The 72,089-nt window shown below is 39.9% G+C and overlaps 2 protein-coding genes and 1 long non-coding RNA gene across 5 annotated transcripts in view; all 3 read left to right on the forward strand.

The window, feature by feature from the left end:
- Positions 1 to 20,905: 20,905 nt before the first annotated feature.
- KRT20 (keratin 20) lies at positions 20,906 to 31,180 on the forward strand. 2 transcript variants are annotated; one of them, XM_007531054.2, is made up of 8 exons: positions 20,906 to 21,670; positions 23,730 to 23,812; positions 25,459 to 25,615; positions 25,929 to 26,090; positions 26,202 to 26,327; positions 27,204 to 27,424; positions 29,143 to 29,180; positions 30,514 to 31,180. In XM_007531054.2, exons 1-8 carry the CDS (start codon positions 21,278 to 21,280, stop codon positions 30,609 to 30,611), a joined length of 1,278 nt encoding a protein of 425 aa, XP_007531116.1. In that variant the 5' UTR covers positions 20,906 to 21,277; the 3' UTR covers positions 30,612 to 31,180. The 2 variants fall into 2 exon arrangements, with proteins under 2 accessions (XP_007531116.1, XP_060059517.1); XM_060203534.1 differs by lacking the exon at positions 29,143 to 29,180.
- Positions 31,181 to 35,596: 4,416 nt separating this feature from the next.
- Positions 35,597 to 43,246, forward strand: KRT12 (keratin 12). The gene is made up of 8 exons (XM_007531053.3): positions 35,597 to 36,168; positions 36,950 to 37,032; positions 38,944 to 39,100; positions 40,557 to 40,718; positions 40,834 to 40,959; positions 41,092 to 41,312; positions 42,332 to 42,402; positions 42,877 to 43,246. Exons 1-8 carry the CDS (start codon positions 35,620 to 35,622, stop codon positions 42,972 to 42,974), a joined length of 1,467 nt encoding a protein of 488 aa, XP_007531115.1. The 5' UTR covers positions 35,597 to 35,619; the 3' UTR covers positions 42,975 to 43,246.
- Positions 43,247 to 54,489: 11,243 nt separating this feature from the next.
- Positions 54,490 to 72,089, forward strand: part of LOC132541719 (uncharacterized) — a 19,116-nt gene continuing 1,516 nt past the window's right edge. The window contains exons 1-2 of one of the 2 annotated variants that reach the window (XR_009552817.1): positions 54,490 to 54,618; positions 70,657 to 70,719. This is a non-coding gene — a long non-coding RNA (uncharacterized LOC132541719). Of the gene's footprint in view, positions 54,619 to 63,949; positions 64,264 to 70,656; positions 70,720 to 72,089 lie in introns of those variants that run through there. The other variant, XR_009552818.1, reaches the window with a different exon arrangement.

Genomic DNA, 72,089 nt, shown 5'->3' on the forward strand with positions numbered 1-72,089 from the left:
AATGATTTTTTTTTTTTAAATCAAAGCCCTGCTTAGCTCTGGCTTATGGTGGTATAGGAGATTGAACCTGGAACTTCAGAGCCTCAGGCTTGAACATCTCTTTGTATAGCCATTATGCTATCTACTCCCAATTTATAGTATATGAAAACACTCTGGCCAAATGCTAATTTCTACCAGTAAATATAATTTAAAAATCTGGATTGAATTCCTTGTGTATAACATCAAGACCCCAGCAGTTTCTACTGCATAACTTAAAATGAAAGCCACTGAGCGATGGAAGACTTTCTTTTGACTAAATAACAATTCAAGATAGGTTTGTTTATTGTTTGTTTGTTTTTAATTAGGGAAATAAGAGGAGGAAAATCTGCACGGATACTTCATAAGAGAAAATTACAAAACCAATCATCCAGCAGAGGGAGCAGGAAGTAAACAAATACTTTTTTAGAAGTCAGAGCATAGAATGCTAGGAATTTAGAGCCTAGGGTAGGCAAGATAACAAGGTAAGTGACCTGGATGTTGCACCAGCTTTGTTATACAGGTGACCCAAGGTGGAGCCTGGCCCCTCTGGCACTAGAGGAAGCTTTGGTGTTGTATTGTCTTTCTTTCTCTCTCTCTGTCTCTAGAAAAAGTAGGCCTGGAGTGGTGAAGCCCTAGTGAGGATGAAAAGTAAATAAACAAATAAACAGTTGAAAAAGTGATGTGTTGGGAGTCGGGCTGTAGCACAGCGGGTTTAAGCGCAGGTGGCACTAAGCTCAAGGACTGGCGTCAGGATCCAGGTTGGAGCCCCTGGCTCCCCACCTGCAGGCAGGTCCCTTCACAGGCGGTGAAGCAGGTCTGCAGGTGTCTGTCTTTTTCTCCCCCTCTCTGTCTTCCCCTCCTCTCTCCATTTCTCTCTGTCCTATCCAACAACAACGACATCAATAATAACTACAACAATAAAACAACAAGGGCAACAAAAGGGAATAAATAAATAAAATAAATTTTAAAAAACTGAAAAAAAAAGAATTCTTAAGCCTTTAAAAAAAAGAAAAATATAATTTAAAATAATTTTAAAATTTTATAATTTAAAATAAATATTTCTAAAGTGTGGCCTGAGGCCAGGGAGATAGCACCCAACTTCATGCCTGGGGCTCCAAAGATCCCGGATTCTTGGCATAACTAGGTACTAGAGCTGAGTACTGCTCTCTCTCTTTCTCTCTCTCTCTTCTCCCTCCCCTCTTTCTCCCTCATATAAAATCTTATAAAATGAATGAATAAAGTATGTATCTTTGTGTTTGATTCTTCAAATATAGGTGATTACTCCAGGGATGCAAATCAGTGGTCTCCATATTACACAGGTGCCAGAGTCCCAGCAAGACAGCACCATCTGCACACAATTGCCTTTTATCTCTGATGCCCTTTGCTATCACACTCCTTTCCAGCTCCCCACCCTTCCCTGCTGCCTCACCCAATTCAAACCTTTGGATCTTTGTACCCTGTCTCTTCCCCACAAATGCCTGTTTTCATTCAACTAGCACTCTCATTCTAAGGGAGCCCTAATCCTCTGCATCTAACTGCACCCTCTCTGGCCTCAATTACAACCCCAGGACCTCTCATTTCTCGCCACAGCTTGGATCATCCTCTGTTGTGTTTTCTTTACCTCTAGCTCCCTCCTGAATCTAAATTCCAGGAGGGTAGAACTGTGTGTGTGTGTGTGTGTGTGTGTGTGTGTGTGTGTGTGTGTGTGTGTGTGTGTGTGTGTGTACTGCATCCTCAGTGCATATGACAGTATCAGTCACACACTTAAAATATAGATAAATGGAATATCAAATAGTCTACAGGATTCACATCAAACAAGAATGGTCACGAGGGGGGGGGTTCTAGGAAGATAGCAAAATGGTTACACAAAAAAGGCATCTTTGCCTCAAATACCAAAGGTCACAGGTTTAGTTCCCAGCACCATCATAAGCAGGGCCTAAGCATTAGTCTGAAAAACAGACAAAACAAAACAAGAACTGTCTATGCACTCTCCACTCCTAACTCTTCCTCTCTAAAACGTCTTCTCAACTATTTCTTCTAAAATTGACATGCCTGTTTCTACAGCTTCTGCTTCAAAAATATTACTATTTCTGGATTATTCAACTTGAAACATTAAACTCTAAACTCCTACTATGGAACATGATGGTAAAGGATTATTATTTTTAATCAGTCATTTATCTTTCTTTTTTTTTTAAAGTTTTTGTTTTATTTATTTATTTATTTATTATTGGAAAAAGACAGAGAGAAATTGAGAGGGAAGCAGGAGACAGAGAGGAAAAGAGAAAGATAGTTACCTGCAGACCTGCTTCACCGCCTGTGAACTTTTCCCCCTCCAGGTGGGGACCAGGGGCTTGTAATCAGATCCTTGAACACTGTAATGTGTGTCTTTAACTGGTGTGCTACCACCTGGCCCCTTATCTTTCTCTTTTTTAATGTTTTGTTTATTTATTTACTTATTTTTGGATAGAGAGAAATTGAGAGGGAAGGAGGATATAGAGAGAAGAAAGAGACACCTGCAACACTGCTTCACCACTTGTGAAGCTTCCCCACACCAGGTGGAAACAGGGGCTTGAACTGGGGTCCTTGCACACTGCAATGTATATGTTCAACCAGGTGTTCCACAGCCCGGCCCCTAATAGAGGATTCTTATGCCACCCCACATCTCTGGGATCCATTTTCCTACCTTTCCAGTATAATCATATCACAATCATATATTATAATTTACCAAATGCCAGTTTTTGTCTGCATCCCTAGAGATACAATGGAATGAACCATACAATCGATTGAAATAATGTGATTCCTCAGTATACAATTCTGGGTAGAGTGAAGACCTATAAGGAGAAAATTTTGTCTGTTTTCTTCATCAAGATTTTTCTCTGAGCAATTACAGCAGCCAGACCGTCCACCTTTTGTACCCCATAATAATCCTGGGTCCATACTCCCAGAGGGATAAAGAATAGGAAAGATTTCAAGGGGAGATGAGATACGGAGTTCTGGTGGTGGGAATTGTGTGGAATTTTACCCCTCTTATCCTATGGTCTTGTCACTATTTCCATTTTATGAATAAAAAAAAAGATTGTTCTCTGGCCTAGAAGGATGCCGTGAATATAGTAGGCACTAAATAAATATCTATGGGATAAACAAGCTGATTCTGAGGTATATAGTATGTGACTTGCCACCAGTCCCTCATTTTGTTTGTTTGTTTTGTTTTGTTGTTGGTTTTTATTGTTGTTGTTGTTTTAACTCAGAACACCACTCAGCTCTAGCTTATGGTGATGCTGGAGATTGAAGCAGGCATTTTGGAGACTCAGGGCTGAAAGTCTCTGCATAACCATTATGCTGCTTCCCCAACCTTCGTCATTGCATGCTCACATGTAGGTCACTGTTCCCAGGTGTGTGGATGGTCTACTCTCCCTTGAACGCTGCTCTGATATATGACCACCTCTAGGTAGATTTCAATTACTCTCTATCTCCCAGTTGCCCTTGGAAAATTTCCATAACACCCCAACTATTTGTGCACATCTACACCCTGTTAGTGATTGATCAAAGAATCAGCTTCTCAACTAGACAGCAGCCTCCGTGGTATCATGGAGAGTGTGTGTGTGTGTGGGGGGTGGATCTCTGAACCCCATTGTTTATCACAGCATCGCAACTATTGTATTAGAGTCTCAAGAAGTTTTTTTTTTAATATTTATTTATTCCCTTTTGTTGCCCTTGTTGTTTTATTGTCTTATTTATTGATGTCATTGTTCTTGGATAGGACAGAGAGAAATGGAGAGAGGAGGGGAAGAACAGGGGAGAGAAAGACACCTGCAGACCTGCTTCATTGCCTGTGAAGCAACAGGCCTACAGGTGGGGAGCTGGGGGCTCAAACCAGGATCCTTACACCGGTCCTTGCGTTTTGCACCATGTGTGCTTAATCCGCTGCTCTATCACCCAACTCACAAGAATCTCAAGAAGTTTTGAATGAAGAATATAGGGTCCTGCTACCACTTGGAGATAAGAGAGCAACAACTGTTTCCTGGCCCTGTGAGCCCTATATCAGAACACTCCTCATTTACAGAAATAAAATAGGAGTCAGCTGCTTTTCTTTTCACTCTGCATCTTCCTAGATTGGTTAGCTACTAGTCATTTCATTTATTTAGTTTACTCTATTTTGTTGCTCTTAAGTTTCTTTCTCTCTACTTCCCTTGTCCTAATCTCCTTTTAAAAATTTAACTAGGGGGCTGGGTGGTAGCGCAGCAAGTTAAGCGGAAGTGGCCCAAAGCCCAAGGGCAGGCATAATGATCCCAGTTCGAACCTCCAGCTCCCCACCTGCTGGGGGTGGGGATTTGAAAGCTGTGAAGCATGTCTGCAGGTGTCTATCTTTCTCTCCCCCTCTCTGTCTTCCTCTCCTCTCTGAATTTCTTTCTGTCTTATCCAATAACAACAACAGCAATGACACCAATAACAATAACAACTATAACAAGGAAAACAAAATGGGAAAAATAGCCTTCAGGAGCAGTGGATTCGTAGTGCAGGCACGAGCCCCAGCAGTAACCCTGGAGGCAAAAAAAAAAAAAAAAAACTAACAGGGCCAGGTGGTGGTGCACCTGGCTGAGTGTACTCATTACAATGCAGAAGGACCCAGGTTCAAGCCCCCAGTCCCCACCTGCAGGGGGAAGCGTTGCAAGTGGTGAAGCAGTATTGTAGGTGTCTCTCTGTCTCTCTCCTCTATCCCCTCTCCCTTCTTGCTTTCTGGCTGTCTCTATCCAATAAATAAATAAAGATAACAAAAAATTAAAAAATTAAACTAACAAATTTCAGCTGAGTGAAATCTGTGAGAGCACTGCAACTTTATCTTTTTTTTTTAAATATTTGGAGTTTTTTTTAATTTTCACTTATTTATTAGATAGATACAGAGAGAAATTGAGAAAGGAGGGGGAGATAGAGAGGGAAGGAGACAGAGAGACATCTGCAGTCCTACTTCCCCACTCAGGACACTTTCCCACTGCTTGTGGTGACCAGGGACTTGAACCTGGGTCCTTTCTCACTGTAATGTGTGTACTTAACCAGTTGCACACCTCTTGGCCTTTCATTATGACTTCTTTCAGTGTAAGAATTGCTGCCTTAGGAAACATCAGGCTAAACACTGGTATCCACTTAACAGAATATTCAGAACAGGAATGTACAACCCACTGAGACCTTTACTTATATCATTACCTCTGGTGTTTGCTAGCAGTGAGTCTCAGACTCTGTCTTGCAGCAGAATCATTGAAAGGGTTTAAGACAAAGATTGCTGGGTTCTCATCTCCAGAGTCTCTGAATCAGGGGTTTCAAATGTGCATTTTTCCCAAGTTCCCAGAAGTTGCTACTGCTCACCTGGAGACCTCCACTACAGAGCTAGTGATGCGAAAGAGATGACCCAGGAACCGAGCTGGTGGTGGCGAGGCATTTCAAAACCTTTATTCATTCCTGGGCCCAAGCTCTGAAAGGCTAGGAAACGGAAGTGGCAAGTCAGAAACGGAAGTGGCTTGACAATACCATACATGGTAAGGAAAGGGGCAGAGAAAGGTAAAAGTGAACTGGGAAAGGTAGGAACTTCCTTAGCAACTGTTGCAAAGGGTTTAACTGGTAGGATTAATAATACCCTGTAGGCAGGGAGGGCCTTGAGGATAGAAAAAGAATATATCAAATGAGTAGAATGGGTGGGGAAATAGAGAGGAGACCTTAAGTCGTTCGTTAGACAAAGCAGAACATTGATATGTAGATAATAAGAGAGCGGGCCATTGTATCAAAGAATGCAGGGTGAAGCAGGGAAGCCGGCTTAATGTTTTAAGGGATGCCAAGCCCCTGGAGGCAGAAAAATGCAGGGTCTCTGGAGACAGGGAGTAAGCTGACAGGGAGGCAGAAAACTGAGGTCCATTCTCCCAAGCTCAACCTCAGAAAGAGAGAGTCTGACAAGGAGATTCATTTCCTCAGTTCCCCATTTTTCAATGGGAAAAACCTCACCATGCTCAACCTGATTCTCACAGTATTCCCAGCACCCCTCTAAGGGAAACTTGTTTCCTCTTTACTCCCTAGGAGATCTCAGGAAGCAAGTTGATGCACCTGGGAATGGACTAGGCCATCTATTAATAACACTAGCAGTCAAACTGACCAGCTGATTTCAGTACTTAGACCTTCACATGCACCCAGATCACCTAAGGCTATTTTGAGATTGCAGGTTCTTTCTTCCTTCCTTCCCTTCCTACCTTTCTTTCTTTCTCCCTTTCTTTCTTCCTTCCTTCTTTCCTTTCTTTTTACTAGAGAACTACTCAACTCTGGCTTATGGTGGTGCTGGGGGTTAAACCTGGGGCTTTGGAATCTCAGACTATTTTGTGTGTGTGTGATAATTATGCTATCTCCTCAGGCTCTGAATGCAGATTTTTTATCCAGCTAGTCTGAGATAGAGCCCAAAATCGGCATTTCTAACTAGCTGATGCTGATATTACTGGGCCATAGACTAGATATTTAGTATGAAGAGATACAAATTATACCAAGTATTATAGATTAGTCTTAAACCTACTTTGGGGGAGAGGGCTCATGATGTCTCACCTAGGAGAGTGCATGAGTACATTATCATGTGTGAGGCCTCTGCTCCCCACCCCTGGAAGGGAGCTTCATGAGTGGTAAAGTGCTGCAGGAGTCTCTCACTCTCTCTCTCTCTCTCTCCCTCTCATTCTCCCTATTTATCTGTTTCTCACCCCTATTAAAAAAATAGAGAGAGGAAAAAAATGACTTCCAAGAACAGTAGAATCATCACTAAGGCACCAAACCCCAGTAATAACAGCTGGTAGTGAAAAAAAAATTCTTTGATTTTTTTTTTAATTATTTGAACACAGTAAGTAAGTCAAATGTAACTAAATGATTCAGTCTTCTAAAGTATATGATTCCAGGTTGGAATACTAGAACTACTACCAACATAACTTGACATCTTATTAAAATTAACTTTAGGGAGTTGGGCTGTAGTGCAGCGGGCTAAGCGCAGGTGGTGCAAAGCACAAGGACCAGCATAAGGATTCCAGTTCGAACCCCGGCTCCCCACCTGCAGGGGAGTCACTTCACAGGCGGTGAAGCAGGTCTGCAGGTGTCTATCTTTCTCTCCTCCTCTCTGTCTTCCCCTCCCTCTCTCCATTTCTCTCTGTCCTATCCAACAACAACAACAACAATAATAACCACAACAATAAAACAACAAGGGCAACAAAAGGGAATAAATAAATAAAATAAATTTTTAAAAAATTTTTTAAAAAATTAACTTTTAAAAAAAGAAGCAATTTAACATTCTAACTCTCATCTACATAAAGTTTCCAACAAGAATGAACCCAGATGACTCACTGGCACTACCCCATGTTCCTGAGTTCAGTATTCATACATTGTAGATAACAATCAACCCAGTGGAGATGACTGAGAGGGTGGAGTTGTTTATACATGTTGATTTAGAAACACTCTTTGTCCCCTGGTGAATGGTGCTGTTACACAGTTATTGAATTCATTGACATCTGGCTTTAAAGCATCTTTATCTAATGCATTATTAAAACTAGTCCTCCTAAAGGCTTGGGTTATAGCTTTCTTTATTTCTTAAGCTATAAAGAAATCATGATGCTGGGAAATTGAAAAGAAGCTTTCGCTCCTCCCAAAATTTACATAATCTAATTTACTGCCTTATAGATACATGTGAATCTTAAGTATACCCTTGAGGTAGGCTAAAACCAGGACCAAGTGGAAAATGAAAACTTGGAGCCCTTTGTTCAAAAACTTTTTTTCAATTTTTTTAATATTCATTTATTTATTCAATTTTGTTGCCCTTGTTGTTTTATTGTTGTAGTTGTTACTATTGTTATTGATTTTGTTGTTGTTGGCTTCTTCTTCTAGCGTTTGCCCTTCTTCCGTAGCCAGTCAACAGCATCAGGTTGAGCCTGATGTAAAGTTTCGAGACCTCCTTTGAATCTGGAGAGGTGGCAGTCGTTGACTGTTGTTGGCTAGGACAGAGAGAAATGGAGAGAGGAGGGGAAGACAGAGAAGGGGAGAGAAAGATAGACACATATATATATATATCCTGATAAAGAAAAATATAGCTAGGTGCCCCTGACTCCAACAAACTCAACCTTTTGTCTCATTATAGCAAGGACTTTCGCCTAATGCATAATAAGGAAATGTGGAGTATACAAGTGAGTAGAACAAAGGAGGCATAATCTCAAATAATAAGCTCCCGCAGTCATCAGGCAGCACATCTCAGACTTCAGTGACTCACCGAGGGTCTGGTTAAGATGCAGTTCCTGTTTCAAAGTTGGATACACAGTCCAGGGGACACCTACATTGTGAGACTGAGAACCACACTTTGAGCAGCTGAGCTCTGAAATTACCCCGTCCATTTAGACAACCACTAGCCACTTGAACCCACTAAGCACTCCAAATATGACATGCCCAAAGACACATGTGTGTGAGTGTCAGATGTACCCTGCATTTCATAGACAGTACCCCAACAGTTTTTTATTTTATAAAAGGACTCATTTAATAGTTTTATATTGATCATATGTGTTGAGGATATGGTGGCTTCAATATGATATACCATTGCAATTCATTTAATCTATTTCTTTTTGCTTCTTTTAAATCTGAACCTAGAAAATTAAATTACATACTTGTACTGATGACTAATACTGCTATTCAAGAAGCTTAGTGGAAGCACTATTAACTTATTCTCTCCAGTTCTGTTATCAGCTCCTTGAAGTGAAAGCATAAGATTAGTCCTCGACATCACTCAAGAAGGAAATAGCTTGATACATAATTTCTTTTCTCAAGATATCACCACTCTAAGTTTACTTGTCTGACTCCCTCCACCCCAGCAAACACACACACCACCACCACCGTTTCCACCACCACCCAAGATTCAGACCACAGAAGCATACCATGCAAAGGGAAAGCTTCACAAGCAATGGAGCAGTTCTGTGGTGTCTCTCCTCTCTGTCTCTCACCCTCTAGCTTTAAAAAAAATCCTCTAGGAGCTGTGGAATTGTGAAGGTGCAAAGCTACCACAAAAAATTCTAGTGGGGATAGAAAAAAAAGACAGGGAGTCAGGCGGTATTGCAGCCAATTGAGTGCACGTGACACAAGGCGCAAGGACACAAGAACTGGCTTAAGGATCCCAGTTCGGAGTCATCGGCTCCCCACCTACAGGGGAGTCGCTTCACGGGGGTGAAGCAGGTCTGCAAGTGTCTGTCTTCCCCCCTCTCTGTTTTCCCCTCCTCTCTCCTTTTCTCTCTGTTCTGTCCAACAACAATGACATTAAAAACAACAACAATAATAACTACAACAATAAAAACAACAAGGGCAACAAAAGGGAAAAGAAATAAATATAAAAATATTAAAAGAAAAAAAAAGACAGAACCTTGCCTTGTGCAATTTTCTGTCCTCTGCTTAGCACAGAGTCTATTATTTAAATGTGCCATGAAAACCTGATACGTTGATCCTCTGTGGAAATCTTTCATAGTGCTTCCCCTTTAAAAATACTTCTGAAGGGGACTAGGGAGTAGCACAGCCCAGTTGAATGTACCCATTACCATGCACAAGAACCAGGGTTCAGCCCCCTATCCCCAGCTGCAGGGGGAATGCTTCATGAGTGGTGAAGCAGGTCTGTCTTCCACTCCCCCTCACTATGGCCTCCTCCTCCCCTCTCAATTTCTCTCTGTCCTATCAAATAAAATAGGAAGCAAAAATAATAAAGGAAAAACTGGCCAATGGAGGTTGTGGATTCATAGTGCTAGCACTGAGCCCCAGTGACAACCTTGGTTGCAAAATTAAATAAATAAATAAATAAACTAATAAGTACTTCTGGGCCATAATGTATATTTTAGACTTGACATATACTTTCTCAGTTTTATTTTTACCTAGAAATGTGGGTTTCAACTTGTCATTACTAGTTATATGGACTCAAGCAACATCAGTGACACAATACTCCAGGCTTAACGTATAATGAAAAGTAAATGTGAATATCACCATCACCAAGTTTTGGGGGTTTTTTTGTTTTTATTTATTTATTTATAAAAAGGAAACACTGACAAAACTATAGGATAAGAGGGGTACAACTCCACACATTTCCCACCACCAGAACACTGTATCCCACCCCCTACCCTGATAGCTTTCCTATTCTTTAACCCTCTTGGAGTATGGACCCAAGGTTATTATGGATGCAGAAGGTTGAAGGTCTGGATTCTGTAATTGCTTCCCTACTGAACATGGGCATTGACTGGTCAATCCATACTCCCAGCCTGCCTCTCTCTTTCCCTAATAGGGTGGGGCTCTGGGGAAGCAGAGCTCCATGACATATTGGTGAGGCTGTCTGTCCAGGGAAGTCTGGCTGGCATCCTGCTAGCATCTGGAACCTGGTGGCTAAAAAGAGAGTTATCTTACAAAGCCAAACTAATTGTGAACCTAAAGGCTGGAATAGTGCAGATGAAGAGTGGGGGGGGGGGGGGTGTCTCTGTTCTGTAGATAGCTAGTAGGTATATTTTACTTATATTCCAAAGGGCCTGTGACTATACTAGTTTTTTGGGTTTTTTTTCCCTGAGCCTGAAATCTGATATGCAGGTGGATCCAAGTTATTGTCTGGGGAGATGATGTCATGGCTGGAAAAAAGGACCAGAAAGCTGGATCAGGGAAGAGAGTAGCTCCCCAATATGGAAAAGGACCATCACCCAGTTTACAATGATTGAACTTCTAACAGGATTACTGTTGCTGCCACTGCTGCTGTCGCTAGTTGCTACAATTCACTGAGTGCTTCCTCCATGCCAGATACTGAGTTAAGCACTTGACTTACATCATTTCATTTACTACCACAACAATGCTATGCATTGTATCCTCCACTTTATATCTAAGGAAAGTAAAGCTTAGAGAGGTCAAGGCTCTTTCAAGACACAAAGCAAGCAAGCAGGTGGCAGAGATAGTATTTAAATCCAGATATCTAAAGTGTATGCCTTCAGCCCTTGGCATCTATAATGCTAGTAGAGTATTCAGTGTAACAGAGGCAAAAGTGACATTAAGTTATTTTTGAGCACTCCTTTTTAGTATGTACATAGGACAGTGATATTCTGTCTTTTCTCAAAGTACATATTCTCAATTTTAAAAATATTATCAACTTTTTTCCCTCCAAATCAAGGAACAGGTAAATCTAATATTTCCTTTTTTTACCAGAATTTGTGAACTCATGTGTATACACATTCACAGGAATAGTGCATGTATAGTATTGTGTGCATATGTGTGGATACTGATACTGTGTTTCCGTTACTATGAGATATGTCATAGCAATGCAGGGCAAATAAATTTTTATGGAGAAAAATGGGATAATAATGAAAAATCAATCAAGTCACAAGTTTTAGAATGATCCTTAAAAGATGGATCAAATTTTGTTAAGCAGGCTCATATGAAAAGTCATTTTTTTCAATGACTATTTTTTTCTTCATCAAAAAAGTTGGTTCACCCCTAAATGAAGATTTTACCTGTGTATATGAATATTTTAGTACAATTTTAAATAATATGCAAACTACTTGATGAATCCACTTGGATAGCATTGTATAAAGGACAGTCCCTAAAATAGTTTTTGTATCTCTACCAAAAAAAATATTTCGTTCAAGTTTCCACATTAAAAATGCTGGCTACAACACCTTGAATATTAAATGGCAAAATAATGTAGACAAAATGAGCATAATCATTATGATAAAGCATATTAAAGATCATGGTCTTAACATGAATGACAGATCCAAATATCTGATTTCTGTTTTTACTCTTGGACTGCTGCTTCTAGGGTCAGTTTCTCTGAATAGTTTTCCTGTCTTGACAATGACCAGGCATTCTGTTGATGTCATATAAAAATAGAACAGAATCTGAATTTGAGATGAAAAAGCCTGAATTCTGGCTGATTGGCACAATCATTATGTTCAGTAAACATCGCTGCTGACTGCACATAAACCAAAGTAAACACTGTGCTTTTAAAGGTCCACTAGATAAATATTTAATCAAGACTCAAATCACTTGGAAACTAAATGAGCCCTGCCATAGGAAGAAAAATAAATTATCAGTACACATCAAATCACCCAGAAACACCATGTGTCAACATGAATGTCAGTTTCTCAGACCCAATAGATTATTTCTTAGTTACCCCAGGCTTCCAAATCCATAGTCCTCCTGACAGCTCATTTCACAGAGAGCCATTTATTCTGAAAAAGTGTGTGTTATAGCAACCTAAGAATTGGTCATGAAATCCTGTCATATTTTGCCCTGGGCAGCAGCTATTAAGTACCCACCAACGTATATGTCAAACACATAAAAATGACTCCAGCCTCTTTCCACCTCCATCAAAAAAAAGTAGAAAGAAAAAAAAAAACAATAAGGTCCTTGTGGGACCTAAGGCATCAAGAATATCACGTGAATTGTGAGAGTCAAACAGTGCTAATCATCCTTGAAAAATAAATTAATAAACCAAGTCTCCATGGATACTTAGTATGCCCAGAAAGGTGTAGAAGTCTGAGTTATAAGGTTGGGAAATATTGCACAGGACCAAACTGCAAAACCACACAATGGTGCACTGTCTGTGGTGGTAATTGTCACATGTGAGACAGTGTTTTCAGTGCTTCTATGCTACTGTCTTTGCCTTTTAAAATTAAGTTAAATGGGGCTCCTAACAGTGGGGTTGTTTGCATCTGGTTCTCCAATAGCCAGTCAGAGTGACTCAAGGGTTGATTCATGTCAAATATACTAGCACCCCAACTCTACAATGTATATACAACTCAGGCCGCAAAGCCTACAGACTGACTTTGACTTAGGCAATTTCATTTTCAGGGATCCCTGGAATTTGGTGTCTGCTCTCACACTTCACACTTCTCCATACTCTTTATCCACCTCCATTAACATTCACATTTAAATTCATGTCAATATTTCCAAGATTTCCTCTGCTAGACCTCAGTATCTGTGAAATCAGTGACCACCCATAGTCAGTGCTCAAGAAAAGTTTTTAAGAAGATGAGGGGCAGATGGCAAGGTACACAATAGAGTACATGCCAAATCCTCAGTCTGCACTCATGGTGGTGTTAGGAGGAGGCTTCACGAGTGGTGGAATAATGCTTCCGGTGTCTCTCCCTCTCTTGATTCCTCAACTTCTCTGTTTTGATAAAAAGAAAAAAAGAGGGGGGTTCCAGGAAGATGGCGGACTGAGAAGCTGCTAGCAGCGTGAGCTCTGATCACATCTTCTGGAAACGGTTCCAGATGCCACCAGGATGCTGGCCAGGCTTCCCTGGACTGAAGACCCCACCAATGTGTCCTGGAGCTCTGCTTCCCCAGAGACCCACCCTACTAGGGAAAGAGAGAGGCAGACTGGGAGTATGGACCGACCAGTCAACGCCCATGTTCAGCGAGGAAGCAATTACAGAAGCCAGACCTTCCACCTTCTGCAACCCTCAACGACCCTGGGTCCATGCTCCCAGAGGGATAGAGAGTGGGAAAGCTATCAGGGGAGGGGGTGGGATATGGAGATTGGGCGGTGGGAATTGTGTGGAGTTGTACCCCTCCTACCCTATGGTTTTGTTCATTAATCCTTTCTTAAATAAAAAATTTAAAAAAAAAGAAAAGAAGAAGGAAGGAAAGAAGGAAACAAGAAAAAAAAAAGAGAGAGAGAGAAAGAGAGGAAGGAAGGAAGGAAGAAGGAAGGGAGGGAGGAAGGCAGGGAGGGAGAGAGGGAGGGAGAGAGGGAGGGAGAGAGGGAGGGAGGCAGGAGGAAAAAAGAAAGGGAAAAGGAAAAGACAAGACCACTAGGAATGGTGGAATTGTTGTGCAGATACCACACTCCTGGCTATTTTTATTTCTAAAAGTCTGGTATTAAATCTTTATTTTATGTTTTTCCCATTGTTTTAGAAAATGTTGATCTTTCTGGGCAGTATTCTTAAAACCTAATTACATCTCCTCCTTCCCAAATTAGACATATTATACTTGGCGGTTCTTCTAACTAATATGCGTGCTTATTAAATATTAACGATTTAACACCCAGCTGAGGTAAAAAGTATATTTACTTTCCATTGTGCTCTAAAAGACTAGTGAATAATACATTTCTTCATCTAGTCTAATGAATCCATACACAGTGGCTCTTGTTTCATCAGAAGCAAATGAAGGAAAATATTGAAAGAATGGTTTTATGGTAGCAGGGTGTAAACTAGAATATGTGAGATATATATTATACTAGCCTTTTAAAACAGTAACTTAGTTATGCTTGGGGAAGGCATTTGTAAGCCAGCTTTCCCAGGTCAAAACAAACTGAAAATCAATTTAGAGAGCAAACGTTATGCTGATGAATCTCAACTTTCTCTTTGTGTATTGTTGCTACAGGCAAGTCAACTTTCTTGTTTGTAAAATAAGGGTAGCCCGTGTGACTTTTAATATTTCTTCCAGATATGAGTGTTTATAGTTCCTTGTATTTAAGAACAATCATCATAAAGAATAAAAACATGGGAGTCAGGCGGTAGTGCAGCGGGTTAAGTGCAGGTGGCACAAAGCGCAAGGACCAGCAGAAGGATCCCAGTCCCCACCTGCAGGGGAGTTGCTTCACAGGTGGTGAAGCAGGTCTGCAGGTGTCTATCTTTCTCTGCCCCCTCTGTCTTCCCTTCCTCTCTCCATTTCTCTCTCAGTAACAACAACAATAAAACAACAAGGGCAACAAAAGGGAATAAATAAATAAATATTTAAAAAATCATAATAAATAAATAAAAGTACATGACAAGTAGCTGCCACTTGAATACATGTTTTCAAAAACACTACATTTGGATGAAACTGGTTTACCAAGCACTTGTCCCGTTAGGGACCCAAAGGTCAATGTTAGTTGGTAGTTGCCAGTCAGCTACATTGAGGCAATATTTTTCTGACCCTTCACAAATTACATGCGCCCACCCTAAATACTACATAGGGATTGGGGGAAATACAAAAAAAAAAATATTTGACTATGTGGTGTTTCACTAGAGCAGTCTAGAGAAAAAAAAGAAAAAGAAAACTCCAGCAGCAAAAAAGAACATGAAGGGAGGCAGCTTCTCCCCATCCAATGAGCTCTGCTCATGCAGAGGTCTAGCTCTGGAGTTCTGAAAGATCTCGTGAAGTGGATTTTGGTAAGAATTTACATATTCAGGATAACGTGAAAGCCAACATGTCCAGAAGAAAGTCTTCCTACCTACTTTATAACACACACTTCTTACCTACTAACACACCTCTAGTCCACTTCCCCCAGACAAGACTATCATTTTTAAATTTTTTTTTAAACTTTTATTATTATCTTTATTTACTGGATAGAGACAGCCAGAAATCAAGAGGGAAAGAGAGTAATAGAGAGGGAGAGACACGTGCAGCCCTGCTTTACCACTCACAGTGTTTTACCCCTAAAGGTGGGGACGGGGTCTCGAACCCAAATCCTTGCACACTGTAACTTGTGCACTCAACCAGGTGTGCTACCACTTAGCCTCTTATGAGACTATCCATTACTCATCTCCACACAGGTCTACTAACTTTGTTTTGTGTGTACCTAGAACTGCAATGACTACAAATACTCCCTATCCCTCCCTATACATTGTCCTTCTCAATTAATGGGAACATGTCCTAACCAAAGTATCTAGGGAAGACAACTCACCCTTCTAGAAACTGTGGACTCTATCACATCAGCACTGCTATAGCTTACCAATGACATTTTATTCTCACTATTGTTTTCTCAACCAGAGAACTGCTCAACTCTGGCTTATACTGGTGCTAGGGATTAGACCTAGGACCTTGGAGCTTCAGGCATGAAAATCTTCTGCCATAACCATTATTCTTGCCCTCAATGATATTTTTCAAGTTGAAAGTCCTCAGACAACTATACTGCTTCTGATAACTCTCAAAATTACTTGTCATACTATTAATCATTAACATAACAAAATGCATCTCAGAGGTCAAAATGTACCTCTAGATATAAGGAAGTTGGACTTGAATCAACAGTTACTTACAGATGCAGTCATTCAATAGCCTGAAGTATCAGGGGCTTTAAATTTATGACTTGGGCGTGAGTAAAAGTCAATAGGACCTATATATCTTATCCTTGAGTATAACTTTTAAAAACTAATTGTGTGAAATGCTAGTCTGGTTTCCTGTGTCCACATTATAAGAAAAGATCCACAAGACACAAAATCCACTGTGATCAAAGAACTGGCAAATTCTCCTGCCTTTGCATATATATGTGGAAGTCTTCACAGTAGAAATGATTCCCCTTAAACAAGTTAGTAGGTTGAATGATGTTAACTCAATAACAGCCCTGGTATGCCATATTTTAGTTTAGATTTGACTCACAAACCTACAAACCTACAAACCTTATGAAAGAAAAAAAAAAGTGCTACAGAACAAAAATAATGATATTCAGTGACTGCATTAATCATCCTTTCAGTTATAAAGTTGTTTGTTTAAATAATGTTTCTGTATATGAGTTAGTTCTTTAAAACTCATAGCTATTAACTCACTGCTAAACTTGTATAACTTAGACATTACAATATGCCATTAGCTTTGTTTTATATTCTTCACCAGAGCACTATTTATCTGTAGCTTATTTATGGTGGCTCTGGGAATTGAACCTGGAAACTTTAGTGATTCAGGAAAGAAAGACTTTTTGTATAGCCGCTATGTAATTCTCTCCATTAAGCCACAACATTAATCTCATGAATACACTTATATAATGAGTATGTGTTTGCAAGAGATTCTTTCCTACAGATGTTAGTTGTGACATTTACTTACAAAGAAATTTATAGCTCTGCAACAAACACATTTGCATGTTACTCAATACATGCTCAGTCACTGGCAGTGAAAACTCAGTGAAGTTGTCTAGCCCATATAAACATTGCCCACCCATATAGAGAATGAAACAGATTTAGTCATTTTTTTTACTTGCACAATGTAACTTGAGCACAGTGGAACACACACACACACACACAAATATTATTAATAATTGTTTTAAGTAATTTATAAAGTATACTGTCTTTATAAAGAGAAATAATATTATATTATTTTTCAAGAAGAAAATTTATTTTTTATTGATGTAATAATGATTGTCAAGATAAAAAGGGTACAATTTCATACAATTCCCACCACCAGAGTTCTGTATCCTATCCCCTGATTGAAAGTTTTCTTATTCTTTATCCCTCTGGGAATATGGACCAAAGGTCTTTAGGGGGTACGGAAGGTGGGAAATCTGGTTTCAACTGCTTCTCTGCTGGTCATGGGCATTGACAGATTGATCTATACCCCCAGCCTGTTTCTATCTTTCCTTAGTGGGGTTGGGCTCTGAGGTGGTGAGGTTCTGGGGCACATTGGTGAGATCATCTGCCCAGGGAAGTCAGGTTGGTGTCATGATAGCATTTGCAACTTGGTGACTAAAAAGCATTAAAATATAAAGCAGAGGCAGTTGGGCGGTAGTGCAATGGGTTAAAATCATGGCGCAAAGCGCAACGATTGGCTTAAGGATCTGGCTCCAGCCCCCCCTCCCCCCCCCCCCCCGCTCCCCACCTGCAGGGGAGTCGTTTCACAAGTGGTGAAGCAGGTCTGCAGGTGTCTCTCTTTCTCTCCCCCTCTCTGTCTTCCCCTCCTCTCTCCATCTGTCTCTGTCCTATCTAACAACAACGACATCAATAACAACAACAATAACTAAAACAATAAAAACAACAAGGGCAACAAAAAAGGGAATAAATAAATATTTTTTAAAAAGATATAAAGCAGAACAAATTGTTTACTAATCAGGCAACTAGAGGTAAGAATATAACAGATGCGATTGGGGGTTTTCATGTTATAAGAGGCTAGGAAGTCTATTTTAGATATAGTCCAAGGGGCCCATGACTTTAGTAGTCTTGGCCTGAGCCTGACAGCTAACATTGCAGGTGGGCTATCAGTATTGTCTGGGAAGATAATGTCAGAGTTGGGAATAGAATTAGAAAGCTGGATCAGGGCAGTAGCTGCCCAATATAAGAAAAGTATATAAATCCCCATTGATCTGATGAAGGGCCCAGTCTATTCAGATTTAGCACAGGAGCCTGTGTAACAACCTCTGCATCCCTGTCGGTCTGAGCTCACATTCCATGGTCATAGCTAGGAACATTCTAGTCTGCACCCATTTCAGGACCCGTCTTCCTCAAGTAGCAGAGTATGTTGACCCAGCTTCCCTTCAGAGAGTGAGGCAGTTTTTACCATTGTTGTTCCACTTTGAGGACAAAGAAGAAGGACATTTATTTAAAAAAAAAAACAACAAAAAAAAAAAAACCCTCAGAAATAAGAAAGCCATTATTTTCAGTGGAAAAAGAATCACAGAAGTAGACAAGTAGACCATTGTCACAAGTGTTTTTAAATTCATTAGAAAGAATGAATAGGGATTTGGGATATGCCCTTTTGTTAGTTTTTTTTTTAATGTATTGTGTTTTTGTTTGCTTGCTTTTAAAATCACTTACAAACCACAATTCAACTAAACTGTTAGGGTAAGAATTAAATAGTATTTTCTGTTTCTTTTCCAGTTCCTTGAATTTAACTTGACTAAGGAAACAATTTTTTAAATTTTTTTATTATCTTTATTTATTGGATAGAGATAGGCAGAAATCAAGAGGGAAGGGAGAGAGGGAGAGAGACAGAGAGACACCTGCTGTGCTGCTTCACCACTTGCAAAGCTTTCCCCCTACAGGTAGGGACCAGGTACTTGAAACTGGGTCCTTGCACATTGTGATATGTGCGCTCAACTAGGTGCGCCACCACCCAGCCCCGGAAACAATTTTTTTAAGATAACAATTTAAGGGCTAGAAAAACAGCATATTTTAAATAAATAAATAATAATAATAATAATGATGATGAACTATTTTCAAGTCCCAAGTTCAACCCCCAGCACCACCACAAGCCAGAACTGAACAGTGTTCTTGTAAAAGAGAAAAAAAAAAAGTGGGGGGTAAGGGGATAGAGAGGAAAGAAATAACCTGAATGTCTTGGGGGAGATGGAGAAATTGAGGGTATGGGATCTGAATGAGAGAGAATAAGTGAATAAATTCTGTTCACCAATCAGATCCCCATGGTGGGTTCACACCCAATATCTGGAAGTTGACACAGCTTCAGTGGCTTCCAATCCTATCTTATTAGTTGAGTGTAGACCCAGGACACTGTATACACAAACCTTCTTCACAGAAATGCTTCACTGTGCTGTGAGCACGGGGACTGGTGGGAAGGGAAGGTTTTGGTAGAAATTTCTCTGTCACTGAGATCTGCTAGTAATTCTAGAACTGGAAATTTGTAGGTCAGGATAGATGGAACAGAATCTGTCTCACGGTGGCTGTTTGTGATGACTTCATACCAGAGAGAAAGAGCCCTCCAAGTCCCAGGTCAGAAGCAAAACACCCCATGTTCTTTAGTATAAATTTCTATGAAATAAGACCTATGACCAGGGAATGAGTGGGAAATATGAATGCTTATCTAGATTGAAAGCATTAGAAACAGGAGGAAAAGAAACCAAAACTTCAAAGTCATCTACTCACCACTTACTTAACTCATTTATTTTACCTCCACAAAGCAAATGTGCAGATGTCTTCTTCATATATATATTTAAGGCTGTGGACCATCAAGGCATCTGACCTGGATAGTGAACCTGCATCTGCTTTGTCATTCGTGACAAAGTTTTCCTAGCACTAGAAGAAACTTCAGTGCTGTGGTATCGTTTCCTTTCTCCCTCAGTTTCTCTGTCTTTTTAGCTGGAAAAAAAAGTTTCTGGGGACAGTGAAGCTCTAGTGACAGCAAAATAATAAATATTCAAAGTTTTATGTCTCACACCTACAGCACTGTTCCGCTATGAAGCTTCCCCCTTGCAGCTTGGACCTCTGCTCCTCCTGCATGTTTATGCATGTGCTCTAGCAAGTGAGCCACCACCAGGCCCCACTTACAAAATGTTCTAAGTCTTGTATAATCTTTAAATAGGGATAAAAGTTTAAAATAGAAATTCTGAAGAGTGATTTATCGATACATACAGATTGTTTGCTTATGCCAATCAACCCAGAGTGAGATATCATCTCAAACCTGTTAGAATGTTGATCATAAAAGTAAAACAAGAGAAATCAAATACTGGCAAGAATATAGAGAAAAGGTAATACTGGTTGTAAATTGGTACAGACAATAGGGAAAAAGCATGTCAGTTCCTCAAAAACATAAAAATAGAATCACTCTATGATCCCATAATCCCATTTCTTAGTATAAATATATTCAAAGGAAATGAAATCAAATCACTCAAAGAGAAAGTGACACCCCCAAGTTCACCACAGCATTATTCATAGTGGCTAAATTATGGAACAACCTAGCATCTCTCAGTGGATGAATGGATAAAGAATATTCAGTTGGGAAAAGGATGGAAATCTTGTCATCTGCAACTTGAATGGATCATGAGAACATTATTCTCAGTAGATAAGTCAGACAGAAAAAGATAAATACTGCATGGGACCACATATATGTGGAATCATGGTAAATTAATAGAACTCCTTGAAACAGAAAAGTGACTGCTACCTCAGCAGAGAGGGGAAGAAGATATAGAGAAGTTGGTAAAAGGCAACAAACTTTCAGTCATAAGACAAAATAAAGAGAGAGGAGCAGGATCAGAGAATCTAATGTAAAACATAGTGAGTAGAGTTGATAACACTTTGTTAAATAATTGGAATTTACTGAGAGTAGAACTTCAGTGTTTACATTAGAAAGAAAAAAGATCAATTTAGAAAAGTTTTTTTTTTTTTGTTAAGATTGCTCTTTACAATCAGTGTGACTGTTAGGTACCAACATCTCTCTTTTTAGATCCCTTAATTATTCATGGAGATTGCAGATGCTTTTTGTGTGCATATGAAGAGGAAAACAAATATCTGCCAAGGCAGGTGCAAGCCATGAGAGAAATCATCTTTTGTGACCTCTGATTTCAAATAGGAAACTCTCCTGGGGGGGGGGGGGAGGTGGAAGCCTCTAAGACATGCCTCTAATGGTAATTTCTGAAACAGAATGAAACAATTGCTGTACAAAGGGAATTAAAAAAAAAAAAAAAAAGCCCAGTTGAACTGTAGTTTCAGTCCTAAGGTGAGATGTCAGCAGAGGAGGAGTTTGCTCCTCCCTATAAAAGATCAAGTCATCTGCCACCCAGAAGCAGACGCTGCTCCATCCATCCTAAAGTTCCAGGTGCTCCCTCTTATAATCCGCAATGGAGCTCGCTCACCGAAGCCTCCAAAGAAGCCTCAGTTCCTCCTCACAGGGCCCAGCACTCAGTGTGAGCGGCTCTCTGTACAGGAAGGGGAGCGTGCAGCGCTTCGGGGTTGCCCCCAGTGTTTATGGAGGGGCTGGAGGCCATAATACCCGCATCTCCACCTCCAGACAAGTGGTGGGCTATGGGGGTGATCTATTTGCTGGCAGTGAGAAGACAGCCATGCAGAACCTAAATGACCGCCTTGCAAGCTACTTAGATAGAGTGCGGTCTCTGGAGCAGTCCAACTCTCAGCTGGAACTGCAGATCAAGCAGTGGTATGACGTAAATGCACCCGCTGCCACTCGGGACTACAGTGCCTATTACAAACAGATAGAAGAGCTGCAGAATCAGGTGAGGACTGATGTCTCTGTTTCCTCCTCCACTATCCTGCTGCATGATTTTTCAAGAGGGCTTGTGTGTTCCAGGAGTCCTAGTGGAAATTTTAAAGCAAATTAGGCAGAGATGCAAAAATCTACATTTTTTTTTAAATGGCATATTCTATGGTCTATCCTTAGTAAAAGAATACCTCGCTACATAATAAGATGACTTTAAATGGTACTTTGATTTTTTTTTTTAATCGAATAACCTGAAAAATGTGAAAATGTTCTCCTCTGGTCTTGTTATCTGCATCCTTGTCACAGCTAACCATCTAAGGGATAATTGAATAAGAAAGGTTTTTGCTGACAAGAGGTTAATTTTTTTTTAAGTGATGATAAATCATTCTTAGTTTTAGAACTAGTTCCCACACCTTTTGAAGTCTCAGTCGATTTAGAAATGTCCTTCTTTCATTCATATGAATGTTGTAGTACAAGTATAAGACTACTGTATCATGGGTTTTGGTGGTAAAGTGATAAAATGATTTAAGGTCAAAATAAATGTAGGTCTTACTGATGCCTGGCTTTTATAATGGCCTTTTAATAATCAGATCATCATCAAGCAATTCAGAAACATTTTCCACAGCAATAAAATGTTCTATTGCCCTCAATTCACATTTATTGCAATCATATTAGGACCTGCTCCAGGTCATCCAGTAAAGGTGCTCTCTGTTTTATTAATTGTAGACAATGAGAGGAACTTTGCTCCAAGTTGAAGCTCTCAGATATGACACAGAGCAATTTCTCTGCTTTAAAATTCTTATCTAGTCAAGAGGACTGTCCCTTCCCTTTTTGTTTTTAATGTTAGCATGCATATTCCTCTAGCACAAAGGCCACTTACTTACCAGCAAGGTTTTTTCTTGCTTTGTATAAAGCAGTACTAGGATGTAATTGTACTTCTACCGGAAATCGCCTTGAGGTGTCAGGCACAGTAGAGATCTGGAGTAGAGGTGATTCAATGTCCCTTTCCAACAAAGGTTATTCTTCAACTCCCACTAAAAATGTTCAAAATCAAACAGCCATTTTGCCCTCCCTGTCTCAGGATTCATGTTTCTGCATTTACTTTGCATTGTCCCCAGCCCCTTGCATAGGCACTTCTTCCATTTAGCTGGTCAGAACCAGTACATAAAGGAAGGCAGATCCTCCAGGATTGGAGCTGCTCAACTAGACATGTCATTGGAGTGCCATGTATAATGTTCCAGCTTCTGATCCATATGTACCTTAGAGAACTCACTCATTAGTAACTGGTTGCTTAGCCAGTCTGACAGCTTTAGTGCTTATAGTTCCCACCAGTACCCATTCATTCAGTCATTATTTAGAAGACACAGATAAGGTGCTGGACACTGGGGAACAGAATATGAATGAAGGTGGGGGTAGATAGCATATTGGCTATGCAAAGAGTCTCTCATGCCTGAGACTCCAAAGTCCCACGTTCAATCCCTCACACTACCATAAACCAGAGCTCAGCAGTGCCCTGGTAAAAATAAATACATAAATAAATATAATAACTTAGGGTATATGGTCCCAAACAGAGGCTGAAGCATAAATGTTCGCAAGGAGGGTTTCACAGGGATTCTCTAGTTTCCAGGCAGTATACCCAGTTCTGTCTTGAAGAAATTAATGGAAACTTCCTTGAAATAATGATATCTAAACTAATACATGAAGAAGTAGTTGACCACCTGAGAATAATAGCCTAAGCAGAAATGATATCAAAAGCAAGTCTCTCAATAATATTTGGTGACTCAGTTTGAATTAAGTTCTGCTTCTATAAAATACCAAGAGGGCTCACCAAATCCTAGGGCCAGAGTTATAGGTGCAAATTCTGACTCTGTCAAGAAGCCTTCACTAATTCTTCAGAATTAGTTTTGTTGGAAGATGTGGGGGTGTTTCATGTAGGAGTTCCAGATATGCTCTGGTCTGTAATATTTATATAGCATATCTTCCAGTTTTCTCAAGGATGGCATTTGGGAACTCTGGAAGCATGTGATGAGAAAAACAAAGCTTATAGTGCTAACAATTCCATCTCATATTTCCAGCTCAGAGATGCTCAACACCAAAATGCCCGGTATATTCTGCAAATTGATAATGCCAGGTTGGCTATGGATGACTTCAGAATGAAGTAGGTGCCTAAATGTTGTGGTAAAACTTCCTGATACAAGCATTACTTTTTATTAGTCCTTCAGGACACTCAGATTTCCGTATTATTGTTGATAAAGGAGCTCCTGTCAAGTATTTTCAGAAAACTGATGTAAAATGCTCTCTGGCCTAGTCCAGCGCTCAAGACTGCACTACTCTGTCCCACAACCCTAAAACCTAGTTACCCAAATGTGACCGAACACCTCTGTAATTACTGTTGTACATGCCGGTTATCTCTGGTTGCTAGAAAGATCTTGTTTAGTAACCTGCCAACTACCTTTTCACCTTCTGGACCTAGTCCTGACCTTTGGAGTAATAGCAAAGCAATTTACAACTTCCCTTCTACATAAGGAAGTACCCTTCCATTACCTAATGAAAGTTATATATCTGTCCTTAATGATTCTCCAGGTAAGTCATCATGTTCCTTCAAGTGACAATGGGTATATGACCCAAAGCTCAGAGGTGACCCTTGATGCTTTCTAGTTTGCCAATGTTTTATTATATGGCCTAAGCTGTCAAATAAATAAATAAATAAAACCGAGACTATGATTGAAGGCCTAAAAAGAAACTGATAACCAGATCTGCAAAATTAAAATAGTGAGTCATTAATGCTAGTCAGCATGACTATCTTGTTGCATTATTATTTTCAAAGTCTGCTACTTTAAAATGGATATATATAGACCAGATGACTGAGCACACATCCAGGTTCAAGCCCCTGTTACCCACCTGCATGGGAGAAGTTTCATGAGCAGTAGAGCAATTCTGCTAGTGTCTCTCTTTCTCTCTCCTTCTCTATTTCCCCTTTCCTTCTTGACCTCTCTCTGTCTATATCCAACAAATTAAAAAATAAAATATTTTTGATATAAAATGGGTATATATATATATATATATATATATATATATATATATATATATACATATACACACAGACCTATATATATCATCAGCAAATGAATGAAATTTTGAGATAATTAACTTTGAACGCATCCAAAAGTGTATTCTGAGGGCTGGCAAAATAGCTTATTTGGATAATGAGCTGCTTTGCCATGTGCACAACCCAGATTCAAGCCTGGGACCCCACCACATTGAAAGTTTTGGTGTTGTGGTCTTTTCTCTCTCTCTCTCTCTCTCTCTCTCTTTCTCTCTCTCTGTGTGTGTGTGTGTGTGTGTGTGTGTGTGTCCTTTTATGTTTTCTAAAGTGCATTTTGGGTGCATTATTTATTGCCTGGTAACAAAACTTAATGAATGATGCACACTGATAAGTAAATCTAAAATATAGCATATTGATAACCAGTATTTCATATTAATAATGAGAAACCTTTGATAACACAGTAGAGAGAAACATTTTAATGTCTCATAAGATAGATGAAAGAACTTAAAATTTCAAAAGTAAAATTTCAGATTGCTTTTTGACCAGTCACTCTAAGTCACAGAGAATATATTAGAATGATTTATTTAATTCTCAAGTTCTTATGGACATTTCCAAAGTATAGAAAGATGGACAGAATCACATTATTGAAATCTTTCTCTTCATATATAATATAAAAACATATCTCATTACATTAAGATAACCCCTTCTATACTGGCCTCAGAGGGATTCATTGTGTCTGCATACAAATTAATTCCCAGGTATGAGAATGAGCGGGGGCTACGCCTGACAGTGGAGGCTGATGTTCAAGGCCTGACTAAGGTCTTTGATGATCTAACCCTAAAAAAAACAGACTTGGAGATCCAAGTTGAAGAACTGAATAAAGACCTGGCTCTCCTCAAAAAAGAACATCAGGAGGTGAGAAGATATTCAAAGGGTGCATCAAAAATGATGGGAAGGCTATAGTAATAATGGTAAAGGGTGGAGAGAGGTGTCATGATGGTAGTGATGATGGTGAAGAAGATGATAATAAAGGGGTAAGGCTCAGCCTTCTCATAAGATTCCCTCTGGAGTCAAATGACTTAACAGCAGTTTTTAGACCAGGAAAAAAAAAAAAAACTCCACCCAATTTATTTAAAGTAAGCCATTTAAAGTAAGGACTTGTTGTGTCTTTTCTATCCAAGGAGAATGCCCCCCATATTAAAACCAGTTGGGATTTTCACTCTTGTAGGAAGTGGCCACCCTGCGCAGAGCACTGGGCAGTACTGTCAGCGTGGAGGTAGACGCTGCTCCCAGCCTGAACCTCAGCGCGGTCATGAATGAAATGAGGCAGAAATACGAAATCATGGCTCAGGAAAACATTCAGAAGGCCAAAGAGCAATTCGAATTCCAGGTAACAGCATAATTCTAAGGGATAAGCAAATGTGTTGATGACTTTCAAGAAAACAACTCATATTCCTTCTTTTCTTGCCCTTGCTGACTTTTATCTATTTTGGGACTTTAGATTGAGGCTCTTCAGCAAGAAGTCACGGTGGGCACTGAAGAGCTGAAAATTTCTGAGAGTCAAATCAAGGAGCTGAGACATACCTACCAGAACCTGGAGATAGAGCTCAGGTCACATCTCAGCATGGTAAAGCCTTTCAGTTTTCAGTGTAATATGCTTTTATCTGGTGTCTTGTGAGGAATTCTGGCAATGAAAAGATCTGTAAGAAATAGCCCTTCCCCTTGCCTAGCTGGTGGGAAAACAGGCCAAACAGATGATTATAGTTAAAATCAAGAAATTAAGGAAAAGGGCAGTGTACTTTCAAGTTTGCAGAGGAGAAACTAGATATTCTTTAAATACCACAGGGAAAGTGATATTTAAACTAGGTCAGAAAAAACTGAAGTAAATGTTTAAACTGGAGAACAAGAGTAAAAACATCTCAGGTTAATCTGATCAGTCAGCTCTTTCTTCATAATGTATATTGTGACAACAACCCAAATTATAGTGGCATTATAATGGAAGCATGTCCCTCATAACTCTATACCTGCAGCTTTGTCTCAAGTTATCTCCACTCCTGAGAGCAAAGACCCTGCCTGAGCCATGGTAGTGTTGTGGCAGAAAGAAAAGAACAATTAATGAATGGTATATGTAGTGGCTCTCAGGGTTTCTCCCCAATAAAAGCAGCTGTCAGTTTCACCTGTAATTTCCATTGTCAGAAAAAAGTTATCTGGCCCAGCAAAAATGTCAGGGGGAATATTAATACTGAGAATATATTGTACCACATACAAAACTGAAAACCCAAACCAAAAACAAAAACAAAAACCAAGAGTTATTGACCCTAGCTGACTGATCAACACTACCTAGAAAGAAAGAATGAAAAATAAAGCTAAGTTATCTACAATGCCTAGTGACTTGTCATGGAAATTCTCCAAAAAAAAAAAAAAAAAAAAAAAAACCAAAACTGAGTCATCCCTTAGTTTAAAATCTCTGTTAAGAAATAGCCACTATTTTGCATATTCACAGAAAGAAGCTTTGGAGCGTACACTGGAAGATACCAAAGCTCGTTATGGTGCGCAGTTGGCTGCCATGCAGACAAGGCTTAGCTTACTAGAGAACCAGCTGATGCAGGTCCGGTCTGACACAGAACATCAGATCAGCGAATACCATATTCTCCTTGACATAAAGACCCGGCTTGAGCACGAAATTGCTACTTACCGCCACCTTCTAGAAGGAGAAGATGTAACGTAAGGTTCTTAGAACTGAGGGATATATGGCAATGTCTACTGTGTTATTGTTATGATATTTTTTCTTTTATCACTTTATTAGGGGATTAATGGTTTACGGTATAGTTGTTGACACATGGGTACAACTTCTCATCTCCCCAGGACAGGGCAGATGGCTGCAAAATAGTCTCATGCCCAGCTTAGGCCCATTTCCACCATCACACACCAGGACCCCAACCCCTCCCCACTCCCTACTCTCCTTCCATATATTCCTTTGCTTAGGGGACCTGACTGTAGCTCAGCAGGTTAAGCTCACATGCCACAAAGTACAAGGACCAGCGTAAGGATCCTGGTTCAAGCCTCTGGCTCCCCACCTATGGGGGGAGGGGGGGTGTAGATTCACAAGCACTGAAATAGGTCTGCAGGTGTCTATCTTTCTCTCCCCCTCTCTGTCTTCGCCTCCTCTCTCGATTTCTCTGTACTATCCAACGACAGCAATAGCAACAATAATAATACCACAACGATAAACAACAAAGGCAACAAAAGGGAAAAAATAGCCTCCAGGAGCAGTGGATTCATGGTGCAGCCACTGAGCCCCAGCAATAATCCTGGAGGCAAAAAAAAAAAATTCCTTTACTTTGGTGCAGTATACCAAGTCTGTCACTCATGCCACCAGCCACAATCCTAGTGCAGAAGTGATCACTGGTACACACAACTGCCACCACTAGCAAAATAATAATAATAATAACAATAATAATTGTATGCTCCACAATGTGCACACCTCAGATATATCAAGTGTAGTCTCTGTGTTTGACAGTCTCTGTTCTGTGACAGAACTGAGTTAGAAGATAGTTATACAGAAGGTGCAGGTCATTGTTTGTTATTAGAACTGAGGACTGGGAGGCAGCAAAATGGTTATGCAAAAACCATGCCTGAGGCTCTGATGTCCTAAATTCAGTCCCCAGCACCACCATAAGTCAGAGATGAGCAGTGCTCTGAGGGGGAAAAAGAAACAAACTAACTGAAATCACATTTTTTAGAATTCCTGTTGAGAGGTCACGAATTAAATAACAGGCTTGGAGGTCTGTGGGAATCAGTTTGAGAACTGTCAGCATTACAGCAGCAACCACACCCAGGATAGTCGGAGAGGCACTTTAAATTTTCATGGCAAATTTGTTACTTACAAAAGCTTTTAGCAGCAGGGGTAGATTGCATAATGTTTATGCAAAGAGACTCTCAGGCCTAAGGCTCTGAGGTTCCAGGCACAATCCTCTGCACCACCAAAAACCAGAGCTGAGTAGTGCTCTGCTAAAAAAAAGAAAGCAAAAATTGGTTTTCATATGGCAACAAGAGCCTTTAGCATATGTCAAACAGGTCAAGTAAAAAACTGTTTCTTGTTTTATTGTTGTTGGTGGTTTGCTTGCTTTTTCCAGAACACTGCTCAACTTTGCCTTCTTGTGATACTCCAGTTTTAACTTGGAAACCTTGGTGCCACCGGCATGAAGGCCTTTCTGTATTAACCATTCTACTGTCTCACTAGTCTAAAAGCTATGCACTTTTCAAGGTACAAAGATACTCAAGTTAGATGTGATAAATATTGCAAAAGGAAAGAAATGCAAATACAACATAAAAATGCACAGCACTCATCTTATTTTGAAACAAGCAAATAATAGGCAAGGGATCATTTCCATAATGATAATAACACTATTTTCTGTTTCTTTTTCCCCTTAAAAAAAAAGAAATACAGAATTTCAGTTAAGCACCCTGGAAGAAAAGGGTAAGTATTTCAATTCTTACACATTTTCTATAAGAATGGATTTTCACACTGTAGTGCCACCCTTATTATCTGCCCCTGGGGAAAAGTCAAGGAAAATCAGTGTTCAAGAGAATGGATACAATCCTAGGGACCCTGGTCATTAGAGGATGTGCCCATTCTCTATGACGTGGTAGATTTCTTAATGCATGTTATTGCTCCCCAAAAAAACAATATGATATCCTGAAAAGGAAAAATAAGATGAATATTTGTATCTTGCTTAATTTTATATTGTATATTTTGGGGGGAAGCAGGAGGGTGGAATGGGAAGAATAGACAATTTATAAATTTGTGGAGAGTGGCACATTTTCTGCATTTATTTATAGAATGGATATAAAATCATTTAAGACAAGGGAATGGGAGGTCAGGCAGTAGAGCAGCAGGTTAAGTGCACATGACACGAAGTGCAAAGACCAGCGCAAGGATCCAGCTTCAAACCCCCAGCTCCCCACCTGCAGGGGGGGTCACTTCACAAGTGGTGAAGCAGGTCTGCAGGTGCCTATCTGTCTCTGTCTTCCCCTCCTCTCTAGATTTCTCTCTGTCCTTTCAAAAACAGTGATATCAATAACAATGATAATAATAACCACAACAACAATAAAACAACAAGGGCATAACCCTGGAGGCAAAGAAAAAAAAAAGGGCAACAAAAGGGGAAAAATAGACTCCAGGAGCAGTGGATTGGCACAAACATTGTCCCAGCAATAACCCTGGAGGCAAAAAAAAAAAAAAAAAAAAAAAAAAGACAAGGGAATGGAGGTTGGGGAGATATCTCACTGGGTAGGGTGTGTACCTTGTCATATCCTCATTCTTGGTTCAAGCCCCAGCACCACATGAAAGATACTATGGCACAAAAGGAATTTCCAGTGTCTTGGTATCTCACCCTTTTATTGGTTCTCTCTCTGATTCTCACTCTGTCTCTCTAGCTGAATGAAAAACAACTGCCTGTGTGGTCCAGGAGGTGGCGCAGTGGTGAAGCTTTGGACTCTCAAGCATGAGGTCCCGAGTTCAATCCCCAGCAGCACATGTGCCAGAGTGATGTCTGGTTCTTTCTCTCTCCTCCTATCTTTCTCATAAATAAATAAAAATCTTAAAAAAAAAAACTGCCTGGAACAGTGAAATGATACATGTCCAAGACCAGTACCACAGAGACACACACACTTCCAGTCAGCATGAGAATCTTGTTATATCTACCTTTTTCTAAAAGAAGGAGCTAGCATGTTAAATGATAATAATTAAACATTGTAAACCATCAGAGTCATATGTCTAAAGAACATTTTCTGTTTTCATCTAAATCTAGATGTAAGGAAAACCAGGAAGATTAAGACTGTTGTGGAAGAAGTAGTGGATGGAAAAGTTGTGTCATCTGAAGTCAAAGAGATGGAAGAGAATATATGAGCAGAGAACATTCTACTGAGGATCTGAAAAAAAGAAAAGCAACTATATTTCAGCAGGAAATCATATTAATGTGTTGTAGCGATTAGACAAGAGGGCAAAAGTTGTCAGTCTCTGTAACCGAATAAAAATGTTTTACTCAGAGGAACTGCATACTGCTTGCAAAAACTGAAATCAAATGAGCCCTGGGATAGTTAAAATCCTCCTTACTGCCATCTTTAACACTGAAACACATTAACCAAAGGCAATAAGCTTAGCTAATAGCAATTTATTCAGGTTCTGGAAAATTACAGTACACTTCAGTTCCCTAGATCACACAAGCAAAAGAGTTCGTAAAATTTTCAAATAAAGGAGTTGGGCGGTAGCGCAGTGGGTTAAGCGCAGGTGACACAAAGCGCAAGGACCTGTGCAAAGACTCGGGATCCCAGTCCGAGAGTCCAGATCCCAGTTTGAGACCCCGGCTGCCCACCTGCAAATGGGTCGCTTCACAAGCAGTGAAGCAGGTTTGCAGGTGTCAATCCCCCCCCTCACGTCTTCCCCTCCTCTCTCCATTTCTCTCGGTTCTACCCAACACTGACATCAATACAACAACAATAATAACTACAACAATAAAACAACAAGGGCAACAAAAGGGAATAAATAGGTTTTTTTTTAATTTTCAAATAAATCTCTTCTTCTAATTTTTCCTGTCTCTAAATTGCAAAAATCTCTTTTCAGTGCCCCACAAATTCTTAACTGAACTGATTTCTTGGTTAATTTCATTAAATTTTTGGTATTTGTGCAAATCTGCTAGCCTTGATTTATATCTACTGTTTTTCTGTTGCTGTCACTGCTTTTTAAACCTCAACTTAGTTCTGTGAATAAATCTGAGAGTTTAATTCTGATCATAAGTGCCAAGCAAAATATGAATGAAGCACATTATGCTTGAAATGAGTAGATTAAAAGCAAAGGTGGTGAAACCTTTCTGAGGGCAGAATGCTTCTCCTTCTGATAATAAACTGCATAAATCATTTGAATGTGCTCTTCTTCTAATTTAATGATTATATGTTCATAAACATCTCTTTTTAATAACAACTTGAATCAGATATAATTCACACACCATAAAATTCACCTTTTGAAACTGCAACACTAAAGTGGTTTTTAATATGTTCTCAGGCTGGTGCAACCCTCACTGCCATCTAATTCTAGTACATTTTCATCACTCAGAAAGTTTCCAGTAACCATCCTCATTCCCCTTCCCCACAGTCCCTGATAACCACTTCTTCTGCTTATGCCTTTACATAGTCTGGACTTGTCTTATAAATGAACTCGGGAGTCAGGCGGTAGCACAGCGGGTTAAGGGTTAAGCGCAGGTGGCACAAAGCACAAGGACCCTTGTAAGGATCTAGGTTGGAGACCCCGGCTCCCCACCTGCAAGGGAGTTGCTTTACAGGCAGTGAAGCAGGTCTGCAGGTGTCTGTCTTTCTCTCCCCACCCCCCACCCCCCGTCTACCCCTCATCTCTCCATTTCTCTCTGTCCTATCCAACAACAACAACATCAATAACTACAACAATAAAACAAGGGCAAAAAAAGGGAATAAGTAAATATAAGAAAAGAATTTTTAAGAAAGAAAGAAAAATGAACTCAAGAAATGTGTTCTTTTGTGCACAAATGTTTGTAGCAGCATTGCTTACAATATCTCCCAAAGTAGAAACAATCCAAATGTCTGCCTACTGATGAATGGATAAACAAAATATACTAAATATATTTAAGAGAATACTTCAACATAGAACGGGTTCAAAAGTTCAGATTAATGGCATTCTTGTATCAGGTGACCATATTACTAAGTGACAATATGAAAACTGTCACATTCCCTCTGACATTATCATAAGTACTGGGCAGTTTTCATTTCTATGGTGATAAAATAGAATCACTGTGTCTTGACAACCCCACCAATGTGCATTGAAGCTCCACTTCCCCAGAGCCCTTCCCCACTAGGGAAAGAGAGAGACAGGCTGGGAGAATGGATCGACCTTCCAACGCCCATGTTCAACGGGGAAGCAATTACAGAAGCCAGACCTTCCACCTTCTGCATCCCACAATGACCTTGGGTCCATACTCCCAGAGGGGTAAAGAATAGGAAAGCTATCAGGGGAGGGGATGGGATACGGAGTTCTGGTGGTAGGAACTGTGTGAAGTTGTACCCCTCTTATCCTATGGTTTAGTCAATGTTTCCTTTGTATAAATATATATAAAAGAATCACTCTGTCTTGAAGGACACCAGTAATAATAGCAGCCAGTGTCAAGTTCCTGTGTGAGAAGTGCAAGTTCTACATCCTCGAGGAAACACTCACGAAAGACATGTCTCTGATATCTGATTACTGTAAAAAATGGCGACTAATCCCTAGCACTGCAAAAACGGTATCATCTGTTTTCCATCTACACCATGCCTCGGCCTCGCGTGAGCTTAATGTGCAGCTTGGCGATACGAGAATCCGGCATGAAGCCCAGCCAGTCTATCTTGGCGTTACTCTCGATCGCACTCTGTCATTTCACGAACATCTCATAAAAACTGCAGCAAAGGTGGGCGCGAGGAATCACATCATTGCAAGACTGGCCAGTTCCCATGGGGCGCGAGCGCTTCCACACTACGATCATCCTCTCTGGCATTATGCTATTCCACTGCAGAATACTGTGCCCCAGTATGGTTCCGTAGCCCCCATGTCCACTTGGTCGATTCCAAATTATATTCCTCCATGAGGATCATTTCTGGAACCATCCGTTCCACCCCGGATCCATGGCTGCCAGTTCTTAGCAACATCACCCCACCAGATATTCGTCGGGATGCGGCATCATCTAAGTTCATTTCCCATGTCTACGCTCGACCGGACCTGCCAATATACGCGGATATCTTTGCCCACCCTGTTCAACGCTTGACGTCTTGTCATCCAATCTGGTCTCCTACGCCTACACTGTTCCAGACTCTTGGAAACAGAGCTGGCAGTCAGCTGAGGTAAAGAACAAACACCTCATCACAGACCCCTGCAAGCGTCAACCCGGCTTTGACCTAGCACATTATAATTGGGCCCTCCTCAATCGCTATCGAACAGGCCATGGCCGGTGCGCCACTATGTTCCATCGCTGGGGAGCCAGAGACGACCCGAACTGCCCCTGCGGCTCCAGACAGACTATGACCCACATAGTCAACGACTGCCACCTCTCCAGATTCAAAGGAGGTCTCGAAACTTTACATCAGGCTCAACCTGACGCTGTTGACTGGCTACGGAAGAAGGGCAAATGCTAGAAGAAGAAGAAATCAATATTTCCTTTGTATAAATATATATAAAAGAATCACTCTGTCTTGAAGGACACCAGTAATAATAGCAGCCAGTGTCAAGTTCCTGTGTGAGAAGTGCAAGTTTGATTAATAGTTTATAATATTTCTGAAGATGCAATTTTATGTCAAAAGTATAATTAAGGATCAGAGAGATAGCATAGTGGTTATGACTTTCATGCCTGAGGCTCCAAGGTCACAAGTTCAAGCCTTGGCATCATCATAAATACATACATCCATAAATAAATAGCATAATTAAAAGAGCACATTTGCTTATGTGTTTGTGGGATTTCAAGTGTGGTCTTATTTTTTATAAAACATGAAGAGTGAACCTTCAGGAATATATACACTGTTAACCTATTAACTGAGATAAGAAATGAAAGGAAAAGGTTTTTTTTTTTTAAGGAAAGAACTTAAAGAGCTATTGGTGTGCAAAAAGAAATCCAGTCTCACAGAAGGGAGAAGAGAATCACACTCCGACCTCTTCATTTTTTACTGTCAGCTGCCCCAGGGGTGTGTTGTCTATAGGGGCATTACAGATGACAGTCTTGTCTTTGCCGCTTCCACGTTGTACAACCTGCCCGTGTGTGTGGTATGGTGTGGTGGTGGTGGTGGTGGTGGTGGTGGTGTGTGTGTGTGTGTGTCTTCTGCTGGGGTAGAGAAGTGAACAATCAGATAAGGCTTCTGCCTTCATGGGATCAATGTCAACCGTTGTGTAAAGGAAGATCTGCTGGAAATTCCATATTTACTACTCAAAAATCACATTTTTCAATGCTTAAAAAATCTTGTTTATGACTCAGAAAAAAAAAGGAGCCATGCAACATCCTAATGACATGTTTTTGTCAATTGAATCCTTGAAAATTCAAACCCAGTGTGTTAATCTAGAAAGATGCAGTAATTCCTTCACTCCCACCTGTGCATTTCACAACTGTTTCTGAAATGATGCTCTGAGGCAGGGTAGACTAGATCATGATCTGAGGGTCTATGTTGCATTTTCTTTTTATCATTCTTCTTAAATATTTATTTTATGTTTTTATTGGATGATACAGAGAAACTGAGAGAGAAAGGGAGACAGAGGAGACAGAAAGAGAGACATCTGCAGCCCTGCTTCACCACTTATGAAGCCTCCCACCTGCCCATTGCGGGGGTGGGGTGAGCTGAACCCAGATCCTTGCACATAGCTATATGTGTATTCACTTGGGTGCACTACCGCCTGGCTCCTGTATTTCATTTTCTAAGAAAACAGGAAATATGAGTGAAGAACTTTAAGAAGCTTAAGGTTTAGGAAGAAGTAGCCATTGTTTTCTCCACTCAGCAATCACTCATTGCTCTCCTTCTGTGCATAAAGCACGGGGCAGTGCTGAGATAACAGGCAATGGGATGGCTTGAGTGAAATTCCTTCTGACAACCTACTCTACTCCACCCAGACTTCTCTTTTTTTATAGTGATTAAAAAATGTGGTGGGCACAATTCAATTATTTCTATACCAGTGAATGTTCAACATACATTAATCATCTACTTACTGAGTTGGGCAAAATAAAGCGGAGGAGACAACTTATTTTGAGTGAAGAGTGTGAACTTTTCAACTGCCACATCCATCTCATGATCTATAAAAGGCAAACGTTTCTGCCTTGCTGATACTGTTCTCTCACAGGCTGTTGCCACTTTCTCCAGGCTGTGCTCTCTCCAGCAATACCATGTCACTCTCCGTGCGCCCCTCTGAGCTACCCCAGCGGCTCTCTTCCCAGATGGAGGCATCAAGCAGAGCCAGGGGCATGTCTGCTTCCAGTGTTGGCAGTGGCTGTGGGGGAAGCGCCTTGGGCTTTGGTGGTAACTGTGGAGGAGGCTTTTCTGCTGCTTCCATGTTTGGTTCTAGCTCTGGCTTTGGTGGGGCCTCTGGGAGTTCACTCATAGGAGGACTGAGCACAGCTTACGGGGGAGCCCTGGGTGGCGGCTTTGGTGGTCTGGGAATAGGGCTTGGGGGAAGCCCAGGCAGTTGCTCTCTAGGCATTCTCTCTGGTAGTGATGGAGGCCTTCTCTCTGGATCGGAAAAGGAAACCATGCAAAATCTGAATGACAGATTGGCTTCATATCTGGATAAGGTTCGAGCTCTGGAAGAAGCTAATACTGAACTGGAAAACAAAATTCGAGAGTGGTATGAAGCACGAGGATCTGGGACTGGAGACCCTGAGTTGCAGAATGATTACAGTAAATATTATCCATTGATTGAAGAGCTCAGAAATAAGGTAAAATAATTAATAATAATAATGTTTTTTTGAGTACCCTTGGGAATTCTTTTTAATTTTTTATTTCTTTCTTTTTTTCTCTTTTTTTGCTATTAACAACATTTTACAATGATAATTACCTAAGACTTACATAAATTACGGTTTATTTGCAGTTGGAACAATTTTCTCATCTTAAGCTATTTAGTGCTATTCTTTAAAAAAGAGAGAGACCAGGGGCCAGGCAGTGGTTCACCTTCTTAAGTGCACACATTACAGTGTACAAGGACACAGGTTCAAGCCCCTGCAGGGAGAAATCTTTACAGGTGGTGAAGCAGAACTTCAGATGTCTCTCTTTCTCTCTCCCTCTCTGTCTCCCCCTCCCAATTTCTCTCTGTGTCTATCCAATAGTAAATAAACAAATAAATAAATAAATAGAAAAATTAAAAAGAGAAAAACCTGAGCACTGCTTAGCTCTAGCACATGATGGTGCCAGGGATCAAACCTGGTACCCTTGGTGCCTCAGGCATGTAAGTCTGTGGCATCACTACTGATTCTTCTCAACTCTACTTTCCATTTTATCATTTACCAGAAAGTTACTGGATTTTCACTGTCTTTCTGTGGGAAATGTATGTTTATTTTGAATAGTATTGTATAAATGTATTTTCCTTCAAAAAGTTAAGCAACTTTATATTCTCAATTAAGTACCATTTTAGCATAATTAAACCTTTCTATCAAAAATCTATATTTGCATAATACTGGTATTTGAAGATTGCACTTAGAGAATCTTTCCCTATTCTATTAGATCATTTCAGCCACCATTGGAAATGCCCAGATCATTTTACAGATTGACAATGCAAGACTGGCTGCCGAAGACTTCAGAATGAAGTGAGTTGGATAAAAAAAAGACTAATTACAATGGGCATATGCCAATATTCATTCTTTTTTTTAATGTTTTAAATTTTTATTAGTGATTTAATAATAATTAACAACCACCATTGGGCAGGGGTAGATAGCATAATGGTTATGCAAACAGACTTCCATTCCTGAGGCTCCAAAGTCCCAGGTTCAAACCCCTATACCACCATAAGCCAGAGCTAAGCAGTGCTCTAGTAAAAAAAAAAAAAAAAGAGAGAAAGAAAGAAAAAAACACCATTTATTCTTATTCCCTATTTTCCTGTCTTCATTGGTGAGAACTATCTCACATACAGGTAAATATTTCAATAATTTATATGTTCCAAATATTTAGTGTTTCGGTAAATTTACACTGGACATTTTATATAGTACCTAGATTCAAGTAGAATTCACATGATATGTCTTTAATTATGAGATTCTTCATTTTTATTTTTTTATCAGAACACTGGTCAGCTCTGGTTTATGGTGGTGTGAGGGATTAAACCTGGGACTTTGGAACCTCAGGCATGAGAGTCTTTTTGCATAACCGTTGTGCTATCAACCTTTGCCCAACTATGAGATTCTCCAATCTCAGTTCACCGATCACCATATCTGTAATTTGCTGTTGACTCCTTGCTACAAATAATAATTCATTCAGCCTCCTAAATCTTGACTTTCTATGCATCAAAATGGATTAAATATGCTCTTGCCCAAAAGTTAAACGAAATGATCTTTGCCTGGATGACACATATGACTAGAATATTAAACATGCATTTACTCTATACTCTCTCCTCCTTTCCCATACTCCAACCTCCCTGACTTAAGGAAAAAAATATGAATACTCCTTTTTGTCCCACAAAATATCCATGATGGATTTTGCAGTGGTGAAGACCCTAAGCTGGTAAAACTATGGTAAAAGCGGCTAAAGAAGCATCACTTTTTAAAATTAAATAATGAATGAGAATGAAACAAAAAAGCTATCCAGTTCTTAACTGCTTTTAGGAGTTCATCAGAAGCTCCACAAAGGAAGAGGCTATCACTATTTCTTTTTTTTTTTTTCTTTTTCCTCCTCCAGGGTTATTGCTGGGCTCGGTGCCAGCACCATGAATCCACCGCTCCTGGAGGCCATTTTTTTCCCCCTTTTGTTGCCCTTGTTGTAGCTTCGTTGTGGTTATTATTATTGCCCTTGTTGACGCAATTCGTTGTTGGATAGGACAGAGAGAAATGGAGAGAGGAGGGGAAGACAGAGAGGGAGAGAGAAAGACAGACACCTGCAGACCCGCTTCACCGCCTGTGAAGCGACTCCCCTGCAGGCGGGGAGCCGGGGGCTCGAACCGGGATCGGATCCTTACGCCGGTCCCTGCGCTTTGCGCCACGTGCGCTTAACCCACTGCGCCACCGCCCGACCCCCGCTATCACTATTTCTAAGCAAGGCCGCCAGACACAATGGGCATCATCTCCCGAGAGGTAGAAAAGCAGCACCCATCTAGTTGTTTCACTTCCCTCCGCCTGAGTGGTAACCTATCAGGATAAAAAGGAATGCTCAAGGGATCAGGCAGTGGCACATCTGGCAGAGTGCATGCATTACAGTGTGTAAGGGTCCAAGTTCAAGCCCCTGCTCCACACCTGCAGGAGAAAATTTCTCAAGCATTGAAACAGTGTTGGGGGTCTCTCTTTCTCTCTATCTCTATCTCTCTTCCCTCTCAACTTCTCTCTACCCAAAATAAATAAGCAAATTTTTTTTTAAAGAAAGGCTAAAGTTATCAAAGCAAAAACAGCACCATCCAAGGCAATGCTGCCGTTATTAGCTACACAGAGTTTTGTACAAAACAGTCCTGAAGATGGTAAGGGCCTTCTCCAAATGGATGTGTCTGTTCCTTAAATAGTTTTCCACTTGCTTTTCAGGTATGAGAATGAGTTGGCCCTGCACCAGAGCGTGGAGGCCGACATCAACGGCCTGCGCAGGGTGCTGGATGAGCTGACCCTGGCTAGAGCCAACCTGGAGATGCAGATCGAGAGCCTGAATGAGGAGCTGGCCTACATGAAGAAGAACCACGAGGAGGTCAGCTAGAGAGGGCAGCTTGCTAGGCTGTCTTTTCAATTTCTCCCTAAGCCAAAAATCACAATTTCATGTTTTCAAATCCAGGGTTAGAACATATATAGAAGATACTTTTTTTTTAGATTCATTTTTATCTCTCTCTCTCTCTCTTTTTTTTTTTTTTTTGCTTGTTTGGTTCAATTTTTTCATCAAGATTACCATTGCCTGCATGTTCCCTGCTATCTATCTATCTATCTATCTATCTATCTCTTCTTCCCTATTTTGATAGAGACAGAGATAACTTGAGAGGAAAGGGGGCAGCACTGCTTCACTGTGAAACTTTCCCCTCCAACAGCAAGTAGGGACTGAGGGCTTGAAGCAAGGTCCTTGCTATAATGTGTGCGGTCTATGGGGTACACCAAACCCAGGTCCCATTATCTCACTTGTTACGAATGTCTGTATGTGACTTTGTGGTAGCAGTGGTCTTGATGGTAGTTTCTGTTAAACTTTCAGGAGGCAAGGTCTGATTTTACCCTTTTCATCATTAGATAAGGGCAGAAAAAATTTAATTATATTGATTTGATATTTTTAATGCTATAGTATATGTATAGTATTTAATATATAGTATTTTACATAGTTGGAAAAAAAAGTTAAAGTCTGCCATGACATATAATGCCATGTATGTTAGAGAAGCTGCTTACACCCAGTGGGATACACACAGAGAACTCTGACATGCCATAGTGCCTACTGGAGGCTGGTGTAGAGGAAGGACATTAATCATGACCCTGGAGTAGGCTTCTAAAATGCCTTCTACAAGAAACCAGTGGCTGTTATGAATACTATGCCAACTAGTGGGTGAAGGTGGGAGGGGGCTCCCCAGATCTGGTTGCAGCCCCTTTACTGACTGCCCTTGTGACCTCAAACAAGGATGAGCAAATTTTCTGGACCTCTCTCTCTGCCTCAGTTTCTGTTTTTCTTTTCTTTTTTTCAAATCACTTTATGGGGGAGGGGAGAAATGATTTACAGTAGTTGTTGACACATGGATACAATTTCTCATCTCCCAGTGATGTCTACTTACGAAACATTCTCACTCCCAACTTGGTCCTCTCCCACCATTGTACACCAGGGCCTGGAGTCCTTTGTCATCAGCTCTGCACTTCTTAGAAAAGCCCTGAGCCTTTAGAAAGCACGGCCAATGCATCCATTAGGCAAGGGAGACACAGGGTCTCAGGGTTAGCTGAAGGACCCCAGAAAATTACATTTTCTTAAAATACAAAAGAAAACTATGCATTTTAGGTTTCAAAATGCTTTCATATATTGAATTTATCTCTGTCCCAATACAGTGTTAATCTCTAATATTTTGGGTGGAGGAAGAAGCCAACAGAATTCTCAATGGGCATATCTTCCTCTCTCTCTCTCTCTCTCTCTCTCTCTCTCTCTCTCTCTCCCTCTGTCTCTTTCTCCACCTTGCTGTCCCCAGGAACTCCAAAGTTTTCAGGCTGGGGGCCCAGGCCAGGTGAGCGTGGAGATGGACGCCACCCCAGGAGTGGACCTCACCAAGCTTCTCAACGAGATGAGGGCTCAGTATGAGACCATGGCTGCACAGAATCGCAAGGACGCTGAAGCCTGGTTCATTGAAAAGGTACCCCAAGCCAAAAACAAACAAACCAACAAAAAAACCTCACAGGCATTTGCAGAAAAGATAGGGAAAGCAGCACACACTCACACATCCTCTTTTCTCCCTTTGATGGTAACAGAGCGGGGAGCTCAGGAAGGAGATCAGCACCAATACCGAGCAGCTTCAGTCCAGCAAGAACGAGATTACCGACCTGAGGCGAGCCTTTCAAAACTTGGAGATTGAGCTGCAGTCCCAGCTGGCCATGGTAGGGGTGCATCAATTCAACTTCAACAGAAAGGGTCCTAGCTGAATTATATTAGACCACTGGTGGTCTGCTATCCACCCCCCCCCCCCACACACACACACACAATGTCTGTCACTTCCCTCTCACTTGCAGAAGCAATCCCTGGAGGGCTCCTTGGCTGAAGCCGAAGGTGACTACTGCCACCAGCTGTCCCAGGTACAGCAGCTCATCAGCAGCCTGGAGGAGCAGCTGCTCCAGGTGCGCAGTGACACTGAGCGCCAGAATGCAGACCACCAGCGGCTGCTAAATGCCAAGGCCCGCCTGGAGCTGGAGATAGAGACCTACCGCCAACTGCTGGATGGCGACGTCCAAAGGTGAATAGACCTAGACCCCTGAGGTTGGCAATCAGTCAGGCTTGACCAACAGTGGACATCTGAGGCTGGGTTTTGCTGTTGCTGATGGTGGTGAGTGGGTGGTTGGTTTTGACCAGAGCCTTTCTCGGCTTTGTCTGTTTAATGGTGTGGAGAATGAAGACTGAGAACCTGGAATCTCTCACATGCTAGTCCTGTGTGCTGCCTCTCTGGCCCCTGACTTTTTTTTTTATGCAATAGAAGGAAACCTTCTTCAGTTGATAGAAAACAAATCTAGGGGTCCAGATGATGTAGCATCTGGTTGAGAGCACATGTTACGATGCACTAGGATCCAGGTTCAAACCCGAGGCCCCCACCTTCAGAGGAAAAGCTTTGAGAGAGGTGAAGCAGTGCTGCAGGTGTCTCTCTGTCTCTCTCCCTCTCTTTCTCCCCTTTCTCTCTCAATTCCTGACTGTCTCTGTCCAATAAATAAATAAAGATAATTTTAAAAAAGGAAAACAATTCTAGTAAAAAGATGCTTTGGATATAAATGCTTTACCTTTGGTAAAGAGTTATTTCTCATTATTTCACTTCATAAGAACTCATTTAAAAAAAGCACCACAGATAGTCATCGAGTACTCGAAAAGAAAAACACTCATTTGAGTTCTGGTATTAATGTCCCAGTGCTTGGAGTAGCACATCAAATGGTAACTATCTGTTCTACCTCTTAACCTACCGTAGCAAAGTTTCCAAAAATAATACCCTGGGCTAATGGAGCTCTAAGTCAGGAAATTTAGGCCCTGAGAGCATATCATCCATTGACTGTCTGCCTGTTCACCTCACTTGCAGAGTCTGTCTTAGGTAGGGTTTGCACTGTGATCGCTCGCTTTCAGGATGCATCAATCATGCTTTATTGGGAAACTTAAATTTTATTTTTGTTCCTACTCCGAGGCACCATTCTAATTTTCAGCTCAAAAAGAAACTTCCTTTCTCCTTGCTCTAGAAAGCATCATCTGATACCATCTCCTTTGCTTTCTTTACAGTGGTGGCATTGATGAAAGTTCATCTATGGCAGGATCCAGATCTCAAGCACAGTCAATCGATTCCTCTAAAGGTATGCAGGTTTACTAAGAGTGGCTTAGACTAAGTCCAAATTGCACCTATTCATGACTAAAACTGTAAAATCTCACTGAATACTACAGTACTGCAATTAATTAAATTTAAAGTATATAGCTATTCTGAGTCAAGTAAAAGCAAATTTATGCATTTCAGCAGGAAAATACTTTGTACTGTATAAGAGCTTTTAGCAAGCAAAGGAAGAGTCTCTTCTATAAAGAGACTGTGAAAATCATAACCACATTTTAAAATACTTAAAAGGAAACATATTTCCACATATGCATAAAGCAATACACAAAGAATACATTTAATTTTCATTGAGTGAAATGCTTTTTAATAATGCAGTGATCACTTTTTGAAAGTGTAAAATTGATGGATTTTTATCTGTCAGTATTTAATTTAGAAGCTTAAGCTCTGGGATTTCTGAAGCACTAATTTTCACTCCTTTTTTTCTTTTCATTTTTATCTTTAGATCCAACCAAAACCCGAAAAATCAAGACGGTTGTGCAAGAGGTCGTGAATGGTGAAGTAGTTTCATCCCAAGTTCAAGAAATTGAAGAACTGATATAAAATTTCATAAAATCCAACCCATGATTGGTTCCCTAAGAACTTAGAAGTAGAAAGTATTTCCTTTCAGATTAAGATGCTATACTAGTTTAATCTCTGTTTTAATATGTTTCATGTTCCTTGTATTTCTACTCACTTTGAGTTCATTTATATTTCAGAAACAATATTGAGTTACAAGTCATTTGAACAGTTTGGCCTTTAGAGCAAATCAAAATTGTCTTATGTTTTTTGAGAATTGGGGTAGTCTTTCAATAAACTTTCATCTTATGACCAGCAACTTTGTTTTAACCACAAAACTTTGATCAAGTAGTGTTACTTTAATAAAAAGTGAGTGGTGGATATACAAGCGTGTCGCTTTTTCATGCTGACAATCATGTCAAGGATTAAAGAGAAGTTTGTGGAATACTGATACAATAGATAAAGATGTCATGACTGGAGGTCAGAGTAGGTAAATCAATGCTTCACCCAGAAATCAGTCAGGCAGAGGAAGGGGAAAGAGAAGTGAGAAAATATGTTTATAGAGACACTGGAGCATGAGCCCGTAGCTTTGGTGTCCTTGCTCCTTTCTGGCATGAGTGAGTCCTAGGATCAGTTTCTACTGGGGTAGGCTGACTGACAAGTCAATAACAGAAAACATGTCATAACTGGGGGAAGCATAATGGGGCCAAAGTCTAAGCCTGATAGGTGGTATCTTCATCGCAGTTTCCAAATCCAAAACCCTAAAAGGAAATTAAAAGTAAGTTTAAAGATTAAGATTCTGAATTCCAAAGCAAGGCTGGGTTCAGATCCTGCCCTCCCCTCCCCCACTGACTAGCAAGGAACCTAATTCTTCTGTGTCTCAGTTTCTGTGGGTTTTATGAAGATTAAATGAGTTATGCATAAAACACCAGGAACAGTCCCTGGCACCTAACAAGTACTGAATATGCTATATCCTCTTATTATTTACCATGAGGAATCCAAATGGGATAAGGAAAACAAAGGTAAAGAGTGTCAAAAGGAGCAGAAGGGAGGAGTCATACAGGTCTGAATAAATTCCAGTGCTGAGCGCAAAAGCCCATGGAAAGTTTTTCACCATTTTAAACAGGCTTCATGTGCAGCTTTCTAAAGTTACATTTCCTGTAAATATCACCTAGCAGTTTTTTATATATATAAAATTGAAATATTGACAAGACTATAGGATAACAATTCCCACCACCAGAACTCCGTATCCCATCCCCTCCCCTGATAGCTTTCCTATTCTTTATCCTTCCGGGAGTATGGACCCAGAATCATTATGGGATGCAGAAGGTGGAAGGCCTGGCTTCTGCAATTGCTTCCCCTCTGCACATTGGCAGGGTGATCCACACATCTAGCAGTTTTAATTGCTGCATTTATGAGTCTCTCTCTCTCTCTCTCTCTCTCTCTCTCTCTCTCTCTCTCTTCTCTTGCTCATCATTGAGGCTTCACCACTGTGGGTTGTCTTTTTCAGCTAAAGAGATACAAAGAGAGAGAAGGCAAAATGCCACAGTACTAAAGCTTCCTCCAGTACAGTGGGGGCCAGGATCAAACCTAGGTCACATATATGGCAAAGCAGGCACACTATCCAGGTGAGCTAGTTCACCTGTCTTCTGCCATTTTCTTTTTCTTTCTTCTTTTTTTTTTTATTTATAAAAAGAAAACACTGCAAAAACCATAGGATAAGAGGGGTACAACTCCACACAATTCCCATCACCAGAACCCCATATTCCATCCCCTCCCCTGATAGCTTTCCTATTCTTTATCCCTCTGGGAGTATGGACCCAAGGTCATTGTGGGATGCAGATGGTGGAAGGTCTGGATTCTGTAATTGCTTCCCCGCTGAACATGGTCATTGACAGGTCGATCCATACTCCCAGCCTGCCTCTCTCTTTCCCTAGTGTGGTGGGGTTCTGGGGAATCGGAGCTCCAGGACACATTGGTGGGGTTGTCTGTCCAGGGAAGTCTGCTTGGCATCGTGCTAGCATCTGGAACCTGGTGGCTGAAAAGAGGGTTAACATATAAAGCCAAGCAAGTGACTAATCATGAACTTAAAGGCTGGAATAGTGCAAATGAAGAGTTGGGGGGGGGGGTGTCTCCGTTTTGTAGATAGCTGGTAGGCATATTTTAGTTATGTTCTAAAGGAACTGTGGCTATACTAGTTTTTTTTAATTTTTTCCCCTGAACCTGAAATCTGATATGCAGGTGGATCCAAGTTATTGTTTGGGGAGATGATGTCATAGCTGGAAAAAGGACCAGAAAACTGGATCATGGAAGAGAGTAGCTCCAAAATATGGGAAATGTACAAATATTGTTGACTATAAACCCCATCGATTTTATCAGATCTGGTGCCCATATTCAGTTTAGGAGCCTGTGTGAACTCTGCATCCCTGTAGATCTGAGCTCACATTCTGTGGTCATGAGTAGGAACGTTTCAAGGTCATCTCTATCAGGAACAATACAATAGATCCTTTGTGGGCCCCCATAGGACCTTGCCCTCAATGTGGATTAACAAAGGTAGATAATGTTCCATCCTCTGAAAAAAGGCTGGACAGCAATTCTATGTTCCACCCGAGAAAGCACTTAATTCTTTAAACTTTGTTAGAGTGCCACCTGGTGGAATATCAGGAGAAAAACTTTTAAAAAAACCTCTAATGGTTCCTTCTCTCCACCATCACTGGTCACTTCCATCAGGAACATTATCGTAAGCCCTCTTTTGGGCCTCTACAGAACCTTGTCCTCAATGTAGAACAGCAATGGTAGAAACTGATCCACTCCCCAAGGAGAGGCTGGGTCAATATACTCTGCCACTCAAAGAAGACTGGGACTGAAATGAGTGCAGCCTAGAATGTTCCTAGCTGTGACCATGGACTGCAAGCTCAGACCGACAAGGATACAGAGGTTACACAGGTTCTTGTGCTAAATATGAATACATATGAGTCCTAGATCAGATCGATGGGGTTTACAGTTAATATTATTTATATATTTTCTTCATATGTGGAAGCTTCTCCCTGCCCTGATCCAGCTTACTAGTTCTGTTCTCAACTCTGACACCATCTTCCCAGACAATACTTTTAACTCACCTGCATGTTAGCTATCAGACTCAGGCAAAGACTACTAAATTCATGGGCCTCTTGAAATATACCTAAAATAGACTTGCTTCTTCCTAACCAAAGATCCCTAGTTTCACCTGCTCTATTCTTACTTTTAGGTACCTGATTGTTAAACAATTTGTCCTGCTTTATATCTTACTGCATTCCAGCTACCAAGTTGCAGACACTACTATGGCATCATTCTAACTTCTCTTGGCAGATAACCTCACCAACATGTCCTAGAACCTCACGCGTCTAGAGCCCTACCCCACTAGGGAAAGATAGAAATAGGCTGGGAGTATGGACCAACCTGCCAGGGCCATGCTCAGTGGGAAAAACAGTTACAGAAACCAAACTTCCCACTTTCTTCCTCCCCATATAGGTCCTTTACTGCTCTCATATCAGATCTCATTTAGCATATTTACAGAAACATCTGAATTATTTCCAAGTTCAAAATGTATTTGTAACATCATAAAAAAATGTTAGCACTCCAGTTTTAAAAAAAATAACTCTGATTTTCAAACCACTTGAATAAGCTCTGTATTAGAAAGTTTCTGCTTAGATCATAATTGCTGATGCATGATATTATGCCTAAAAAGCCTGAAAGACTCTACCAAAAGACTACTGGAAATAATTATTAAGTTCATCAGAGTAGCAGGATACAAAATCAAAATCAATGCACATAAATCTGTGGCATTTCTGTATACAAACAAGAAGTCAAAGAAAATGGAAATAAAAGATGTGCTGTCATTTATAAAAGAACACAAAAAGATAAAATACCTTGGGGTGAATCTCACAAAAGAGGGGAAGGATTTTTACAATGAAAGCTATAGGCCATTACTAAGAGAAACATAAGACACACAGAAATGAAAGAGCATTTTTTTATTTCTGTATTAGAAAAATAAACATGATTAAAATGGCCATTCTAGAGACTGGTGGTGGTGCATCTGGCTGAGTGCATATGTTACAATGCACAAGGACCTGGGTTCAAGCCCCCAGTCCCCACCTTCAGGGGAAAAGCTTTGCAAGTGGTGACGCAGTGCTACAGGTGTCTCTCTGTCTCCTTCACTCTCTATCACCCCTTTCCTCTCAATTTCTGGCTGTCTCTATCCAATAAATAAATAAAGATAATTTAAAAATAAAATAAAATGGCCATCTACCAAAAACTATCTAAAATTTCAGTTCAATCCCTATCAAAATTCCAATGGTAATTTTCAAGCAAATTGAGCAGCTTGTACAAAAAACTTTGTGTAAAACCACAAAAGGCCATAAATTGCCAAAGTACTTCTGAGAAAAAAAGAAAAAATATGGAGGTATCATGTTTCCCAACTTCAGTTTATACTATGAAGTTACTACAAAACTGCATGGTACTGGAATAAAAATGGATTCTTGGATCAGTGGAGCAGAATCGAAAGCCCAGAAATGGGTCCACACATATACAACTATCTAATACATGACAAAAGGATCAAAATCATTCAGTGGGGGTAAAGAAGATCTCTTTCAGGTCATTGACATTTATTGACATTATAGAATGAGGATATTTTACTGCTATTATTCGAAAATTTTAGAGTGTTCTGTTATATGGCATGTTTATGATGATGTGATTGTTTATAAGAGACATTTCCGAAAGGGCTCTGGGGAAGCGGAGCTCCAGGACACACTGGTGGGGTTGTAAGTACAGGAAAGTCTGTTTGGCATCATGCTGGCAACTGAAACCTGGTGGTTAAAAAGAGAGTTAACGTATAAAGCCAAACAAATTGTTAGTATTTTCTTTTGGAGTCTCATTTGCTGTTCCCCATATTCTGATGATATTATTTTCAAAGTCTTTCCTCACTCCTGTGACTAATACCTCAATTAGTGTTTGGATCTTGTCCTCAAAACCCTTTGGGGATTTTTTTCTGGTCTTTTGTCTTAGTTCATTTCTCCAATGTTTCTTCTTGGTTTAACCATTGTATGTGGTGTGTTATGAGGTCCCTCTGTCAGTACCATTCAATCCACTAATCACACTTGCCTGGATTGACTTGTGTCTAGGTAAGGTACTTAGAGAGTTCACAGTTATAGAATCTTACTATGCTCTCAGATGATCTTCTTTGTTATTCTTAGTTGACATTGATGGGGGAGAGCAGAGAGTCACAGCTGCTGCTACTTTGTGCTGGTTATTGATAGCCATCAGGTGGTTCTGTTGTGATCCCTAGGCTTATCTTGTTTGTAAGATCCACCATGGGTGGGATGGGGTGGGTGTGGGGTTGCTTTGGTCTGTCTTGGGGTCACAAATATTCTGTCTTATGTTGTGTCCTTACCTTAAATTCAGAAAGCTAAAAACCCCTTGAGTCAGAGATTGAAGGGCTAATAGCAACAAACCAGAAAAGAACAGGTGTTAGAGAGACTGTGAAGAAAAGACAACTCTGCTTCACTGCTGGTGGGAAGGCAAATTGGTAGGGTCCCTTTGGAAGTCTATATGGAGAGTGCTTGAACAAATAAAGTGGAACTGCCTTCTAATCCAGCAATACCACTCTTAGGCATTTATCCAGTGAACGATGAAACACCAGTTCAAATAGGCATATGCACCCCTATGTTCATAGCTGCATTATTCACAATAGCCAAAGAGTGGAAGCAGCCTAAAAACCCATCAACAGATGACTGACTAAAGAAGTTACGGGATATATATCCCATGGAATACTACTCTGCTATTAAAAAGGTATTGTGTCCTTTTCCACAAATGGATGGATCTGGAAGTGGTATGCTTAGCAAAATAAGAAGTGATAAACCAGATTATTTCATTCATATGTGGAATCTAGTGATTTTATTTACATGAGCTTGCAAAAAAACATCCAAACAAAACATAAGCAAATAAACTTTTTAAGACTTGTGAGAACTATGGTGGTTCTCTTTGGGAAGCGGGAGGGTGTGGATACAAAACTTTGGTGGTAGGTGTGGTGTGGAACCATACATTGTAAGCTTACAATCTTGTAACATGTTATTAATAGCATTTTTAAATGTTTTTTAAAAAGAAAGTTTGTGCTTTAGAAAGTAAGAAAGAAAAAAGAAGAGAGGGGCCAGGTGGTGGTACACCTGGTTGAGAGTACACATTACAGTGTACAAGGACCCGGGATCAAGCCCCTGGTTCCCACCTGCAAGGGAGAAGCTTCACAGTCTGTGAAGCAGTGCTGCAGGTGTCTCTCCCAATCTCTCACACCCTTCTCAATTTCTCTCTATCTCTATCTCTATTTAAAACAAGTAAATATAATATATTTGAAAAAAGAGCCTATTAAAAGGGAGTTGGGTGGTAGCACAGCGGGTTAAGTGCAGGTGTGGCAAAGCGCAAGGACCAGATTAAGGATCCCAGTTCAAGCCCCGGGATCCCCACCTGCAGGGGAATCGCTTCACAAGTGGTGAAGCAGGTCTGCTGGTGTCTATCTTTCTCTCCCCCTCTCTGTCTTCCCCTCCTCTTGCCATTTCTCTCTATCCTATCCAACAGCAAACAATATCAATAACAACAGCAATAATAACTACAACAATAAAACAACAAGGGTAGCAAAAGGGGGTAAATAAAATTTAAAAATTTTAAAAAAGAAAAGAGCAATTTAAAAAGTCAAAGAGAGCTAGCAAGATAGCTCTTGGCTAGTGTGTGTTCTTTGTCATGCATACAACCCAGGTTCAAGCCTAGCCCCCACTTCACTTAAGGAAACTTGGGTGCTATGGCACCTTCTACTCTGTCTCTCTATCTCTGTCTTTCTATCTGAAAAAGTTGGCTGAGAGCAGTAAAGAACAGTAATGACCAAAAAAAGTTCTTAAGTAAGACTTTTTAATTTAATAAGTGGTATGTTTTCAGAAAATCTACTAGTGAGGAGGTGGGTTCTATAAGGTCACAATGGTGATAGTTACATGAGTATATTCGTGCCTCAAAACTCATCACACTGTACAATTTAAAATAAGCACATTTTATTATATGAAAACCCTTTTATTTTGGAAAGACACAGAGAAATTGAGAGAGAATGCTAAGGACAAATGGAAAGAGATGCCTGCAGGACTACTTCACAACGTAGGAAACTTCTCCCCTGCTGGTGGGGACCAGGGGCTTAAATTAACCAGGGTCTTTGCACACTGTAACATGTGTTCTACCAGATGCACCACCACCCAGTCCCCGAGTTTATTTTTAAACAATAAAAACTTAGTGACCTATTTTCATGATGATGCTGTAGAAAGCATGAAGAAGTCAACCTAGGGAGTGCTATGCTGGGTTTGCACCTGCTCTCAAGTGCTAGTTGGTAAACACTCTGGATTTTTGTAAACTGCCTTCTAAACAGTGGGTAGCTTGAAAGTGGCTGTGGTGGGACTATTTGCACTATAAATCATGGGCTCTTTCCATTCCCTGAAGGTCTGATTTTTAGCAGTGCGCCACTGAGCAGAGTGGTTAAGACTGCAGAGCTGATTGCCCTGTTAAAATTCCAGCTCTGCCACATTCTAATGATTTTATTTACCCTTCTGTTTTTCAGTTTTATGGTCTGTATAACTAGGACAATAATAGCACCTATTTCCCACATTGGTTTGTGTGTTTGCTTGCTTCTTTGTTTTAGATTGAGACCTAGAGGCAGAGAAAGAGAATGAAAGAGACCACAGCACCAAATCTTCCTTCAGTACAGTGGGGGGCTGAACTTGAACCTGGGTCATGCACATGGCAAAGCAGCTCCCTATGCAAGGGAGCTATTTCTCTGATCCTTTCCACACTGTTATAAAGTTTCAATGCGCCAATCTACATCTGACACCAAATGAGCACTAAAGATTAGCTCTTATTATTATAGCTAGATTAATTAATTAACTAATTAATCAATTAACTTGTGCATCTCCTCCCAGATCCTGAATTTTGTAGATGCTAATGTTCATGTAACTGGACAGAATTAAGAGGGCTCTACGAGAAATAAAAGGCATAGGAAAAACAAATGGACTGAGAAAACCCTTAGTCATTATCATGTAAACAATAGCCCTTTTTCCTTTAAGTCAGCTTAACTTCTTTAGCACATACATTTTTTTCCACTAGAGCTTCACTGAGGCTCACCACCTGCATAATTCCACAGCTCCTAGAACACTCTTTTTTTTTTTCTCCAGATAGAGGGACAGAGATAAAAGGAGAAACATCACAGCGTGACTTCACACTTCTGAAACTTTCCTATTGCATGGTATTTCCATGTGGTCCAGGGCAATAATAACACCTCACTTCTCACATGGGTTGGTTTATCTATTTGCTTGTTTGCTTGTTTTCATCTGATACCAAGAGGCTCTATCTCAGGGGCTCATACTTGGCATCCTTGGCATATTGTGCACTCTGCCTGGTGAGCTATCTCACAGATCCCCACTGTAATTTATAATAAAATCCTGAATAACTGCGATGCTTGTTGCACATGAGATAGATTGCAAAATTCACAGTGAATATTTAAACTTGGCAAAATGCAACAACATAACCATCAATCTTTCAGTAATAATTTCTGCACTTGAATATTCCTTCCAATTAACTTGATGGTGAGTTTTAATTGCTACAAAAAAAGTCACATTGCTGAAGTTTGACTATGCATATATTCTTAATGAAATGTAAGGGTTTTCTTCAAAATTATGGGATAAAGCATTTAAACAGACCATACTAGTAAAAGCAATCCAAAGAGAGGTGAACTAATAGAAACTAGATGGCGTTTGGGTTGCACAATGAGTCATTATTTTAATCAAAACAAGTTACTCAACTTGAGATGATTCACCTGTTAAAGAAAGGCAACAATAATATCATATATAATCACATTAGAACAGTCTTGTGGAACCGTCATTTCAGAAATGGCATGAACACAGAGTACCGTGTGATGATTAGGAAGAGTGTGTTCATTTTAGTTCTAGTGTGGAATCCACCTCCTAGCATTGTATTGTCATGCAGTTCCTGTGAGAAATGTGCATCCACTTTAAAAACTTTCATTTATTGGAAAATGCCAGGGAATTATTTAAGTCAAGATTACAATTACACATTTCACAGAGCTTTTTTTAAAAAATATTTATTTTATTTATTTATTCCCTTTTGTTGCCCTTGTTGTTTTATTGTTGTAGTTATTATTGTTGTCATAGTTGTTGGATAGGACAGAGAGAAATGGACAGAGGTGGGGAAGACAGAGAGGGGGAGAGAAAGATAGACACCTGCAGACCTGCTTCACCGCTTGTGAAGCGACTCCCCTGCAGGTGGGGAGTCAGGGCTCGAACCGGAATCCTCATGCTGGTCCTTGTGCTTTGCGCCACCTGCGCTTAACCTGCTGTGCTACAGCCCGACTCCCTCACAGAGCTTTTTGAATTTTTATAAATTTTTGTTTATAAAAAGGAAACACTGACAAAAACTGTAGTATAAGAGGGGTACAACTCCACACAATTCCCATCACCAGATCTTCGTTTCTTACCCTCTCCCCTGATAGCTTTCCTATTCTTTATCCCTCTGGGAGTATGGACCCAGGATCATTGGAAGGTCTGGCTTCTGTAATTGCTTCTCTGGTAAACATGGGCATTGACAGGTCGATCCATACTCCCAGCTCCATACTGCCTCTCTCTTACCCTAGTGGGGCAGGGATCTGGGGAGGTAGGGCTCTAGGACATATTGGTGGGGCTCTAGGACACTGTGGAAGTGTAATTTTTTTAGGACTGTATGTTTATATATGGGACATCTTATTCATATATGTATGTATTTATGCATTCAAGAGATATTTCTTTAGTACCAACTATATATAAGTCCTTACATGGTATATTGAAAATTGTCTTGTTTTTATCCATTAATGTTCATGAATAAGTGTTGTCATCATTTTTGTTTGTTGCACTAATGCAAATGGATAATGAAATTATTGTTTTGAAAGTGTCATTCTCTGCACATATATTTGCTGAGTATTAACACAAGTATGAGGAGACTTAGCTCCTTTTACATGATATTGTAACCAGCTGCAGGTTCTTGGAGAGAACTTGACATGAGGCCAATCTATTTCCAGATATTTTGTGGAAACTTGTTCTGAAACCTGAGGAAGGCAGCACAGGACAGCAGTACCTGGGCTGATTTCTTGAGGTGGGTCTACATGACAGTAATGTAGAACAAGAGCATATTAGCCTTCCAGTTGGCATTCAAGCAATACAGGTGATCACTGGGACTTTCCTTTCATCAGATGGGCTGCATGTGATCAGGCAGGACCCTGTAGCAGGTGTACAGGTAACACATGGTCAGAGAGGACCCTCCAGTCAGGAACAGTCAGCTGCACTTAGCTCCAGGGGGGCCTGTGTCTCTTCTCCTTATTGGGCTGCAGATTCCTTAGAGGTATTTCCACAGAGTTGATTATTGCCTCCTCATCCAGGAGTGTCTTGAAGCGGGCACTAGCAGTACTGTTGATGTGCACCCTTGGAGGAAGTCCTGAATTTAGCTTTAAGGGAAATAGGTAGCCAGATAGGATGTGGGTGGATGGTTAAAGGGAGGAAGCTAAGAGCTATTCCTACTCTGTCTCCACATGACACCTCTCCATCCATTTTTATGAGTCTTAAAAGTTTTAAAAGGAACAGCCTATACTGTTAAATAGATGTATTTTCAGGGCATATTTTCAAATGATGATACTTGTTGCTGTGCAGATGTCCCCTCAGGCTAGTGCCAGTTCCTGTGAAGAGTTAGGACATTCTCGGAGCGCCTGTTCTGCCATGTTGTCCCCTCAGGCTAGTGCCAGTTCCCTCAAGAGTTAATACGATATTCTCGAAGTGCCCTTCCCAACCAATCTTGTCCCGGTTCGTCACTCCCAGTTTTTGCCCTATAAAGCCCTTCTTCTGCCCCTCTCTCTCTTGCCTGGTTTTCACCTCAGTGGTTAAACGCAGAAAAGGTTGCTGCGTGAGGCAGCCATTTTGGCTAGCTCTATGTGGCCCGAACCACTGCGCTCTCACCCAACTCTGAGGTGCCCGCACAAATAAAGAATTGTGTTTCCTCTCCACTCCGGATCTTCTCTCTCTGTCTCTCCTCCGCGTCATAGCATGACACTTGTAAATATTTAATTGCATCTTATATCACATTTTTCATTACATAGAAGTACCTCCAAGGGATTTTAAAATGTCTTCAGCAGACACCCATTTAAAACAATGTTAAGTTCTGGTTCCAGTGATTATTAGCCTTCCCTATCTTATCTAGTAAGTCAGAGAGTGGGCTCATAAATAATGTGACACCTTTTTGCCATTGTTTCATAAAACAAACATGCACAATCATCATTCAATTAATCTAAATCTTTAAGAAAGAAATTAGATCCAAACAGCTAGGGAATCCATTCCTCTGTGGTGTTACTGAGATAAAACTATCAACAATGAAGCCTAGTTTCCCCATTTCATTAGTCAGAGGTATAAGGAAACATCTCCAAGGGGTGGTGTGAAGTTGGGAGATCTTGACACAGTTCCTCACTGAAGTCTACAGTAGCTGTCCCTCCCTTAATGGAACTCTGACAGGTATGGTTACAGATTATAGATCTGGAAGAAGCCAGAAGTCCTGCATGCTCCCAATGGGAAGATGAGAATCGCTCTAGGGGAAGGTAGGTCTCAGCAGGGAGGGGAACCACTGAATGTTTTAGTCATCATTATTATCCTATCTGTCACCTCCAGGGTACACAGGGAGCAGTTGCATGACAGAAGAGATGATTTCTGAAGAACCAAAATACAATATAATAGTGTAACTCCCAGGATACAAAGCTAGCACAGCAAGTTACACATTATTTGCTGAATTATCCAAAGGAGAATTTTTTTTAAACTACAATTTCCAAAGGGTTGTCACTCTGAAAACCTGATCACACTTGTTATGTGTGCACATATATTCAACTATCTTACAACATCATGCTGACTTATCTCTACTTAAAATGGTTCTATTCATTTCTTTGGCCTGGTTGAAAAAAATAGGAAAATATGGAAGTATTATTTTAGCAAATTTATACATTCCAGTCAAGCTAAACTATAGCTAAACAATTAAAAAAATTATTTTTGTCATCAGTGTTGGTCTAAGAATATTTCAACAGTAGTTTTTTTTTTAATTACATCAAGTCCCATGTTCCCCAAATTCATTATTTATTCAATAAATATTCTAAGCACATCTTGGCCATAACTAGCATTTTGCTCACTAAATATTCATGATGTAATAACGTTTCTCTTTCTCTATATAACTACCTAAACTTCCACTTGCACCCCACTCTCCACTCAGTTCACTCCATGGCCAGGGAAAAACCACATTGAGACCACAAAGCTGCCCCTGTCACCACACTGTTTGAAATATTCAGAGACTTCCAAAGCCAACATCTATCGAGATCTGACACAGCCCCCTCTCTCCCCTCTCACATTGTGTGGCTCCCTTCCCTCTTTAAGCTTCCAACTCTGCAGACCTAGTTGGGCTTTCCCATTTCATTACATAACTTCCTCTTTTTCCTGGAATATATTACTATTCAATTTGACCTGGACTACTCCTAATAATCTGTATAGCTGAAATCCAAAAGTCTCTTGGTGATTGCACCAAAGTAAAAGAATCTGGGGAGGGGCAGGGGGGCTTTCAGGTCCTGGTGCATGAAGGTGGAGGAGGACCTAGGCTGGGGTGAGAGTGTTTTGAAGAAAACTGAGAAATTTTACACCAATAGCCATACTTACTATAAACTATTAATCCCCTAAGAAAAATTTTAAAAATAAATAAATCCAAGTCTCCCCCTGAATGAGGCTCACACTGACTCCTCCCCATACTGCCATATGCCATGCCAGGTTCTATTATGATACACCTTCATAGTATTCTGTTGTCTCTGTGGCTCTTAGCAAGATTTGCAGTGATGTGTTTATCTGCATGGCTACTGAATTAATGTTGGCTTTTCCCATAAGCTCTTCAATGTCTCCACTGTTCTGCCTTCCATTGAAGCCATGGGACTTAACACAGTGCCTTAAAATAAGCTATCTTGGTCACTGCCTAGGAGATATTACTTATTGATAGGATTATGCATAAGTGTTAGACTATTCCTTTCATAAAATCTAGGATTAGGGGGCCAGGTGCTGGCATCTCTGGCTAAACACATACATTACAGTACAAAAGGACACAGATTCAAGCCCCTGGTCCTCACCTGCAGGGGAGAAGCTTCATGAAGCAGGGCTGCAGGTTTCTCTCTGTGCCTCTCCCTTTCTATCTCCACTTCCCCTCTCAACTTCTCTCTGTCTCCATCCAATTATAAAAACTAAAAATATTAAATAAATAAATAAATAAATAGATAGATAAAAGCTGCAATTATACCTATATTACTGTCTAGGTATCCCTGGAATTTAGCATAGGGATACTGAGGCAGCTAGTGAGACAGATGGGGAATAGAGAAGGATTGTTTATTCAGCATATATGAAAGATATTCTTTTAGGCAACAGTGAAAATCATATGTATGGACCTTTGCCACTGTCCCTCATCCCTCATCCCTCACCCCTTGAGGAACATTCAATAACAGGAACAAGATTCTGTAAGAGAATTCTCTGATAGTGGTGGCACCAGCAGCCATGGAGACCCTGATAGAAAACCCAGGGGAATATTCATGAAGATCTATATTGTTTTTCTTCAACCATTAAGGAACAATTACATTTACAAAGGTCCAGTGAATCTAGGTATCTCCAACCCCAAACAGACTTCTTTTATTACATCCTATATAACTGTTCATGGTAATGTGGTAACTGGAGAAAAAGAAAGCTCAGAGAAATTCAGCAATTTCAAAACCCTATTTAACTCCACCTGACATATGACCCCGATGCTTTTCTTCTTGAGAAGGGCAGATGCTTTCTCTACTGTTCTGTCATTCCAGTATACTCATCTTTATATCTTGTATTGGGAAATTCTTATTCCAGTTTTGTGGGAATAACCTACAGATAGCTGATTACACTACTAAATAAGAAGTGTTTTAGACCAGCAAGATGGTTAATCTGAAAGAGTACCTACTTTGCTATGTACATGATCCAGGTTTGATACCCCAATACACCACATACAAGTACTCTGGCCCTGGGAAAGATCTGGTGCTGTGTCTGTCACTCTCTTTCTATCTGAAAAAAGTTGACACAGACCAGTAACAATTTATGATACATTTTATGGTACCAGGTACATTTTATGACTCTGGCAATAACAACCACAAAAAAATTGCTCAGTAAATAATTGTTACATGAATACTAAATGATAGAGATATAATTTTCATTATTTTCTTGGAGCATTCACCAAATGTTTATATATTTAGTCCAACTTTCGCACCACTCATCTTAATAAAATGAGAAGAACTTTATTTTTTAAATGGGTTTGTATGTCTGGATCCTCTTCAAAGACAGGACCGTGTGTTATTGGCCACCCACAGATAAATTTCCAGTGTTCAATATGGTAAACTGTAGGCATATCAAATACATTATGGGTAAAGTGATGCATAGAAACATCCTATTTAGTTTACAGAGTCAAAAATGATTGAAAAATTCACAGAGAAAGAATTAACTGAAGTCTCATGAGAACTATTGATCAAACCTGTCATTAAGTATAGTTTAAAACAAAGGAAATGTTAATTGAATTTTTCTTTTTTTATTTTTATTCATTTTTTATTTTTTATTTAAGAAAGGATTAATTAACAAAACCATAGGGTAGGAGGGGTACAATTCCACACAATTCCCACCACCCAATCTCCATTTCCCACCCCCTCCCTTGATAGCTTTCCCATTCTCTATCCCTCTGGGAGCATGGACTCAGGGTCATTGTGGGTTGCAGAATGTAGAAGGTCTAGCTTCTGTAATTGCTTCCCCGCTGAACATGGGCGTTGACTGGTCGGTCCATACTCCCAGTCTGCCTCTCTCTTTCCCTAGTAGGGTGGGTCTCTGGGGAAGCGGAGCTCCAGGACACATTGGTGGAGTCTTCAGTCTAGGGAAGCCTGGCCGGCATCCTGATGACATCTGGAACCTGGTGACTGAAAAGAGAGTTAACATACGAAGCCAAACAAATTGTTGAGCAATCATGAACCCAAAGCTTAGAATAGTGGAGAGGAAGTGTTAAGGGGATACTCACCGCAAACTCTAGTGTACTTCTGCTTTCAGGTATATATTTTGCAGTAGTTTACAGATACTTGTGAAAATATGCTCTCTCTCACAGAAACTGGTGTATATCTAGGTTTTGGGACTTTGTTAGAAAGTGAACCACCTGAGATGGAATTAGAGTATACTATGAAAGGAAAGGTCTCACGCAAGCAATGAAGTTGAAGGGTTGTCATTCCACACGTGAAGTCTCTGGACACAGTCTGAAGTGAAACATGTTGAGGTGGCAATTGTTGTGTTGGTTAGGTTGTGATCGGCAGATGCAATATTATTTGATATGGATTGGGAGAGGCATATGGGAAAGTGGGTCCTATCCAATGGTTCCAGCACTGGGGGAAGTAGAGGCTCTCTAGTGGAGATGTGAGGATCCTGCTGTCTTAGGGTTCAAAAAGACAATGGATAGCTAATGTTATCATCACATAAATTGGTAATTGGGTTAACTTTGAAAAGTCCTTTTGTTAGGGTTTGCTGTACAGTACCCAGTATCTTGTATATAGCTGTGCTATTGGTTGCTTCTGATCTACTTGGTCTAGGCTTTTGAGAGAGTCTGCATATCAATTACACAGCCTATATATTAAAAAGATTCAGTTTGTGTTTTGAAAAACTTCGAGACATACAATTAATTTTCCCCCTCATATTAATTAACTAGTGATTTATATGACTACATTTTACTAGGAGTGTACATAAACACCATTCCCACCACCAAAAGACTGTGACCCATCCCTCCCACCCACTCCCACCCCCCACTGGCCCAGGAAGCTGCATGTCTACCCCTCACCACAGGGATTTTACTTTGGTGCCCTACTTACAATTTGGTCAGGTCCTGCTTTTAGTTTCCCTTTCATATCTTCTTCTTCAACTTCTGTTGATGAGTGGGATCATCCCATACTCATCTTTATCTTTCTGACTTAGTTCACTTAACATAATTCCTTCTAGCTCTGTCCAAGATGGGTCAGAGAAGGTGGGTTCATTGTTCTTCATAGCTGCATAGTATTCCATTGTGTATATATACCACAGCTTTCTCAACCACTCATCTGTTGTTGGGCACCTGGGTTGCTTCCAGGTTTTAGCTATTATGAATTGTGCTGCTATGAACATAGGAGTACACACCTCTTTTTGGTTGGGTGTTATGGATTCCTTGGGGTATAACCCCAGGAGAGGAATTGCTGGATCATATGGAAGGTCCATGTCTAGCCTTCTGAGAGTTTTCCAGACTGCTCTCCACAGAGGCTGGACCAATTTACATTCCCACCAGCAATGTAAAAGGGTTCCTCTGTCCCTACAACCTCTCCAGCATTTGTTGCTGCTGTCCTTTTTGATGTATGCCATTCTTACAGGAGTGAGGTGGTATCTTAGTGTTGTCTTAATTTGCATTTCTCTGACAATCAGTGACCTAGAGCAGTTTTTCATATGTTTGTTAGCCTTTTGGATCTCCTCTGTAGTGAATGTTTTGTTCATATCCTTTGCCCATTTTTGGATGGGGTCATTTGCTTTTTTGGTGCTAAGTTTGCTGAGCTCTTTATATATTTTGGTGATTAGTTTCTTGTCTGATGCATGGCATGTGAAGATCTTCTCCCATTCTGTGAGGGGTCTCTTTGTTTGTGTGATAGTTTCTTTGGATGTGCAGAAGCTTTTCAATTTGATGTAGTCCCATTGGTTTGTTTCTGCTTTAGTCTTCCTTGCAATTGGGTTTGATTCATCAAAGATGTCCTTGAGGTGTAGGTGGGAAAGTGTTTTACCAATGTTTTCCTCTAAGTATTTGATTCTTTCTGGTCTGACATCCATGTTTTTGATCCATTTGGAGTTGATTTCTGTTTCTGGTGAGATAAAGTGGTTCAATTTCATTCTTCTGCATGTTACAACCCAGTTTTCCCAGCACCATTTATTGAAGAGAGCCTCCTTTTTCCATTTAATCCTTTGGGCCCCCTTATAAAAGATTAGATGTCCATAGGTGTGGGGATTTATTTCTGGGCTTTCAATTCTGTTCCACTGGTTGTGTGCCTATTTTTGTTCCAGTACCATGCTGTTTTGATGATGATGGATTTATAATATATTTTAAGGTCTGGGAGTGTGATGCCTCAATTTCTGTTTCTTTTCCTTAAGATGGTTTTGGCAATTCTAGGTGTTTTCATGTTCCAGATAAATGATTGTAGTGTTTGTTCTATTCTCTTAAAGAAGATTGTGGAACTTTGATAGGTAATTAATTGAATTTTTCATTTTGATACCAATTATGCTGTCACATAGGCATAGCTCTTGTTCATGAGTCACTCATAATTCTGTAATCTGGAATAATAGAAGTGTGTTTTAATAACAAAAACAATGCTGGGAAGTGCCCACTGATCAGTCTTTACTTGGAAAAATGTCCTACTCAGTAAAGGTATAGCACCAATACTGGAGAGCTGAGCAATCCAGAAGAACATATATGAATTGTCAGGGAAAGTTTACTTAGAGAGAAGTGAAAATCCAATGTGTATTATTAGATTTTGCAATAGCTTGTGTTGTAATATCGAAATGTAATTCTGATTGAAGGAGGAAGATAATTATAGCTTAAGAGCCAACTAGTTAACCAACACTATAATCAGAAATTAATGAGTGACAAGTCTTGGTCTCATACCCAAAAAAAGACAGTGAACCCAAAAGTGAGTAAAGCAAGCTTCCATTACAAATATATTCAGATTTCTGTTCTGCCCTGATAAAGAAGGCAATGTATATTACTAATAATTGATTATTAGAGCCAAATAATTTCTTTAATGAAAATACAAGAAATTATATGCTATGTTGGAGATTTGTGTAATAGAATAAAATGCAGTCAGCACACACTTCTCTAAAAAATATCTTGAACTAAAAGCTAGAGACAAAAAAGAAGAGACTAGATCAAATCTTCAGATTTACAAGTGACCTAGTTGACAATGGAAATAAAAAATATGTCAACAAATGATTAATTGCATGAATTGGTGATTTCTTACTATAGAAATGAAAAAGCTTAGGAGAGTATTGTAATGCTCTTCAAATGCCTCCCTCAAAAAATACAAAATTTTCATTTTATATGGTAAAATTCAAACTGTATTCTATATGACAACACTCAGTTCTATATAAAGGCAAATTGTTTTCATTATTGCAGCAGCTAAAAAAAAAATCAAATATCTTGTCAAACAACAAGTTTTCCTTCAGTAGAAATATTCAAATGGAGGCTGGAGATGTTTTATAAGGGAAGTGTGCTCAGTGTGTTCAATCATTTTTTTATGAGAAGCAAGAAGGAAACTATCATTTGTGTCTACCTACCACTTGCAAACATGCGTGTTCCCTGAATTGGTAGTATCTAATTTATTAATTAGATATTATTTCTGCTATAAAAATAGCAAGACTTAAACAGATTAAGTAATTTACTAAACACTTAGGAAAAGAAAGAGATAGGATTTAAAGTCTGATAATGACCTCTAAGTGCTCCTGCAAAACTGTCATGGTGACATAATGAAGATGAATGTGTCAGTGGTTTGAATAACTCCATTCTGATCATTTCACCAATGTATCTAGTCTAATAAAATTCCTATCAGAGTATCCAAAGACCAAAAATTACATTAGCATTCCCCATGATATAAAACTCAAAAGATTCCTTTTTGGTCATTCCCAGCTTAATTTTAGAAATTTGATTACCAGAATCCCTACCAGCCCATCTAAAGTAGAATAATCAGAAATTAAGATCACTTGAATCCGACTTAGAGATACAATCTAACTTCTTATATTGGTGTTATTAAGAGGAGTTCTATAGTTAGTTCATCATGAAAATATGTCATTATCAATTAGTAATGTCTGCCACAAGTATAGAGCAGGAGAGCAGAAACAAGAATGCTTTCTCCTCTTAGCTTTCTTGAGATATCTATCTCCTGAGTCTTTGAATATTACATTTCAACCCCTTGTTTCTCTTTTAAAGTTACTTATCACTTAAATGGTCTTCATCTCTACCCATTCTCCTTGGGAAATCTCACTTTGTTTCACAGTCCCTCTTTGCAGTAACCCCTAAGTCTAGTCATAATTTCCAAATTCCAGACCCATACTGCAACCATCTATGGAATATCTGCACCTGGCTGTTGATCAAGAAGTGACTCATTCCCAGTCTTCTCTATCCTGGACTGACTCCCTTGCCTACAAAACTTGCTCTTCTTTTGTATTGCGATATTAGTTAACAACACTCCTCAAGTTCAAAACTGGAAACCTGTCGTTATACTCTCCTCAATTGCCACCTCAAATGTCACAATTTTTTCCTCAAATGTCACCATTTCTTAAAGTTCCACCATTTCTGTCTTCTATTACCACCCTTATTACCCCCCAGTTGCTACTGTCTTATAATTCTCACTGTCTCTTCCCCTACACCCAGAATTTTGCAAATTTTCCTATCTTATACTTGTCTCCAATTTCCCTCCAGTTCAATTTATACACTGCCAACCATTTTATCCTTATAAAAGTTAAGATCATGTTCATCCCTACTCAGGAGCCTTCAAAGGTCCACCCCCTGACTGGGACAGAGTCCAAATTCCTTAGGACAGCTTTCTTTAAAGGCCCTTCCCTATCTGGCCACAACCTATTTTCCATTCTTGTCTCTTGGCACTCATTCATATCTTTTTTTTTTTTTTTTTGATAGGACAGAGAGAAGTTGAGAGGGGAGGGGAAGACAGAGAGAGGGAGGGAAAGATGAAAGCTAGACACCTGCAGGTCTGCATCACCACTTGTGAATCAAACCCCTGCAGGTGGGGAGCTGAGGTTCGAAACCAGATCCTTGCATCGGTCCTCGTGCTTTGTACTATGTGCCCCGTGCACTACCGCCTGGCCCCCGCATTCATATCTTCTTTATAACCCAGCCAAACCAAATTTTTCAAAGTTCTTCAAATATACTATTCAAGTTTATACCTTTTAAAAATACTAGTTTTCCCTTGAACTAGAATTTTTTCCATATACAATAAATTCCACCTTATTTTCAAAAATAGCATTCAAATGGTATATCCTTAAGTCTCCTAGATACTGCTTTTTTTTCCTCCATACTTATTTAAACTTGTATTTATTTTGTAATTATTTGTAGCTTATCCTACTACCACCATCTATCTATAAGGGCAAGGACAACAACTCTCTTATCTTCAGGACACCACAAATATTCATATGTAATTTGTATGTCTGTGTGTGTTTATGTATATATGTGTGTGTACTGTGTTGCTAGAAAAGTCATAATATATTTTTGTGTTTTTCTATGCAAAAATGTGTCTTAATTTTTCTGACAACCCAATATATATACTTCACACACACACACACACACACACATCATACAAAAATAGGGAATTCAAAGCAAGGTACTGCCATTTCTCTCCAGAAGGTGGGACTTGAAAACCTAGAGACAAAATAAGAATCTTTTTTACTCTCTTTCCTGCTTTAGCTGATCTAATAGTCAAGCTGTATTAATTGGAAAAAAAAAAAAAAAGGAAGAAAGAAACAGAAAAGTCCTTTCTCCAACATTTTTCTCACCTTGGTGCCCAAGAGTACATTTATATAAAAATTACATTTTTTTTAAATTTCCTTATTGGAGGATTAATGTTTTACATTTGACAGTAAATACAATAGTTTGTACATGCATAACATTTCTCAGTTTTCCACATTTCTCAGTTTTCCACATAACAATACAAACCCCCTAGGTCCTCTGCCATCGTTTTTGTACCTGTACTCTCCCCCCACCAACCCCAGTGTCTTTTATTTTGGTGCAACACAGCAACTCCAGTTCAGGTTCTACTTGTGCCTTCTTTTCTGATCTTGTCTTTCAACTTCTGCCTGAGAGTGAGATCCCATATTCATCCTTCTGTTTCTGACTTATTTCACTTAACATGATTTCTTCAAGCTCTATCCAAGATAAACTGAAAACAGTGAAGTCACTGTTTTTAATAGCTGAGTAGTATTCCATTGTGTATATATACCACAACTTGCTCAGCCACTCATCTGTTGTTGGACACCTGGGCTGCTTCCAGGTTTTGGCTATTACAAATTATGCTGCTAAGAAATAGGTATACACAAATCTTTTTGGATGGTTGTGTTTGGTTCCTTAGGCTATATCCCCAGGAGAGAAATTGCAGGATCATAGGGTAGGTCTATTTCTAGCCTTCTGAGAGTTCTCCAGACTGCTCTCCACAGGGGTTGGGCCAACTTACATTCCCACCAGCGGTGCAGGAGGGTTCCTTTGACCCCACACCCTCTCAAGCATTTGCTGCTGTTACCTTTTCTGATGTATGACATTCTCACAGGAGTGAAGTGGTATCTCATTGTTGTCTTGATTTGCATTTCTCTGACAATCAAAGACTTGGAGCATTTTTCCATGTTTCTCAACCTTTTGGATCTCTTCTGTGGTGAATATTCTGTTCATGTCCTCTCCCCATTTTTGGATGGGGTCATCTGTTTTCTTGTTGTTGAGTTTGGTAAGCTCTTTATATATTTTGGTTATTAGCCTCTTGCATGATGTATGGCATGTAAAGATCTTCTCCCATTCTGTGAAGAGTCTCCTGGTTTCGGTAGTGGTTTCTTTTGCTGTGCAGAAGCTTTTTAATTTGATGTAGTCCATAGGTTTAAACTTGCTTTAGTCGTCTTAGTAATTGGATTCATTTCATTGAAGATGTCATTAAAATTTATGCATAACAGAGTTTTGCCAAAATTTTTCTCTAAGTATCTGATAGTTTGTGGTCTAACATCCAAGTCCTTAATCCACTTGGAATTTTCTTTTGTGTTTGGTGAAATATAATGGTTCAGTTTCATTCTTCTGCATAAAAGGTGCATTTTTATGTAAATAGCTCCAGTAATTAACTGTCCACCCCTGCCCCACTGTGTCAGTAAACCATATCTTAGACTGAATTAGACTATCCATCTAATATCTATTCTCACAACAAGTTGAAAAGTTTCAGAAGGGACAGGAGAAGAGTAGGAAGATGGAACCTATCAGAAGAAGATTAATTAGGCTTTCTGGTTCTAAGGAGCACCTTCAGAGTGCTAGAGAGTTGGCAGAGTGCTTCTGGGAAAGAGGGCAGCCATAGATCTAAATTCACTGATCGTAACTTCAGAAGGTACTGGTTCCTCTACTCCTCCCCAAAGAAGGGGGAAACTCAGATATACAACTAAAGCAGCCCCGCCTCTGCACACAGGCTTGGCTCTTCAGGGAAAGAACTCATCTTCCATTGTTACTTAACTCCTGAAAACTCTAGTAACCTAATCATTGTTCCCACCTGCAGGATTTATTATCTTGCCTTTCATCTAGTAAGGAGGAAAGGAAAGAGGTGAGCCAGTTTCTAGAATCCCCAAACATAGGCTGCTAAAAAGGATTAGATCTAAATTACCTGATCCCACATAAGGCTTCTCTTCCCTTCTACTTTACCTGCAAAAATTAGCAGGTTTTCTGAGAGGAAGACTGGAAGGAAAGAACCAGAATGCTTCCAGACTCAGAAAGAAATAAGTAATTTTCATCTAAGCTAGAAAGCAGTAAGCCAAATTTCAAAACATATATATATATATTTCACTTAAATGTATATATATATATATATATATATATATACTTTTTTTCACTTAAATGTATAGGTTCAACTAACAGACATTTCAGGCTTCCTTGAAAAACTACATGAAAGGTGAGCTAGGCACAAGAATATGAAGACAGTATGAAGACAAAGTGAGAATAAGGGACAAGGAGATGGTTTGTCCTATGGAGCATACAATTTACCATGTGCAGTGACCTGGGTGGGTTTGAACCCCCTGTACCACACATGGAGAGCACTATACATGGCACTAATGGGGAGCTCCATGAATAGCAGAGTGTTCTATGCTACCCTCCCTCCCACTTCCATCCTCTGTCTCTTCTATCTGAAATTTAAAGGAGGAAAAACACCTGCCAGGAACAGTAAAAAATATGCAGGTGCAGAGCCCCAGCAGCAATCAATCAATTAATCAATCAATGTGGAGGTGGGAACAGGAAATAGAGAGTGAAAAGGAAACAAAGATTTTCTGTTTAAGGAGTACCTGAAATACCCCCCAACCCCAAATAGTCATTCAAAAGACAGTCATGAAATCATGTCCTCCCGTTTTCCCAATCATGTATGATTTCCTATGTCATACAATCAACAGCCTTAGGAGGCATCGCTTGGGTATATGTGGCCCATCAATAACCAAACTAATATGAAATGAAATAAAGTTGACATAACAAAAACTTCTTATAAAATATGATGTCATGTTATAGTCATACATAAATATAAAACCCTTATAATGGTCTCCTAGAGCATACACACATGCTGTACACTTGCGTGCAGGGTCTTGCTCTTCCTGGTTTTATTGGTATAGCAGTACTGAAGTGACTATAGATCTATTAAGGCTTTAAGAGGAGACTCTGGATGGCATTGTAGAGGGTTCAGAGAGTATAGAGGGCCTTCTGGTGGAGTTCTGACTGAGTGCTGGCACAGGGCAGAGGCGCATGAGTGACGGAATAAACGGGACCCATGGAAATTCTGGTAGCTCTGATGATTGTGCCTTCTTTCAAGTAATTAGAGAAGAAAAAAACATGAAAAACTTAGAAGCTCTGCATGGCTCCCAGCCTTAACACTTAGAACATAGTACCGCTAAATTTGAACTCAAAATAAAACGATGGTATCAGGATTTTGGAAAGGAAACATTGATGGTCAGTTGCAAGACTATTATCAACTGTATCGCATCACTGTTGAGAATCTTAAAAATGTAGTAAATAAATGAAGTCAGCCTTCCAAAGAAAGCACTTCTCTTTCTGGTCAACATATGTCACAAGAATTAGTCCACTTAGCCTAGCAGGTGTACTCTATCAGGTACACCAATCCCTGGTCCTCCAGTTAGAGTAAAGAACTTAATATCTAATACTCATTCAAAATCCAAGTTTGGTGACCATTTGAAAAAAAAAATCATTTCACTTATTTTTCCATATTCTATAAGCCTTAAAAGAAAATATTTAGGTGAGAAGTTAACAATTGAAAAAGATTTTAATTTGCTATTTATTTAGTTTATAAAAACATGATGTGTACTTGTTACATACTTATAATTATGGAGATCTCTCATATAACAGCACCTAGTATATTTCGTTGAATAATGCAGGTCCTTTTCCTCTCCCAGTGGTCACAAATGCTTCTTTGGAATTGTTTTAGATCAATAAATCCAGATTCATTGTAGATGACTTCAAGATAAATTAAATTAAAAAATAATAAAAATGGGGGCTAGGTAGTGGCACACCTACTTAAGTGCATGTAGTATCATGCACAATGACCCGGGTTCAAGCCCCCTGGTCCCCACCTGCAGGGGCAAAGCTTCACATATGGTGAAGCGATACTGCAGGTATCTCTCTGCCTTTCTCTCCATCTCTCCTTCCTTTTCAATTTTTCTTTGTTCTATCAGATTAAATAAATAAATGAAGTTTTAAAAAGAAAGTTTTTTAAATAATAATAATAATTAAAAATATGTACCAGATTGTCAAGAAATTTTCCCCACTTTAATAAATCTTAATAAGATTTATTAAAGTGTAAAATCAAAATCAAAATCACTGTATTATTTCAATTCACCCCTACATATAGTGGTCTCATTTGAAACACTTATGTAACATCTAGAACAGTCATAAGTTAGCTATCAGAGAACTTCCAGATCTTTGATAGATCATAACATTCAGCATCTGATTGTTAATGCATAGATCAGAGATTCACCTTTTTAGAGCTGTAAAAATCCTCAGTACTGTATTTGAAAATGAGAGGATTACACAACAGTTTTCAGCGACCCAATAAGTACAGCAAGCAAGTACAAAGACCTAAAAAAGACAACATAAAGTACTTAATCAAGTAGTTTCTACTTAGACCTAGATAATCTTCACTTACTTCCTGTTTCACTTCTCTCAGTCACTACAAGGCTAACCTTGTCAAAGTAAGGACTAAAAAAGCTGGGCAAGGGCAAGAGACTGGCTCACTTTAATATGGCTCCTTTGATTACTACCAGGCTACCTCATCTCCTGGGGCCCTTGTCAGGGAATACTGGGATTCCCACACAGATATGATGGACATAAACCTCTAATAGATTCCTCTCTCCTGTCACTGGTCATCTCCATCAGGAACAACAAAATGAGCCCCTATGTGGGCCTTGCCCTTAATGTGGATCAACAATGGTAGGGACTGTCCCATTCTCTGAAGGGAGGTTGGACAAAAATCTCTACCACTTGACAAAGATGGGTCTGGTAATGGGTGCAACCTAGAATATTCTAGCTATGACCACAGAATGCAAACTCAGATCTACAGGGATGGAGAGGTTAGACAGGTTTTTGCACTGAATATAGGCCCCATATCAAATGGATATGGTTTACAGTTAATGGTATTTATGTACTTTTCCCAGGTTTAGGAGTGCTCTCTTCCCTGATACAGCTTTCTAGTCCTATTTCCAACCCTAACACCATCTCCCCAGATAATACCTTTGGCCCACCTGCATGTCAGCTGTCAGGCTCAGGCAAAAATTAGTAAAGTCCTGGGCCCCTTGGAATGTACCTAAAATAGACCTACTAACCTTTTCCAAAATGGAAACCTCAAATCTTATCTGTTATATTCTTGCCTTTGGGTTCCAGATTATTAAACAATTTGTTCTTCTTTATATCATAATGCTTTTTCAGACACCAAGATGCAGATGATACCATAAGGCCAACCTGAATCCCCCTCCGGCAGACGACCTCACCAATATGTCCTGGAACCCCACCTCTCCAGAGCCCTGCCCCACTAGGAAAAGAAAGAAACAAGATGGGGGCATGGACTGACCTGCCAATGCCCATGTTCAGTGGAGAGGCAATTACAGACGCCAGACCTTCCACCTTCTACACCCCATAATGACCCTGGGTCCATACTCTCAAAGGGATAAAGAATAGGAAAGCTTCCAGTGGAGAAGATTGGATAAGGAACCCTGGTGGTGGGAAATGTGTGGATTTTTGCTCTTTTTATCCTATGGTTTTGTTTATATTTTCTATTTTTATTTTATAAATAAGTAAATTAAAAAAAATAAACTGAGAAGATTTGGTTCCTTTTCTGACCAAAGAGTAATGGCTATATTTTCATTTTTTATAACTTTAATAATTCTGTAACTACCACTTACTGAACATTGATGATATGCTAAGCACTATGCTAAACACTTTTGTACACATTAACTCATTTAATCCTCACAAAATTTCCATTTTAATGATGAGGAAATAAGGGTCTGGAGAAGTAATTTGCCAAGCCTAACAGGTGAATGTAGTAGAGGTGCAATTTGAACCCATTCGTTTATACTTTAGAATCTCCACTATGCTGGATATATTTTAAAATATTTTATTTAAAGTTTTAATGAAAAAGAGGAAAACCAGAGCATCTCTCAGCTTTGGTTTATGGTGGTGCTGGGGATTGAGCCTAGGATCTCAGAGCGTCAGCATGAAAGTGTTTTACATAACCATTATGCTGGCTCCTCAACCCAGTGATGGATATTTTATTAACAGTGGATGAGAAACGTTCCGTTAGCATCTATATTGCACTTCTCCCAGCAATTGTTTTTTTTTTCCCCAAAGTATTAAGATTGATAGAATTGATCTGAAAAGTTTTGGATGAATTGCTTCTAACAAGACTGATATAGTATTGGAAATGGAAAGACTGATGGAAGAGCGAACTTACCTCAAAAAGAATCACCAAGTTAGGAACAGCATGGCATGATAATCAAAAGCTTCAGTGTGTCAGCACGCAGGAAGAGATGGTGGAAGGTGATGTGCTGAGATTAGACATTGCTTGATTTAGAAAAGTCTGCATCATGTCACTCCACTTTTACAAAAAAAGACCTACAATTGAACCTCTTTTTTTTTCTTCCAGGGTTATCGCTGGGGTTCGGTACCTGCGTTACAAATCCACTACTCCTGGAGGCCATTTTTTTTCCTTTTTTTTTTTTTTTCTTTTTGTTGCCCTTGTCGTTATTGCTGTTGTTGTTGGATAGGACAGAGAGAAATTGAAAGAGAAGGGGAAGACAGAGAGAGGAAGAGAATGATAGACACCTGCAGACCTGCTTCATTACCCGTGAAGCGACCCCCATGCAGGTGATGCAAGTGGGCAGCCAGGGGCTGGAACCCAGATCCTTCCACCCGTCCTTGCGCTTCGCACCACGTGCGCTTAATCTGCTAAACTACCGCCCCACCCCCGAACCTCTTTCAACTAACTGAAAAACCAGGAGAGGATTTTCATTTTCAAAAGGCAAAATTAGCATTCACTATTTGATATTGTGATGCTGTCTTAGAGACAGTGTTATCCCTAACAGTAAGAATGACCCCACCAAGCTGCTTTCCAGAATTCGTTTAATTTGTACTCGTTGTATAGCTCTTGCTAATACTATATGTTTGGGTTAGATTTTTATGTGTTATTTGGTAGATTACTTTAGGAGTCTGAAATTTTTCCATCTAAATTAATAGTAACTGCTTCTTCACTTTATGCTTTCATTTACAATAGGTTTCATGGAAATGTTCAACTGACTGAGGAAGATTGTACTTTGTTCCATAAAACACAGGAAAGGTAACACAGACTATAAAGTCAACATTTCTAATGGGTCTTTCTTTTTTTAATAGAATTTTTGTTATCTTAATTAATTAATTTAGTTATTGAATAGAGACAGCTAGAAATGGAGAGGAAGGGGAGATAGAGAAGTGGAGAGAGAGAGACACCTGCAGCACTGCTTCACCACTCAGGCTTTCCTCCTGCAGGTGGGGACTGGTGGCTTGAACCCAGGTCCCTGCATATTATTAACATGTGCACTTAACCAAGTGCACCACCATCTGGTCTCTATCAAATCTTTCATACCTCACACCTGTTGGTCTCAGTAAGGGCCTGTAGGTATTTGGGTCATGAGAGAAGATGTTTTTGGTGTGTGTGTGATCTACTGGGTAAGCCAGTGCCCAGTATCATTATTTTGATGTTTCTGAAGAGAGGCATCATAGTGTACTGTGCTGGAAAGGACACACAGCTGGAAACAAATGTTAAAAATAAGGGTCAGCAATACTGGGTGGTGGAAATATGACTTTTTAGAGGTTCATTTAATTTATTTGATAGAACAAAGAGAAATTAAGAGGGAGGATATAGAGAGGGAGAAAGGGAGACACCTCTAGCATTGCTTCACTGATCATGAAGGCTCCTTCCTTGCTTGTGGGGTTTAAGCTCAGGTCATTACACATGGCAACATGTGCTCTCAACTGCAAACACTGCCACCCAGCCTCATAGTTATTTTATTAATATTTGCATCTTTTTAAAATTTTAACTCTTGGTGCTCTTTTGTATTAAACAATTGCCTTAAGTTTTTGAGAAGAGCAGTAGACAAAGAGTTAAAAAAAAAAAAGCCTTGGTTAGAATTATCTACTGAATAAAGACAAGACAATAATGAGATACTGTTTTACACTTGTGGTGCACCTGGTTAATCGCACACATTACAGTGTGCAAGGATGTGTAGGTTCAAGCCCCTGGTCCCCACCTGAAGGGGCAACGTTTCATGAGTAGTGAAGCAGGGCTGCAGGTATCTCACTTAAAACAGTATCTCATTATTGTCTTTATTCAATATATAACTCTAATCACAATTTTCTTTTTTTTATATTTAATTACCACCAGAAATACCACTGAAGATCAATGCCTGAATGACAGTGGTCATCTTTTCCTTTTTTTTTTTTCTTTTCTTTTTATAGAGACAGAGAGAAATCAAAAGAGCAGAGAAGATAGAAAGCAAGAAAGAAAGACATTTGCAGCACTGTTTTACTCCTGGGAAGCTTTACTCCAGCAGGTGGGGATTTGAACCCAGGTTCTCATGCATGATAACATATAGGCTCTACTCAGTGCACCACTGCCTGGTCTCTTAATCAGACATTTTGGGGGAAGATAAATATAAATGGCAGGTATAT

This window comes from Erinaceus europaeus, chromosome 12, assembly GCF_950295315.1.
Source record: "Erinaceus europaeus chromosome 12, mEriEur2.1, whole genome shotgun sequence".
Classification (NCBI taxonomy): Eukaryota; Metazoa; Chordata; class Mammalia; order Eulipotyphla; family Erinaceidae; genus Erinaceus; species Erinaceus europaeus.

What these genes read in the sequence shown, in the direction of transcription:
- KRT20 (XM_007531054.2), top strand. Translation starts at nt 21,278, where the DNA reads ATGGAGCTCGCTCACCGAAGCCTCCAAAGAAGCCTCAGTTCCTCCTCA. An exon ending in TAGAAGAGCTGCAGAATCAG is followed by an intron (nt 21,671 to 23,729) that starts GTGAGGACTGAT and finishes TCATATTTCCAG; the next exon opens with CTCAGAGATGCTCAACACCA. An exon ending in ATGGATGACTTCAGAATGAA is followed by an intron (nt 23,813 to 25,458) that starts GTAGGTGCCTAA and finishes ATTAATTCCCAG; the next exon opens with GTATGAGAATGAGCGGGGGC.
- KRT12 (XM_007531053.3), top strand. Translation starts at nt 35,620, where the DNA reads ATGTCACTCTCCGTGCGCCCCTCTGAGCTACCCCAGCGGCTCTCTTCC. An exon ending in TGAAGAAGAACCACGAGGAG is followed by an intron (nt 39,101 to 40,556) that starts GTCAGCTAGAGA and finishes TGCTGTCCCCAG; the next exon opens with GAACTCCAAAGTTTTCAGGC. An exon ending in CTGGATGGCGACGTCCAAAG is followed by an intron (nt 41,313 to 42,331) that starts GTGAATAGACCT and finishes CTTTCTTTACAG; the next exon opens with TGGTGGCATTGATGAAAGTT.